Source organism: Lagenorhynchus albirostris, chromosome 13, assembly GCF_949774975.1.
Source record: "Lagenorhynchus albirostris chromosome 13, mLagAlb1.1, whole genome shotgun sequence".
Classification (NCBI taxonomy): Eukaryota; Metazoa; Chordata; class Mammalia; order Artiodactyla; family Delphinidae; genus Lagenorhynchus; species Lagenorhynchus albirostris.
Genome location: NC_083107.1, coordinates 26,549,628 through 26,621,716, shown reverse-complemented (window position 1 = coordinate 26,621,716; position 72,089 = coordinate 26,549,628). Strand labels below are relative to the sequence as shown.

At 40.0% G+C, this 72,089-nt stretch overlaps 2 protein-coding genes and 2 pseudogenes across 2 annotated transcripts in view; 2 read left to right on the top strand and 2 right to left on the bottom strand.

Moving 5' to 3' along the window:
• ALMS1 (ALMS1 centrosome and basal body associated protein) overlaps nucleotides 1-22,954 on the top strand; it is a 229,346-nt gene extending 206,392 nt beyond the window's left edge. The window contains exons 16-22 of the mRNA XM_060168612.1: nucleotides 9,267-9,384; nucleotides 11,124-11,327; nucleotides 11,785-12,014; nucleotides 13,066-13,249; nucleotides 15,396-15,459; nucleotides 21,469-21,568; nucleotides 22,804-22,954. Of these exons, the coding sequence (XP_060024595.1) occupies nucleotides 9,267-9,384; nucleotides 11,124-11,327; nucleotides 11,785-12,014; nucleotides 13,066-13,249; nucleotides 15,396-15,459; nucleotides 21,469-21,568; nucleotides 22,804-22,848 (945 nt within the window). The 3' untranslated portion in view covers nucleotides 22,849-22,954. The remainder of the gene's footprint in view (nucleotides 1-9,266; nucleotides 9,385-11,123; nucleotides 11,328-11,784; nucleotides 12,015-13,065; nucleotides 13,250-15,395; nucleotides 15,460-21,468; nucleotides 21,569-22,803) is intronic.
• Nucleotides 22,955-24,003: 1,049 nt separating this feature from the next.
• Nucleotides 24,004-24,724, bottom strand: NAT8 (N-acetyltransferase 8 (putative)). Its single transcript, XM_060170026.1, is given in 5 exon segments — nucleotides 24,004-24,244; nucleotides 24,246-24,265; nucleotides 24,267-24,456; nucleotides 24,458-24,576; nucleotides 24,578-24,724. Coding segments are annotated over 5 exon segments (717 nt in total).
• Nucleotides 24,725-48,371: 23,647 nt separating this feature from the next.
• Nucleotides 48,372-68,783, bottom strand: LOC132531140 (RNA/RNP complex-1-interacting phosphatase-like; annotated as a pseudogene).
• On the top strand, nucleotides 57,142-58,208 carry LOC132531580 (RING finger protein 11-like; annotated as a pseudogene).
• Nucleotides 68,784-72,089: the final 3,306 nt, after the last annotated feature.

Genomic DNA, 72,089 nt, shown 5'->3' with positions numbered 1-72,089 from the left:
GCTCCCAGCCCCCACCCGCCCCGGCGGGTGAGCAGACAAGCCTCTCGGGCTGGTGAGTGATGGTCGGCACCGATCCTCTGTGCGGGAATCTCCCCGCTTTGCCCTCCACACCGCTGTTGCTGCGCTCTCCTCCGTGGCTCTGAAGCTTCCCCCCTCCGCCACCCGCAGTCTCCGCCCGCAAGGGGGCTTCCTAGTGTGTGGAAACCTTTCCTCCTTCACAGCTCCCTCCCACTGGTGCAGGTCCCGTCCCTATTATTTTGTCTCTGTTTTTTCTTTTGCCCTACCCAGGTACGTGGGGAGTTTCTTGCCTTTTGGGAGGTCTGAGGTCTTATGCCAGCATTCAGTGGGTGTTCTATAGGATAGGAGCAGTTCCACGTGTCGATGTATTTCTGATGTATCTGTGGGGAGGAAGGTGATCTGCGCGTCTTACTCTTTGGCCATCTTCTCCTGGTCCCTAAGGCATCCATGGCTTCTCTTTCTAAAATTTCATTCCCATAGCCAATCCTCATTCCTGCCCTCCCATCGGAACTGGCCTTGTTATGTAAGTATCTTTTGGCTTACAAGAGTTCTTACAAAATATGTATTCTGTGTTTGTCATGTATTTTCAGTTTATATAAAAGGTATATCATTATTTTTGTTATTTTCGCTAAGCATTGTATTTTTAACATTCATCACATTGCTACACATACATATAATTCAGGTTTCTGATCATTGCATAGTACTCCATTGAGTGCATCTACCAATTTACCTATGCGCTTTCCCTGTAATGGACACCCAGGTCGCTGTCAATTCCCAACAATGCAAAACACTAGCAGTGCACATCCTTGTCCATATTGCCTTATGGACCTTGTGAGACTACCTTTGTTGCACAGACCCAGAAGTGGAAATCTTGGATCATAAGCTATATGTATACTTAATTTTCTACATTAGTACCAAATTAATTTCCAGTCTATATTCCTACCTGCAATGCATGAAAATTCCTATACTTCCACCTTTCTGCCAGTAATTTATAGTTTTGCCAGATAAGAAATACAAGTTTCTATACCATGGAAAGGTAGGGTTTTTTGGTCATTTTTAATTAAATGTTACTTGTCTTGAGAATCTACCCTATCTCCACTCTGTAATTTCCAAGGGAAGAAAGAGTCTTTCAGAGACTTCCAAAATTACTGCTGTGCTTTCCACCAGAGTGCATTCATATGTTCATCCAGACATAATTACAATATACAACGTGACAAAAGTACAAGAATGGGCTATTTTCATTGTTTTTATCAGATTTTGACATACAACAGATAAAAGATATGGAAGATTTTAATAGCAGTATTAAGTTTGATTTAAAGTATCTGTATAAAACTTTATTCCCAAAACACAGCATCCACAGTTGTTCCAAATGCCCATGGAATATATACAAAAATTAACTGGACATTTAGGCAAAATGTTGATAAATCCCCAAAGTAGAACATTTGTAACTAAGCTTATATTCTTTAACCACAATACAATAAGGTTGGAATCTAACAACTACAACTCTTTCCTTAAATATTTTAAAACATTCTAAACTTTTGGGCTATAGGAGAACTAAGAATTGAGATTATAGAATTTTTTTTCATTAATGAGAGTAAAAGCACATATCCAGAACTTACGGGATGTGACTAAATCTATATTTAGAGGAAAGTGTATTAAATGATATTTAGTTCAACAAACTCAAGTAAGCATTCTATAAATCAGTCCCCAGAATTGATCGATATAACCAAGATCTAGTTCTTTCAAAAAAAAAAAAAGAAAAAATAGACCAAATCTCTGGTTATTCTGACCATGAGGAAAAGGATCAACACTAATAGTATGGAAGGGTATAACCACAGTCAAAGAAGTGATTTTTTTTTAAAGGATTACTGTATGCAACTTTAGGCTGATATATTTTAAAACCTAAATTAGATGGGTGATTTTCTAAGAAAATATAAACAGAATTGGCCAAGAAGTTTTAAATCCTAAGTAGATCATTAATAATAGAAATTTAAAAGACTGTCAGTAATCTGTAGACCTCCCCACCTCTAACTATGTGCCCTCCAGAAATTTTGTACAAATATATATGCCCACCAGAAGTATGAGAGAATGTGTTTCTTCATTCCTTTGCCAACTATGGGTAGTATCAGTCTTTTTAATATTTGCTAATCTGATGTGTAAAAAAACTCATTGCTTTAAATTGCAGTTTTTAAATATTAGGTTTCAGAGATTGCTCTTTACATTTCTTGTTTTGAGAATTAGCTGCTTATATCCTTTGCCCATTTTTCTCTGAAGAATTTTTCTTATTAATTCTTGAGCATTATTTATATTGTATTAATAGTGTAATAGCATTGCTGTGTACTCAACTTCTTTATTTCTTTTTTCCATGCTAAGAAAGATGTCCCCAACCACAAGACTATAAAAAAGTATTCTCCCCTATTTTTTTAATACTTATTTAAGGTGGAGGGCAATGCATTTAAACACTTAATCCACATGGAATTTATTTTGTGTGTCTAGATATAATTTTATTGCCAAATGTTTATCTAATTGTCAGTAGAGATTTTTAAATAAAGTCATATTCATAAATTAATTTATGAGAAGAAACTAAACTGGACTCTAATCACTTGGACTTGGTAATTAATAGCAGTGGTTCTTTTGAAATTTCTACCCAAAGCAACTAAAATACTATGCAAACACCTTATCAAAATGGAGAGATTGGAAGAGGAAACTAATTCTGACTGAAATATGAACGAGTTTTATTTATTAAACTTGAAGTTAGATCAAAACATCCAAGTGAAAATATCTAAAAACATAGATACATATGATCTCATGAGTATGTCATGATTGGAATAAAGATTTTAGAGCCATCCATGTAAAAAAGGTGATCATAATCCTCATAAATACTAAAGCTAAGAGGAAAGATTTCAGAGAATGCAGAGAAGAAAAGAGAGTGAGAGGGTCACTTCCAGACCATAATTTTTCAAACCTGATAGAAAATCCTTTGGGACTTATGTCATCTAGCTCTACCACCCTCTACAAGATTTTAATGATCATTTGCTAACCTTCCAGTTTTTCCTGTATATTAATTGAGGACTTTAGCTCTTGATTTTCTTTCTTTTCTACCCCAAACCCAGCCATTATCTGGGAAACCTTACCATCCTGTTAGTTTCTTGACCTTGGTTCTAATGACAAGTACTTCCATTACATTTTAACTATACAGTCTCATGGCCATACTTTGAATTTTGGCATTACTCAGATTCGTTATGTCTCTGCAATCTTTACTCATTCATGTATGAAAAGAAATTTTCTGAGGACCATTCTGCAGGCACAATGCACTTTTGATTTGAGGGGGAGGATATATTAGAGTTATCATCTACCATACTTGCAGAAATAATTGACCAGTTCTGATTTTCTGATGGTGAATAATAGTTATCACCTTAGTTCCTGCTTTTATAAGTTCTAATCTTGCCTCTCAGAATTAAATCTACATCAAAATGTTATTTTGGGGGCAGACTGGCTAGTAAGTTTTAGTATTGAAACTCCAGTTGCCAGTTTGATCCGTGCATATCTAAAAACTTTTCACAAGAAAAGACTGTCTTTTGGTGCCATCGACTGTATTTCTAATTTTGACTGTCTTATCAATGTGTATCTCTGGTCCTAAACTTTAGTGGTTATAAATTAGCATAAACCCATTTTTCTGAAAGAAAAGCATCTTTCAGCAGGCACCTTGCCGGCAGAAGGTCAGCAATAACAATCTTCATACATGAAGAATAGCTGTATAAGGTGGTGTAAGAAAATATAGCCTTTTTCCTATATTTGATATGTTTTCCTAAGCTCAGTTTCCACCTAAAAAGTCATTATTTAATTGAAAATCTTTTTTTTTTCTGGGTCTCTGTGATGGTTTGTCTGATCAATGAATATGGGAATGAATTTCACGTAGATTTTAATTAAACTAAAAAGTACTACGTAAAGCCTGAAACATCTCTGAGATGGCGGCAGTTACTTTTTCCCCAGTTGTAGTAAGGCATTAACAGGTGAGTTTACTCTCACAATAATAGAAATTAAAACAGAAGAAGCCAGCCAGTGTGTATCTCCTTTTAAGACTCTCTGCAACAGAAAGCTTAAACCATGGTAGCTGATAATGTGAGTTGACTTGTAGTCACAAGTCTTTATGTGTAAGCCCAGTTGCAGAGAACTGGGTGGGTTGATTCACATCCAGGCGCTAAGGGACGATGAGATCATTAGAGGAAATGCCTGAGACTCTCCCACGGACTAAGGAAAGTGGATTGTTGTGGTTTAACGACAGCATCTGTAAATGAATTCAGTAGCAATTATGTTCTATCCTATGGTGGGTCCTCAGCACAAATTGTCAGGCACGGTGCAGGCCTGTGAATTGTGGTTATTGATTGAATCTGTGGAAGTCAAAAGAGCGTGACGGCACGGTTCTGACGGTTTGCACTTAGCGCTAGCTGTAGTGTGTGTAGCGCTGAACCATACGTACCATACCCAGCGCCCACATTTTTGTTAGGACTGTCCACTGTTAAATGGAAATGACGCTGTTGGTCACCTTCCATTGTTCTTGTACCCCAGATTCAGTAACAGAAGATATAAGAACAGAGAGCACGAGAACCTTTTTTCTCCAAATAAGGCTTCATAATCTACATGTATTTCAGTTTGCGTACATGAATAAACACATTGTTACAGCTTTCTTGAGATCTTTAACATACCATAAAAGTCACCTATTTAAAGTGTACAGTTAAGTGTGTTTTAGTATATTCAGAGAGTTGTGCAACCGTCACCCCAATTTAATTTTAAGACATTTTCAACACCTACCATAAGCACCCTATATACATTAGCAGGCACTCATTTCTCCCAATTTCCCACCCCTGCCCCAGCCCCTGCTCCGGCTGTGGTTACTAATCTGCTTTCTGTCTCTATAGATTTCTTTATTCTGGACATTTCATGTAAATGGATCTTTTGTGACTGGCTTCTTTCACTTAATATTTTCAGAGTTCATCTACATTGTAGCATGTATTCATTCCTTTTTATAGCCAAATATTCCATTGTATGAATATACATATTTTACTTATCTGTTCATCAGTTAATGGATATTTGGATTTCTTCCAGTTTTGGGCTACTATTAACAAAGCTGCTGTGAACATCCATGTACAAGTTTTTGTGTGGACGTATTTTACATTTCTTTTGGGCATATGCCCACGAATGGATATACTCTGGATAATATGGTAACTCTATATTTAACCATTTGAGGAACTACCAGACTTATGAAAAGTATTGTTACCATTTTGCATTCCTAGCAGCAATGTATGAAGGTTCCCATTTCTCCACATCCTTGAAAACACTTGTTTTTGTCTGCCCTTTTGATTTTCACCATCCTAGAGGGCTAACTAGATACATTTTGTTGAGAAAGAATTTATTTTTAGACTATTTTCTATTTTTAAATGTTTACCGTTTTATAGGCAGGAATGAACTTAATCAAAAAGATTGAAACTAGAAGCAGAAACACACACACCAAGGCTCCTCATTTAATCCGATGTAAACGTGTGTGCTTTACACCCAGTGGTGCATACCATGTACTTTGGAAGTGCCAGAGGTTCTCAGACTCGTTCTTGGAAGGGACCATCAACACTTCTGCTGCCTCTGCTCCCCAGGGTGCTCCAGCCTCTGCTTCAACAGCTCCACCACTCACTTACCGCTCATTGGCAACTTGTTTCATTTGTCTAAGGCTCCAGTTGGCAAAGGTTTTAAAACTTCAGAAGATCTAAAATCTGCCTGTACTAGATTTCCTGGCTCTGCTTCCAGTTCTGCTCTCTGAAGGCACAGAAAAGAGATCTAATCTTCTACCTCTCAGGTCCCCACTTCCTTCCCTGAAGTATTTTCCCTCAGGTCTTCACTCTTTGAACCATTTCTCACAGGTCATCCTTTCTACTCCCCTTTCCTAAGTTGACAGCTTCTGGGTCTATTTGTTGGCATCCTGTTTTTAAGCATGTCCCTTTGAACTAAGCATGTTGTGCTTCAGGTGGTGACAGAGGATTTATCATCTTCCTTTCTGTAAGCTAGAATATTTCTATGGCCTAACATATGTTTTACCCCTACTGAACTCACCAAAACCATTAAACCTTTATTGCCACACTCTTCCTTATAAGTTTTTGTTTGTTCTCATTTCTTAAACTGATAATACATGGTACAAAATTAAAAATATATAAAAGAGTGTTGGATAAAGTGTCTTCCCTCTCCCGTTCCCAGACACCCATCTTTCCTTTCCAGAGCTACTCAGTGTTACTTGTTCTTGCAAATCTTTACAGAGATTTTTAAAACACTTGATCGAAGTATAATTTACATACCATAAAGTACATCCATTTTAAGTATACAATTCAATTCTTTTTAGTAAATTTACAGAGCTGTGCAATCATCACCACAATCCAGTTTTAGAACACTTCTGTCACCCAGTAAAGTCCCTTATACCTGTTTGCAATCAATCCACATTCCCAGCCCCAGACAACCTCCAATCTGCCTTTTTCCTTTTCTGCACGTTTCATGTAAAAAGAATTATATAATATCTAGTCTTCTGCATCTAGCTTCTTAGCATGATGTTTTCAAGATTCATCCTTGTTATATAGTATGTATCAGTACCCCTTTTTATTACTGGTTAGTATTCCATTGTATGGCTCTACCACATTTTGTTTATCCAGTTGCCAGTTGTTGGACATTTGGATTGTTTGATTTTTTTTTTCTGGATAATGTGAATCATGCTGCTATGAACATTTTTGTAAAAGTTTTTGTGTGGACATATGTTTTCATTTCTTTTGCATATATACGTAGGACTGGAATTGCTGGGTCATATGGTAAGTTTATGTTTAGCTTTTAAGAAAATGCCAAAGTGTTTTCCAAAGTATCTGTACCATTTTACATTCTCAGCAGCAGTTTGTGAAGTTTCCAGTTTCTCCACTTCCTTGTCAACACTTAGTACTGCCCATCTTTCTTATTATAGCCATCCTAGTGGGTGTGAAGTAGTATCTCATTGTGATTTTAATTTGTATTTCCCTAATGACTGATAATGTTGAACATCTTTTCATATGTTTATTGGCCATGTTATATCTTCTTTGGTGAAATGTCTATTCAAATCTGTTGTCCGTTTTTAAATTACGTATGTGTAATGTCTCACAATTTATTTAAACCTTTAATTTCTCCCACCAGTGTTATATAGTTTTTGGTGTGCAAGCCTTGCACTTATGTTGATAAATTTATTCCCTGATTTTCTTTGCTTAATTTTATTTTCAGATTGCACGTTGCTAGAATATAGAAATACAACTGATTTTTTTATCTTGTTGATCTTTTATTCTGCAATCTGGCTAAACTTATTATTAGTTCTAATACTTTGGGGATTCCTTAGTATTTTCTACTGATAGCATCATGTCATCTGCAAATAAAAAGTTTTACTTCTTCCTTTCCAATCTGGGTTCTGTTCTTTCACAGATATTTTATACATAAAAAGCAAGTAACTGCATATGTTTTCTTCCCTTTTCACAAAAATGGCAGCAAACTTTGTTTTTTGTACTTGACAGTCTATATTGAAAGTCCATTTTAGTGCATAAAGTGTTCTCTCTCTTTTTTTTAAAAAAACAGCTGCAGAAAAATTATAGTGGATTGCCAGTCAGATCTTCCTCACCACCCTTGCATACATATTGATTTAACATCATCATAGTCTCATAGTTTTATATTAGTAGCTTTTTACATTTTTTAATCTAAATCATTTGTTCTTTGTAACCCTTCTATAATTTCAGAAATTTAGGTGTTCCCTTTTCTAGATGGGGAAACTGGCACAGAGATTATGGCTTCTCAAGTAGAGACAGCTAGTAAAGGGAAGATCTGAGACTGGTTTAGGTCTTTGGACACCCGACTCAGAGCTTTTTCTACTGCCTCAGAGTTGCTGCTACTCCTCCTGCCTGATGTGTAGGGCCTGACAATTATCCCTTGTTTGATTTGGCCTATCATGCCTGTTATTATTTGGGATCCTGACAGCACTTTCGGCCCTCCCAGATGTGCATCCACCAACTTATCCTTCAACCCCTATAACTCCATCTTGCCCTCAAGTACATAATGAGAAATTTTGTTGTTTTATTCAAATCTAGTTGTGACCATGTCGACTAGGAAAAACAAGGCTAACCCGGCAGGGCTTATTCTGCCAGCCTTAATGAACCTTGGCTAAAATTTTCTCATCTTTTCTTTAACCTCTAAATGCTTGCAAATTATCAAATTTGTGATCCATGCTAGAATTTTACAGGTCATCATTATTAAACCCCGCAGTTTGCAATGCTTATCTTTTTGAAAATTAAAGTATTTCCTGTCCCCAGACATCTAACATAGCCAGCCCCGTCTCCTCCAGGATCTGTTGCAAATTCCCTGAAGACCCTGAAATATAGTTTATCTAGTTCAGGGAAGCAGATATTCTGTTTCCTTTCCTGACTTGGGCTTCAATTTACTCTACCAAATGTGTTTAAGTAGACAAGCATCTGACATTTATTCAAAATATAGATGCCCAGAGCCCTCACCTAGAAACTCCAATTCATTGTTCTGGGTTAGGACCCTCCCTCAGGAGATTGTTCTGATGAACAAGTTTAAGAAATACTATTTTATATCATATTTGTTCGACTATATTTTGGTAATCTTTTTGTCATCCACTAACATTCCACCATCAACTCCCTTTATTGCTCTACTTGCTAAAAACAACCTTTTGGGCTAAATCTTTAAGTGCTTTTTACAATATTCCAGTCACTCAGGACTTCTCATGGCGCCTCTCAGGTCTTTGGCATTTACCCTTTAAGTTTCTAAGTCAGATCTTACTGGAAAGCACTCTCTGCAGTTCATCACTCACTCTCTTTAGTTATCCCCTGCCTTCTTTATCTCTCATCAAAATTTTATGCTGGTGTCAACTCAGAATTTCACTCTGAAGGCACACCAGGCTAATCTTTCTCTTGCATCCTCTTCAGAGTTTTTTCAAGTCCTGGGAGCATAGCCAGTCTCTCCTGCCTTCTTAAAACAGCTCAGGCCTGTATCCAACTGCAGCAGCATCCCCCTCCCCATCCAGAAGTGTGTAGTAGCATGTTCACATCGACACAAGCTTCCTGGCAACCTCATCTCAACAGTTTGAACTGAATTAGAAAGGGCTCTTGGTGATAGTATTTTCTTATCCCTTGGGTAACTGTGCCATTGACTACAGGTAATGATGACAGGATCTCTTGTTTTTCCAGGTGACAGACCATATTTCTTCTGACTCTGTTTCGTCTTCTACCAGCAGTTTCTGGAGCTCGAGCTCTACCCTTTGCAACAAGCAAAATGTACATATGTTAAATAAGGGCATACAAGCAGGTAAATTAATTTAAACATTTCCATTGAAATACAGGTAGCACTTAAAACTATGGTAAGATACTCAACCTCACTCACAAAAAAGAAATGAAGATTAAAACTACTCAAATGCCATTTGTCACCTATCAGATTGACAAAAATCTAAGTTTGATAGTAAGTTTGTGGGCAAGCCTGCAAGGAAATAGGTACATTCTAGTAGGAATATAAATTGGGAGTACAACCCCTATTTGGCAGTTTCTATCAAAATTACTTTGACCCAGCACTTTTACTTTAGAAGTTTAGCCTATAAATATACAGTGTATATGTGTAAAATGGCAAGTGTACAGAATTAACCACTGGAGTATTGTTTATTATAAGCAAAAAAGTAAAATCAACTTAGATGTCCACCAGTAGCCAAATTGTTAAATAAATTATTGTATATCCATATAATGAAGTCCTACATGGGATGAGGAAGCTCTTGCTACTAATACGTCAAGATCTCCAAGATACATAGTTAAAAAGAAAAAGCAAGGTACAAAATAGTGTATAGCATGCTACTACATGTATTCAAAAAATAAAGGAAGGAAGAGAATTGCTTGAATGTGTGCAAAAAATTCTCTGGAATCACAGGGTTAAAAACTTAATGAATGGAGAAGAAGAGTGGGAAGGAGGCTTTTCACTTTATGACTTCCTATATCTTTTGACTTTATAGCACAGAAATAAACTTGCCCCTTGATTATTTTTCCCTTCGAGTCATGTCTTTACATCTGTTAACCTCTTCCTTACCTGGGTAACTGCCAGTAGGACTATAAGCACTTACTGTCCCTCTCACTTGGGACCAGAACTGAAATCCTTTTCCCATTGAATCCATATTAGTAGTTCTTTCCCTCTAATATCTAAACTGACAAATGAAAACCCTCTCTCCCTCTCTCTCTCTCTCACAGACACACACACCCTCCATCTCTCTATCTCTACCCTCGTCTTCCCTCTCTTCTCTTTCCCTCATACGCCTTCACCCCACCCAAGAGGAAGCAGTAGCCTGCGATTTTGAAGGCTTAAATTTTTTTCATTTACTGAAGTGGAATAAAAAAATCCAACTCTAATGGTAATAGTGAAACTACCCTTCCTTATTCAGGTATCATAATAAGAAAAACATGTATATTACTTATCATAGTTAGGATACTTTCTGATGACAATAAGAGAAAATACAACTCTAACTTGTTCTAAAAAATAAGGAAATATAAAATCTCACATACCGAAATTACAATAAAACTTTGAAGAGGCTTGATGTAGTAAGTACAATAATATGATTCCAAAACAGTTTATATCGCCTTTCAACTCTGCTTGCATTGTCTTTTGCATTCATTCAGAGCACTATCTTCAACAAATATTTTTACATAACGATACTTGTTAAAAATATGTCTCAATGATTGTTTTGAATATTTTACCAGATTTATTTATTTATTTTATTTATTTATTTATTTTGCCACACTGTGCGGCACGTGAGATCTTAGTTCCCCAACCAGGGATTGAACCTGTGCCCCCTGAAGTGGAAGTGTGGAGTCCTGACCACAGGACCGCCAGGAATTCCCTATTTTACCAGATTTAGATATGAAAATTATAGATCTTCTCAATTCCTTTTCTTTGCAGAATAGAAAATAAATGATTAGTTGTTTTTTTAAGTTTTCATTTACTGACTTGAATATACCTGCCAACCAAGTCCCAAGGCTCTTCCCAGAGATAGCTGTGATCTTTCCCCTTAGGTACGTTGGAGATTGTGAATGGTGTCAGAAAACACACTCGAGATGTTGGAATGACTTTCCCAACTCCAAGTTCTAGCGAGGCTAGAGTAGAAGAGGACAGTGATGTGACTTCTTGGTCAGAAGAAAAGATAGAAGAGAAAAGCCTCCTTACCAGTTATCCTGGGGACAGAAAGTTAAGGAAGAATAAGCAGAGCTGCTGGGAAGGTCAGTTTCTAATTCTGCTTTCTTAGTAGAAAAACTAGTGAATTTCAAGTCTTTTGCAAAGCTAAGATTCTTTGTTTCTAAATGATTTAATGTTGACCCTATCTTTTCCCCAGCACCACCTTGGCAAATTTTCAAAGTACAGTCATCCCTCCGTATCTGCAGGGGATTGGTTCTGGATACAGAACCAATTGGTTCATGGATACCAGAATCCATGGATGCTCAAGTCCTTTATATAAGATGGCATAGTACTGCCCCCTGAATCCAAGGATCCCGTGTACATGGATACAGAGGGCTGACTGCATCCAACACTACAATTCCTGAGTCACACCTGCAGTTAAGCAGACTCCAGGGCCTCCTGGTGGCCGCTGACAGCTGAGTCCCTGAGAGCCTATATTATGCACGTCTCTGGTGAAAAAAGTGAAAAATCTTCTTTTTTTCTTAAAAATAATTCCTATAGGAGTTTCATGGTTTGTTCCTGTGGAAAATGTGAAGTCTGGTCCTAAGAAGGAAAACCTGCCCAAGTTTCATGGCCCTGGTGTCTCCTGGTTTGCACCAGTAACCAACACCACACCTTGGAGGGAGCCACTACAGGAACAGAACTGGCAAGGACAGCACATGGACAGCCACAGTTCACTAGCAGGCCCAGGCAGAGATCCACTGAAGCCATTTGTGAGAGCAACCCTACAGGTACAATGACATTGAGTTAATTTTAGCCATATGTTTAAGGAGGAAGAAGGAGCAAGATACAAAAGAGTTAAACCTGTGACTTGGCTTTCTGAAGTACAGTCAACTGATCCTCGTTTCTAGCACCTCCACAGTTCATCTGTTCTCACACTCATTAATCAAAGGCTGCCTTACTGTTAGCTGTTATAAATCGTGCATCACCCTCAGTATCTGGGGCAAGGCACTAGAAGGGAGGATGTTGTGTAGCTGCTCATTGGGTTTGTAGATACATACCAGCACGTGGAGTGCAGTAGAGGCCTGATGTTTGCGTCAGCCTTATATTTGTTCCTGCATTTACATAACTCCTGTTTCTGCTTAACACAGGGTTTTAAAGGCACTGGCTCTCTTCTTTATAAGTACCTGGGGAGCTAAAGAAAATGTTTTTGTTTTGTTTTTAAATTTTATTTATTTATTTATTTTATTTTTGGCCTCATTGGTTCTTCACTGCTGCGCGCAGGCTTCCTCTAGTTATGGCGAGTGGGGGCTACTCTTCTTGCTGTACACAGGCTTCTCATTACGGTGGCTTCTCTTGTTGCGGAGCACAGGCTCTAGGCACGCGGGCTTCAGTAGTTGTGGCACAAGGGCTTAGTTGCTCCGCGGTCTGTAGGATCTTCCCGGACCAGGGATCGAACCTGTGTCCCCTGCATTGGCAGGCGGATTCTTAACCATTGCACCAACAAGGAAGTCCAGAAAATGTTTTTTTTTAATGATGTATTTCTTTGAAGGGAAATTAAAAATAGCACAATGGGCCAAGCTTTATCCCATCAACACTGGGGAGAGTTGTAATTGCCACAGTCTTAGTTCTTGGCTTATTCCAAAGGCATTTCTTTGATCCCTCTGATTTTCCTACTGGAGCTTTCCCGCACAGGGAGTTATATAATTCTTCAACTCTAGATATTTTCTATAAGTTACAAACAGGCTTTCCAAACCTGTTAGGCAGGTACTGTTTTTTCTAGGCCCTTGGAGAAAAGCCTACATCATTAATGTGAGGTTGGGGGCTTTTTCTCCTCCTCAGGAATCACTGCAACTTCACAGACCTGACTTCATCTCCCGCTCTGGGGAACGGATAAAGCGCCTGAAGTTAGTAGTCCAGGAGAGGAAGCTGCAGAACATGTTACAGAGTGAACGGGAGGCACTGTTCAACACTGTGCGAGAATGGCAGGGCCACCGGGACGCCATGCACCTGCTCCCTAAGAGAGGTATACTCTTCCTGTTCACTTTCCTATGACTTGGTAGAGAGGGCAAGGTCTGCTTCATGCAGCACTGCTCAGTGCCAGGCCAGTTACAGATCAAAAAGTGACCTTTTGCTTGTTGAGACTCAAATCTCCTTAGGTAGTAGAACCTGCCCAATTTAGCTCTCAGCACTTTCACAATCCAAATAAGCCCAGTTACTCTTGCCCTGTCACGACACTTTAAAAGTGAGAGTGTGCAGTGAGAATGGTGTTTGGGTTTGTTGTTGTTTTGGGGGCGCCACGTGGCTTGTGGAATCTTAGTCCCCTGACCAGGGATTGAACCTGGGCCCTCAGCAGTGAAAGCACAGCGTCCTAACCACTGTACCGCCAGGGAATTCCCAAGAATGGTGTTTTTAAAAACCAGCTCTGTCACCATGAGCAAGTTAGTTCCAAAAGTATAATGTTTTGAGGGGCTTGGGCCTGATTCCAGTCTTGCCTTCCTCATAGGGTAGCAATAATAATAATAATAAATACTTACATAGCCCTTATGTTTTGCCCAGACATTGTTCTTGTTTAATGCTTACAGAGCCTCTCTGAGGTGATACTATGAATATCCCTGTTTCACAGATGAGAAAACTGGGCCAAAGAGAGATTAAGTACCTTGCCCAAGATTTACACACCTGTTAAACTGGGATTTGAACCCTGGTGAGCTGGCGCTAGAGTCTGTTCTCTTAACAATTATGCTAGATGTAAGATCTCAATAAAATAATATGTGACATCTGTGAAAACTATAAAGTACTACCTAATGATTTCATCACAGCCTTACCTGTAAACTGGTCAGTGTTTCAATGCACACTGTCTAGTCTGTGCCACAGTGTTGTGTCTTCAGAAGCCTCAGGCTGCTATCATAGTCATCATAGTCTAACCCTGGCCTTGGCCTTGGCCATTACTCACCACCCAGCACTGCCAGCTCAGGGTAGGGGCTCAAAGTCCCAGCAGCTCCCTCTCACAGTTCTTGAGCAACACACCCTTCCTTATTAAGGCACAATACCCTGTTACTGATCCCCTAAGTGTCGGGGACCCCTCAATGGGTCCTCTGCCTAGAGTCACAGATGTCAATTGAATGAGACCAGGTTCGACATAGCAGAGCATAGACTTTATTCATTGATCAAGGAATGGAGAAAGGAGAACTCATGTTCTAAAGATACTTTCTCCCTGAAGGGAGCAGAGTAAAGGATTTTAAGGGTTAGGAGGCAGATAGGTCATTAGGGCTTGAGGAAAGGGGTGGAGATTTTCAGGGGCAGCCGGGGGCAGCCAGGACATGCACAGTCTTCCATGGTCCTTTGCACATGCCACAGATTGTGCCTAGCAGAGTACAAATGTCCCCTTTGAGCAGAGATCATAGCATGGTAACGAAGCAAAGGTAACTTTTGGACACTTCCAGGTTTCATCCGCGCACGCTTGTTCTTACGGTCCAGTCAGAACCGGTTTGGGGGAGTTCACCACTATATATCTCTCAAAGCATGTATCTCTCAAAGTACAGCTGCAAAACATCTCTGCCAAATGCCAGGTACTTTTGAAACGAACACAAAGATAAATCAGGGCAAGTGTCCTTCAGCTCTCAGGGGCTGGTATGGAAACAGAGAGATAAATCAAGTCACAGGTCCTTCAGTTTTTAGGGGCTGGTATGGGTGACACCACCACTGCTACTCAGCCATAAAAAAGAATGAAATTTTGCCACTTGCAGCAGCATGGATTAACCTGGAGGGTATTATGCTTAGTGAAATAAATCAGACAGAGAAAGACAAATACTGTATTACATCACTTATATGTGGAATCTAAAAAATACAACAAACCAGTAAATATAACAAAAAGATATAGACCCACAGATATTGAGAACAAACTAGTGGTTACCAGTGGGAAGAGGGAAGCGGGGAGGGCCAAGATAGGGGTAAGGGATTCAGAGATAAAATAAATAAGCTACAAGGACATATTGTACAGCATAGGGAGTATAGCTAATATTTTATAATAACTATAAATGGAGTATAACCTTTAAAATTGTGAATCACTATGTTGTACACCTGAAACTTATGTAATATTGTAAATCAACTATACCTTAATTAAAAAAAAAAAGATACAATCCATTAAAAAAACCTCTTCTTCTTTTGCTTAGGCTTCCTGGCTGCCCAAAAGAAAAGGCCTGTTGGAAAGAAGGAAATGATTCAGCGGTCTAAATGGTAAGGCCAAAAGAATAAGTAACTATAAAAGTATAAATCAGGCCACCAAATGGTCAGGAGCTATAGCTTGGCCCCAGAATAAAGGCATATGCTCTAGTTAAAACATTTTGAGAGCTAAAAAAGAAAAAAACAATACATTATGAGAAAATTAGTTATAAAAATAGTTTCTCACTTATGGCACTAAAAAAGAAATGAAAAATAGCAGATCATGGTATGGATGCCTCATATATAAAAAAGACAAAGAATCGCCACTAATTTGCTTGCCTTAATCAGGCTTGTGTTTGTTAGAAACAAATATAAATAAAAAATATTTTTAAATAAAAGTAAATATCTGGGGCCTTACATCTAGACAATCCTTTTACTAGGAATTGTATCCAGTACAATGGGAGATAGGGGAATAGTCTCCAAAACACAGTAAATTAGGCTTAAAAGAAAATCAAGTTTCAGAAGCATGTGTACACTGCCACCATTTGTAGTCTTTAATAAAAAAGTATTTGTGCTTACATAGATGCATATACTTGTATATGCATAGACTATCTCTGGAAGGATACCCAAAAAATTTGTAATAGTTGTTGCGTTTGGGACAAGGAACTGAGTGACTGGGGTACAGAGGTTGGAGAAAGACTAATTTTTTACCTTTTGAAATTTTGTGCCTTTGCATTTATTAGCAATTAATTAATTAGAGATATGCATATATTGCTCATGAGACTGCCATATAACTAAGTTAATGGTTGGTTACCTCTTAGGGGGTCATTGGAGACTTCCTTTAATAAGAACAGTTTTATAGTTGGCATAGTGCTTGAAAACAATTTATCTTAGGTAAATTAAAACATTGCTCTGCTCTTGAAATCTTTTTACTCTCCATTTAGTAAACCATTTCCTTATAGGTATTTCAAAGGGATGCTTTAATCAAGTGGTTCTCAAAGTGTGGTCCATGGGCCTCTGGAAGTTGCTGAGACCCTTTCAGGGGATTTGTCAGGTCAAAACAAATTTCAAAATAATACTAGGATATTATGTGTCTTTTTAACTATTGACATTTATACAGATGATGCAAAAGTAATGAAGGGAGGACTAAAACTGCTGATGCCTTAGCACTATTTGAGACAGTGGACCAAACTGTGCTAGTCTAGTTGGCATTTTATTCTTCACAGCCACATGGCAGCAGTGTAATGGAAGTACACATAAAGCACTTCTGCTGCATACCAAGATACGACGATTGGTTCAAGGAAAAGCCTTGGTTTGTGTAGTGAGCTGAACTAGCTGCCTTTTTCATGGAACATAGCTTTTACTTGAAAGAATGACTGATAAACTAATTATTCCAAATTGGGTATATGACAGATATTTTCTTGAAAATGAGGAAGTGAATCTGTCACTTCTCTGGGAAAACAGCTGACAGTATTTATTGCCAAAGAGAAAATCTGAACTTTCAAGTAAAGAATAGAATTCTAGAAAACTTATGTCTACCACTATGAGATTGACTATCTCCCAGTACTTAGACTTTTCTGATGATATCAGCAGTGACATAAATAATTGTAATATTTTTCATATTATATAAGTAAATATGTCAACATTTAAACTACCACTTGTCAAGATTTGGTATAGTATCAAGAAAATCAGGGAATTCCCTGGTGGTCCAGTGGTTAAGACTTGGCCCTTTCACTGCTGAGGGCACAGTTTCAGTCCCTGGTCGGGAAACTAAGATCCTACATCCCGAAAGCTGAGCAGCCAAAAAAAAAAGAAAATCGGCAATTATCTGAAAAGAATATTAAAATACTCTTTTCTTTTCCAACTACATATGTGTGTAAACTGGATTTTTTTAAATGTACACTTTAACCAGAACAACATATAACAGCAAACTTAATACAGAAGCAAATATAAGAATTCAGCCGTCTTCTATTAAACCAGACATTAAAGAGATTTGCAAAATATGTATAACATGCCACTCTTCTTATTTTTGTTTTGGAAAGTATATTTATTTTATATGTTAACATGTAACAGGCTTATTTTTTTTAATAAATTAAGAAACAAGTTTTTTATTGAAGTATAGTTGACTTACAATATTATATTAGTTTCAGGCATAAAACATAGTGATTCAATATTTTTATAGGTTATATATACTCCATTTAAAATTATTACAAAATAATGGCTATGTTTCCCCGTGCTATACAATGTATCCTTGTTGCTTGTTTATTTTATACATAGTTTGTATCTCCTACTCCTATACCCCTATTTTGCCCCTCCCTCCTTCCTTCTCCTCACTAGAAACCAGGGGTTCGTTCTCTGTATCTGTGAGTCTGTTTCTGTTTTGTTATATACATTCATTTGTTTTATTTTCTGGACTCCACACGTCAGTGATGTAATACAGTATTTGTCTTTCTCTGTCTGACTTGTTTCACTAAGCATAATACCTTCTAGGTCCATCCATGTTGTTGCAAATGGCAGAATTTCATTCTTTTTATGGCTGAGTAGTATTCCACTGTATATACGTACCACACCTTCTTTATCCATTCATCTGTTGATGGACACTTAGGTTGTGAAATAAGTATTTTTTAAATTCTTTTTAAATGTTTTAATTTCTAATACAGTAAGTATCAATAGATAAAATCCACTTTCACCAAAATTGCCCTCAATTTTTAGGAGTATAAAGGTGTCGAAAGTCCAAAAACTTTGAGAATTATTGCTTCATTCTGAATGTCACAAAATTTAATTAATGGAAATTACATAGTGTTCGTTGTGTGGCAGCTAATAACACTCTCACCTCAGCAAGAGGAGTCCTTGCTATATGGGACTATGAAGCTTGCCTGCAAGAAGGTAGGGCATCTTCTGAAAGGTATCTGTGCTTTAAAATATAAGTATAGTTGTAGGGGTGGATTAAGTACCCATCTTCTAGGAAGAGACAGGTTTTAAATTGACACATTTTCATTAGAATACTTCTGTTCCTTTTTATTTCTGATATGGCCCCCTTTCAAAGAAGCCATCTACTTCCATGTGAGAATCATAGAGTTGAATGGGATCTTAAAGGTCATCTAGTCTACCTTTAACTTTTAGGAAACTGTAACCCAGAGAGAGGTTGCCAGCAAGTCAGGGCCAGAGCTGGGGTTAGAGTCCGGCAGCAGGCTCCCCACCTAGCACTCCTTCAGGTGTATCATGTGGCGGACTTGGAGCTCTGGAGCTCTGTGTTACTCATCATCTTTTCCCATCACCTACCTCTACCAAAGATGTTTAAACGTTTCTGATAAGAAAAGATTTGGAGAAGAGAGAACCTGACTCTCTTAACTTGAAGCATTTCTTCCAATGTGTCCTTTAAGAGAAGTGTTTTCACTAACTTATTAGTGCATATATTTGGGTATGCTCCAGGCACTGGAGTAGGTACTACAAATGAAAGATAGTTGACTCCAGACCATGAGCAGACAGACAGTCCCAATAGTATGTAGTAATTGCTTTCAAGGATCCATTTACAAAATGCAATTTCTGGCTACTCTGATTAGCCCGACTCCCAGCTTTCCAGCCCTAGAATACAACCTTTACTGGCCCAAGCAGATTTTCTCTTCACATCACATGTTCTCCTTGGGATAACTCGTCTTTTTCCAATGGCCTTTGTTATCCCTTCTGTAACCGTGACTTTTTTTCCAGCTTTACTGTGATATAATTGACATTTAACATTGTATAAGTTTAAGCTATGTAATGTGATGATTTGACATACATGTGTATTGCAAAAATGTTTACCACAATAAAGTTAGTTAACACATCCTTCACCTCACATAATTACCATTTTATTTTTCTTGTTGTTGTTTTAGTGAGAACATTAAAGTTCTACTGTCATAGCAACTTTCAAGTATACAATGCAGTGTTGTTAACTGCAGTCACTGTGCTGCATATTTGCTCCCCAGAACTTATTCATCATAAAACTGGAAGTTTATACTCTTTGACCAGCATCTCTCCATTCCCCCATCCCTCAGCTCCTGGCAACCACCATTCTGTTCTCTGTTTCTATGAGTTTGATGTTTTTAGATTCCACATATTAGTGAGATCATACAGTTTGTCTTTCTCTGTCTGACGTATTTCATTTAGCACATTGCCTTCACGGTCCATACATGTTGTTGCAAATGGCAGGATTTTTTTCCTTTTTTATGGCTATTCCATTATATGTATATATATATCACATTTTCCATTATATGTATTCCATTATATGTATGTTCCATTATATGTAGATATATATATCACATTTTCTTTATCCATTCATCCGTCGATGGACACGTACATTGTTTCCATGTCTTCACTATTGTAAATAGTGCTGCAATGGACATGGGGGTGCAGATATCTTTTTGAGATCATGATTTCATCTCCTTCAGATATGTACCCACAAGTGGGATTGCTGGATCATACGGCAGTTCTATTTTTAATGTTTTGAGGAACCTCCACACTGTTTTCCATAGTGGCTGCACCAGTTTACATTCCCACCAACGGAGCACATTCTCACCTCCTCACCAGCATTTGTTATCTCTTATTTTTTTGATAATAGCCATTCTAACAGATGTGATGTACTATCTCATTGTGGTTTTCATCAACAGTGACTTTTAAAAATATATGTTTGTTCTTCTTTGGTCTCTTTCCTGACCTCTACTTTTGTGTTTTCATTTAGTGATTATCCTCACTGTGTCCAAAGTGGAACTGCCCATTTTCCTCTCCCACACTTACTTGGGCCACCCACTCACCCACTAGAAAAGCTGGGGAGCTATTGCCTCCAGCTCCGTGACCCCGCACTGTTCGTGCAGCCAGCTAGTGCGTCCTGGAGACTCGCCTTCATGATCGCCCTGGAACCCATTCTCCTCACTACCTTGATGCGGGCTTAGCCTCCTCTCTTGGAGGACTGCTCTTCTCCCCCTTCTGCTCTTTATCTTCTCTAATCTCTTTTCCACAGAGCCGCTGCATCATTATCAATGATTTTCTTTTCAGATTATAGAAAACTTTGGAAAATATAGAAAAAATTAGAAAGAAGAAAATAAATGTCACTCATAATTCTTCCATCTAAACATAACTAACACTAGTCCTGTTTCTATGGGGATTTTGCAGAGACCTGTGTTAACACACTTCTTTCTCCCCAGATTGTTTATCATACTATATCTACAGGTTTGTAGCCTGCTTTATTTCGCTTAACATTGTATTGTGAACGTTTTCCCATAGCATAAAAACTATTTGAAACATTTTATGCTTTGTAATAATTTTATTATAGCCCATAATTTGTTTAACTGTTCTTTTGTTGGAGATTTACATTATTTCCAGTTAGAGTGTATTTATCAAGTGAATGTTTGATCATGTTCCTCCCTACTTAAAATCAGTGGCATCCAGTCCCTGATAGGACAGAGCCCAAGGTTTTCACACGGCTACGAGACCTTCACCCCATCTGCTTCCCTCCTGTTCCCCTACACTATCTCCGTGAAGCCTTGACTCCATTCTTACCAACACTCCCTTCTCCCCACCTCCCCTTTCTGCTCCTAACTATTCTTCAAGACCTACCTCAAGCTTAGTCTCTTCTCTGGTCTTCCTTGACCTCCTTCAATCAGAATAAGTTCTGTTTCTTTTCCTATGTAGCATTTTGTAGATATGACGATTATTGTATTTTCTTTTGCATTATTTTTCATGCTTAAAAATATGGTAGTAATACAAAATCATTATCTTATATTGAAACCATACATTTTTCCATATAGAGTGAAAAGAAGTTCATCTCCACCCCTTATTCCACTTCTTTCCCATAAGTAACCACTATTAGCAGGATTTTATTATATTTTTATCTGTATCCCTTTTCAGATCATGAGCACTCCAGGCCAGGGTTCTTTGTGTCCAAGTGTCTAACAGGAAGCTGGACACACAACAGGCCCACAGCCTGTCTGAGGGACTGAGTGCCTGGAGAGCAGTAGAGCTTAGGGAGATGTGGGGAGGAGTGATCGTGTGCCTCTGTGGTCAGGTGGCCTCACTGCTTTCTGTCTTTCCATCGGTGCCATTTCTAAGGATTTATGAACAGCTTCCAGAAGTACAGAAAAAGAGAGAAGAGGAAAAGAGGAGATTGGAATATAAGTCGTATCGGCTGCGAGCCCAGCTATATAAAAAGGTCAGTCAGTCCTAGAGCAGGATTGATGAGGTTTATCAGGGGAAAGAGAAATTGAGAAAAACACATCTGACCTGCTTGAATTAACCACATTTGGAGAGTGAACTTAAGCTCATAACGCATTATACCACTACTAAAATTTAGAAGATAAAAGCACCTGTAACTAGACTTCAAATCTGAAAATCTAGAAAGGCAAATCTAAAAAAGGCATCTTCCAGGGACTTTCATGATGGTCCAGTGGTTAAGACTCAGTGCTTCCACTGCAGGGGGCACAGGTTTGATCCCTGGCCAGAGAACTAAGATCCCACATGCCTCACGGCACGGCCAAAAAAAATTGTTTTAATGTTTTAAAATTGTTTAATAAATAAATAAACAAGGCACCTTCCAGGCATACATTTGGAATGAAACCAAATTTCATACTTGGCTGTCAGTTTAGATGCCATGCTGGAAATGCCCACATCTGATGAGTTTTCATCCAGAGTCCCAAATGATAGTTTTATGCCCCTTATGGGTGAATCATACACCACTAGAACTTTTTAAATAAATTGGAAAATGTCCAAGTGTAGCATACAAGTTGGCAGTTTGGGTACTCAGAGCCTTGAAGCCACTACCATTTCCTGCCCACAGCCCCAGTAGAATCAGTGGTACTGCAAGTTTTAGAACCTCACAGGCCAGGGGACTTGATACCAATTAATTCCTTGAGAAAGCAGATGGGCTACTATGCCTGAAGGTCCAGATCCTTCAGTGTTCTCATTTCTTTCCCAGCCCCCTCACTTCACCCCCAGAGGACTCTGAAAGTCAGAAACCAAGAGATGAGTTCATATCAGACCGATGTGGGATTGGAGAGCTGCTTCTGGAGCACATACTGCAGCTCAGGCTGGGCTCCCTCAAGTGGGGACGCCCCAGGCACTACATGGCCTGTCTGGTGTGTCAGCATCACAAGGCCAGGCCTCTTATTGTGCTTGTGTGTTTGTGAACTGATAGGTGGATTAGTCTATTAGGATTATATTAATATTATATTTCTGTATAGACTATAATAGACTACAGATCATCTTCCCTAAACACTTCAGGAAGTATTTTTTGTATAATTACCATCGTTTCTTTAGCTGGGGAAGATAAACAAGATTTGGGGAGAACAACACTGGTCTCTTCAGCAACATGTCTGGGGTAAAGAGTGGCTGTCTGCCTCTAGTGGCAAGAGTATCTAACTTCTTTCCTGCCTTTCTTTTCTTCCACAGAAATTGACCAATCAACTCTTGGGGAGAAAAGTTCCTTGGAACTGACATAAGAATATTTTCCTCAGAGCCTTGGAATTATATTTTATCAGCCTGGAGGAGCACAATCCTTACTTTTATGAGTCTGGTTTAATAAAACTTATCTTGTTGTCCATGTGTAGTTTAGAAGTAGTAACCTTCTGAAGAGTCTTGGGTAGAATGATGACTAAGATTATTAATGGTTCAGGAGCAATACTTTCTCCACAGTGGCCTTGCCCACAGGGACGTTTGTTACAATGGTATTATCTTAATTCTAGGCAAGAGTAAGTCCCTTTTTGTATGTGTTTTTATAGAAAATAACTTCTGATTGATTGACTCATAGTAAAGCAAGCAGCAGAGGGTTATTTCCCATCTGTAGAGGTGCAGGGAGCTATGCAGTGTCTCCCTGATGTGTGTGGGGAACTTCAATCTAAAAGCACCAGTCAAGGAAAAGAAATGCAGCATAACATGGTGAGAGCCCTTTGTTGACTTGGTGTCAGGCAGTGTCTGGTTAGGGTAGCCATCAGGTGGGCCCAGAGACTCTCAGCAGACACAGGTGCCTTGGGTCCAGAGCTACCTCCTAGCCTCATTCCAGCTTCCTTCGGGGCCGTTAGCCTTTAGTAGACAAAACTCAAGAGGCAACAGAAGCTTGATTTAAATCATGACCTGGCCCTGGCCAGTGGGATGTGGGGTTGTGCCACTTCTAGGCCTAGTCCATGTCAAATCCCACACTCTGTCCCTGGCTGCCTTCTTGCCCTTCAGCAGAGACCTTGGGGCCATAGCAGACTGATGGCATCATTGGCCCTGATCCTTCTCACGTGGATTCTTCTCACACTCCTTCTCCTCACCCTTTCCACATGACTTCGCATTTCCTCTCACTGAAGAGGCAGGGCATGACACCTGGAGATCTAAGGGGTGGCCCAGCTGAGCTCAGCCTAAGCTGCTGACCCCCAGACTCATGAGCTGAAAAAATGTTTATCATTATTTTGTGGTGGTTTTTTTATGCAACATTCTCGTGGCACTAGATAAATGAAACAGTAGCAACCCCAAAAACTGAATGGAGCAGAACCACCCCACCACCAAGGCCATTGGGTTCCAATGTGAGCAAGCAGTAAGCTTGTACTGTGCCGTCGCAGTGAGACTTCAGGGTTTGCTTATTACTGCAGCAGAGCCGATCCCTCCTAACTAATCCACAACGACACAGATCATAGGGCCCCCTCCTTGCTCCAGTGCCTGAGAGACCTGAGCAGAGGGGAGACGGCAGATAAATTGAATTGCAGGGACAGCAACTAGCCTATAGCTTGTGGAGAAGAAAAACTAGCCCATCTTCCAGAAGCCGAGGCGCTGGTAAAGGGCCAGGGCAGAGTACTGCAGTGCGCTGGTGCTGAGGACCACTTTGCTGTAGCCCTGGTGCCACGCAGACTCGGACAGTCCTGACCAGGGCTTTTACTTATCCCCTGACCGCGGTGCTCCAGGGCCACACGTAGGTGAAGCAGCTGCAACTGCTCATTCCACAGGGTGGCCTTCTGAATGGGCAGCACTCCCACCATGCCCACCACCTGCCCCCCAGACTCAACCACCCAGAAGCAGGAGCCACTCTCACTGAAGTAGGATTTGGTGATGTCAGACATGTCTGTGCAAAGACATGACCTCAAACTGGATCCAGTGGTATTTGGCAGGAAACCTCAGGGCAGCAAGGAGGGCAAGGCTGGCCACGAAGGTCAGGACCCAGGAGCCAGAGACCAGGAATAGGGCAAGGGGCCCCCGCAAGCAAGTGCACAAGTGTTCGGGGCAGCTTTAGGATGTGGTGGAAGGTTGCGGGAAGGTGCTCGGTCATCACCTTGGAGAACAAGCCCACGACCCATTTGCGATAATTTTCCTGGTATTTGTGGATTTGATGAGCCATGGAAGACTTCTGTGTCTGGATCTCAAAGTTCAAGAGAGAGGTAGGAGTCCCTGTATGACTTCCTGGCAGCCCTGGGGGAGAGAGAAGAAGCCATGTGAGTGGCTTATCCTCCCACCCCCCAGAACCGGGGATGACCCTGCTCAAGGATGTGTCCTTCTACTTCTACCCAAGAGGAAATAGGCCACAATCACTGGGAGAAGGTGTAGAGTCAGCAGAAAGGTCTGCATTTGGTCCTGTCTCCATGCATGACCTTGGGCATGTTACATAATCTTCTCCAAGAACCTGCCTTCTGAAGTTGTTTAGAGGACTTAATAACATATACAAATCTCTGGTTATGAAGTACCCTCCCCTCTCCCTCGTTCCCCTTTCCCTGGCTCTCAGCTTCTCCATACATTGGGGTGGCACCATGCAGCAGCCAAGCGTGTATCCCTCTCCCAGGGACCATACACTGCAGTGGTCCTGTGTTTCCACGTACAAGTTTCAACAAAGGCTTCTTCCCACTTGTTTGCAAATTTTCAGGCTGTTGAGGTGGCATAAGAGCCAAACACCAAAAATAGACCAGGCTTGAGAACCAGAGGAGGGTCCAGAGCTCCAGGCCACACCTAAGAACACTGTCCTTCCACCCATGGCCTCTCACCTGCTACCACAAGAGCCTTGAGTGTCCAGGGCAGCCGCTGCCCCCAGCCTCCAGCTGGCATCCAGGAGAGACTGCAAGGGCACGCTCCACTTCCAGGGACCAGGTCCTGGATGGCATCTCATTGGCCAACTCCTGGATATTTGTTCATCATAAATCCCAGGCTCAAGTAGCTGGGCTATGATGGAGCAGGGAGTCCATTCCGCATTCTCTGATCACTGGGGAATTAACCTGGAGGGGTACGCAGGGTCTGGAACAGCTCAGGAGTCCTTGCCTTTGTGGATGGCCTATACCCCACACCATGGCAGTTCACCCAGCACCTTGGTGCTCTCTGATGTCCACCCTCAGCCCCTCCACACAGCTGCTATGACCCTGGGGAATTTGCCCCTCACCCTGTGCTCTGTCATCACAGACCAGGGTCCAAGTCCCCTGGCTCAGCACACAAGGTGCTTCACAGCTGGATGAGGGCAGCAGGGACCTGGCCGTGCAGGGCCTATCATCCAGGTTAGGAAGTTTGGACTCTATTCCAAGAACACCAGGAGGCCATTGCTATGCTTTTAGCTGGGGAGTAACATAACCAGAGGTAGGGGTGTGGTGTGTGGTGTGTGTCTATTACTCTGGCAACATGTGGAAAATAGATTGGAAGAGCCAGGAATGGAAGCATATATCCCCCTGCCCCCAGAGGCTAGCACAGCAGTCCAGGCAAAAGAAGGGCCTCCAGATACAGATATGCAGGCTGCTCGCTGTAAAAGAGCACCTCGCGGGGCTTCCCTGGTGGCGCAGTGGTTGAGAGTCTGCCCAAGAAGGCTAGTGGGAACTAAAATCCATGAGCCCTGGCACAGAGCTGAGTCTGACCAAAGGAAAAGGCACCTTTTTCTTATTTGCTCAAAGGTGTCGCTGCTCAGTTGGTCCTGCTAGAAAGCAGTGACTTGGACCAGAGTTGGGCCATGGGTGTGACCTGGCCCACTTGGAGGTGCATTTTGGGGGTAGAAATGGCAGGAGTTGATGATCTGAGGATGAAGAAGTGGTCAGAGATGACAGCCAGATTTCTGGCAAGAGCATCTAGGAAGACACTGGAGAGAGACCAGACTTGGAGAGACAGATCATGACCACCCCAAAGGTGCCATCCTGGCAGCTGGAATCCAGGGCTGGTGACGGAGACTGCTGAGGCTCCAGATCTTCAGCACGCAAAAGGGCCACAAGGGTTTAACTAACGTGAAGGCAGGGTGGTGAGCCATGGGTGTGTTACATTGTTTTCAGTACATTTTAATTTTTTTTTTAATGTTAAGCAAAACTTGAAGTAAGACTCAAAAGAGAATAGAAGGCTCCAAAGTACAGCTGAGTATCCCTAATGAGTCTATCTAATAATAACTAGTCAGAAACCTAACAGTCAAGCTGAGAGGCCAGAGGTCCTTGATCTGTCCCTGCCCTCTCTTTCCTGTATTCTCACCAGCTTCTGTGGCTTCCTCAACACCCAATGTCCTTGGTTTACATTCAGGCTTTTCAACCTTCCTCATAGCCATGAATAATGAGGAGGATTTATTGACATGAAAAATAATTGTCAAAATATAGCACCAAGCTATAAAGGTTATAAAACAGTATGTTTTCATTCGTTTTTGGAAAAATAAAACAAAAATAATTTATACACACAAGCATGCAGAGAGAAAAGTCTGAACGGTTACACCAAACATTGGCAGCATTTGTCTCTGGATAGAGGAATTATGGGTAATTCTCTGTGGAAGAAATGAAGTCTGGAAGTCTCAGCACATTCCAGACTCTTGGCCCTGCATGCAGATGATGAAACTGAGGCTTGGGAATCTACCTGTCTCTGCCTCAGCCAACTTCTTCTTTTAATTTATTTTATTGAACTATACTTGATTTACAATGTGTTAAGTTCTGCTGTGCAGCAAAGTGATTCAGTTATACATATATGCACATTTTTTTCCATTATGGTTTATCACAATATTGTATATAGTTCCCTGTGCTATACATTAGGACCTTGTTGTTTATCCATCCTATATATAATAGTTTGCATCTGACCATCCCAAACTCCCAATCCATCCCTCCCCCACGCCCCCTCCCCCTTAGCAACCACAAGTCTGTTCTCTACGTCTGTGAGTCTGTTTCTGTTTTGTAGATGAGTTCATTTGTGTCATATTTTAGATTCCACATATAAGTGATATCATATGGTGTTTGTCATTCTCTTTCTGACTTCACTTAGCATGATAATCTCTAGGTCCATCCATGTTGATGCAAATGTGCCTCAGCCAACTCTTTTTTTTTTTTTAATATTTATTTATTTTTGGCTGCATCGGGTCTTAGTTGCGGCACGTGGAATCTTTTGTTGCAGCGCACCGGCTTCTCTCCAGCTGTGGTGCACAGGCTCAGTAGTTGTGGCGCAGACTTAGTTGCCCCACGGCATGTGGGATCTTAGTTCCCTGACCAGGGATTGAACCCTTGTCCCCTGCATTGGAAGGTGGATTCTTAACCACTGTACCACCAGGGAAGTTCCCTCAGCCAACTCTTAAGAGTCTAAAGAGACCCAGCTAAGATTGTGAACTCCTAAAGGTAAGGCAGGTGTGTTATTTTATTCTATTATTTTATTTTTAATTAACCATTTAAATGTGTATAATTCAGTGGCATTTAGTACATTCACAATGTTGTGTAACTACCACCTCTATCTAGTTCCAAAGCATTTTCTTTACCCCAAAAGGAGAACTGTTAGTCAGTAGGTAGTCACTCCCTATTTCCACCGCTCCCGAGCCCCTGGCAACCACTAACCTGCTTTCTGTCTCTGTGGATTTACCTATTCTTGATGTTTCATTTAAATGGAAACATGTAATATGTGAACTTTTACGTTCAGCCTCTTTCACTTTTGTTCTCAAAGTTGACCCATGTCCTAGCATGTATCAGTTCTTCATTGCTTTTCATGGCTGAATAATGTTGCATGGTATGGATAGACCACATTTGTTCATCCAGTCATCCATTGATGGACAACTGAATTGTTTCCACCTTTTGGCTATTGTCAATAGTGCTGCTATGAACATTCTGTACAAGTGGTTGTTTCAACACCTGTTTTCAATTCCTTTGGTATATACCTAGGAGTGGAATTGCTGGGTCATATGGTAAGTCTATTTTAACATTTTGAGGAGCTGCCAAACTGTTGTCCAGAGTTTTACTTTGCCACCAGCAGTGAGTCTTGTTTGGTTTTACTATCTACCTCAGCACTATGCAGGTACATACAGGGAAGGAGAGACAGCCGTTATTCACTGAGATATTAGATGCCTGGTACTGTGAGAAAGCACTTTTCCTATGCTGTACTATTTGATATTGGCAGCAACCTAAGAGCTAAGGTTGATATTGTTTCCATTTTACAAATGGGAAACCGAAGCCCACAAGTCTGCAATATCCTTCCCACAACCCCATAGAACATGGCAGGGTGGGACCCAAGCCTTGGCTGCTCTGACTTGAAAGCCTGAACATTTTGCTTTTTCAGTACCACATGCTGACCCCAACAGGCAGCTGTCTGACAAGTGAATTATTAAGTAGTGTAAAGCACTGTATTCCAGGAGAACCAGCTCTGTCTGCTGGGATGCAGGATTCATCTCCAAGCCTCATTACGCCCCTATCACCAGTGGTCAGACCATACTTGACCAAATTCCAATACGTGACTAAGGCTCTGTTCTTTCTTCAAGATCCAGTTTAGTGCTACCTTCTCCATCAAGACTTCTGACCCCTCCCAATCAGATGGATCTTGTATCTGCTCCCTCTTTGAAGCCTTTGCACTTCTCATTAAGCACTTATATCATTGTTAATTTGTTACTTACTTAACAAGTAACTGTTAACTTATTACAGTTAATTAAACAGTTACAAGTAACTGGATAAATTATTTTATTTTTCTATTGCCTATAGGAGCCTGATTATAATATAACATAATATAATATATTATTTATATATATAATATATATAATATTATTAATATATATTTATATATAATTAATATATTATTATATATATTATATATTATTATTATATAATATATAATATAATAGATAATTATATTTTTGGAATCACTGTTATTCCCAGAGTTGTGGGACTTGAGAGCAGCATGTCAGTGAAATCCCATGCTTGCATTTATAAAGAACACTTGCCTAATAGACCACCTCAGTCCAGAAATGGGCCAATGAAATGGAAGGTACATGACTCTACCTTCCATTTCATTGGCCCATTTCTGGGCTGAGCTGGTCTATTAGGCAAGTGTTCTTCAAGAGTCATGTACCAAAATGTTCATTGCAGCTCTATTTACAATAGCCAAGAGATGGAAGCAACCTACGTGTCCATCATCGGATGAATGGATAAAGAAGATGTGGCACATATATACAATGGAATATTACTCAGCCATAAAAAGAAACGAAATTGAGTTATTTGTAGTGAGGTGGATGGACCTAGAGTCCGTCATACAGAGTGAAGTAAGTCAGAAAGAGAAAAACAAATACCATATGCTAACACATATATATGGAATCTAAGGGGGAAAAAAAAGGTAATGAAGAACCTAGGGGTAAGATGGGAATAAAGACACAGACCTACTAGAGAATGGACTTCAGGGTATGGGGAGGGGGAAGGGTAAGCTGTGACAAAGTGAGAGAGTGGCATGGACATATATACACTACCAAACGTAAAATAGATAGCCAGTGGGAAGCAGCCGCATAGCACAGGGAGATCAGCTCTGTGCTTTGTGACCACCTAGAGGGGTGGGATAGGGAGGGTGGGAGGGAGGGAGATGCAAGAGGGAAGAGATATGGGAACATATGTATATGTATAACTGATTCACTTTGTTATAAAGCAGAAGCTAACACACCATTGTAAAGCAATTATACTCCAATAAAGATGTTTAAAAAAATAAAGAAATGGAAGGTAGACAATCAAGACTCATAGTGTTTTAGAAGCCTCCGAAAGAGAAGGAAAATGTCCTGGAAAGAACATCATCTTCCCTGATCTCTCATCGGGGCTCCCAATAACCTAGCCTCAGGTCAATGCCCTGGTCTCCCACTGAGAACTCATAACTTAGACGAATGAGAGGAAATAACAGCAAATTATTTCAAGGGGAAAGAAAGTGGACTAATAGGTCCTTGGCAGGATGTTCAGAAATCCTAGAACAATGATTCAGCTCTACAGAAATGTTTCTAATCTAACCTAACTTAACCTTTTAAGAAATTTAGCAAAAGGGAGATGGTATCAGCACTCAAATTAGGATAACTCGAGCTGATTTTACAGATATAGATCACCAGAGGGCCTAATTATGAAGGTGTGGATGGGTAGAGGGGAACGAGATGTGTTATTGCTCAGAGGCCTGAAGCGAGGCGGAGGGAGAGGTGACAAGAGCCTGACCCAGGAGTTGAGTAGCGCAGACCGCCCTGAGAGGTTCAGGGCCAAAGCCAGCCTAGGGGTCCTTGCAGGGAAGGGCCAGAGGAATAAATACCCTGGCCTCGTTCTCCTGCTAGCCTCCCCCCTTCACACACACTGGCCAAAACCAAGTAGAAGCCAAGGGGAAGGGAGGACCTCTTGCTGGGTACACGGTAAGTCAGCCTCCAGGGCAGAGAGAAGAGTGGAGAAAGATGAAGGGTGACCTGGAGGGAACGATGGGAGACTACTGGCACAGAGGATATGAAACAAGAACAGGCAAATTTGATGAATACAAACTTTGCTCATTGCACCCAATCAACCTAGAGAGCTGTGCTTTACTCAATATTGTAACATGGAGTACAGATGGCACTTCAGTCAGCAAAACAAAGCCAGGAGCAGAGAAGCAGCTGCAACCCCAGCACAGGTTCCAGAGCAGAGGAATTGACTACTGCAGTTTGCAGACAAGTGGAAAGGTCATCAAGGGAAAAGCAGAATGAGACTGGCAGCAGGAGGCCTGAAATATCCTATGAGCCATGAGGCTCCTTCTAAAAAGAAGGTGCAGGGCTTGGGAGCAGTTCTCGTAGTTCTTCTGAGTGTGTGGTGGGGAGGAGAATAGGGGATTAAAGACCATTTCACTGTAGTTACAGCCTTAGTTGTTCCCAAGACTGGGGAGATGGGGAGCAACAATGATTGCCTGGGTAACAGAGCCCCCTTCCCTCACCTTATCCCAGAGACAGCTGGCTTTTTACTTTAATATGTAACCCTTGACTAGGGAGCCAGATGAGGGTGTCCTACCAAACTGCATCCCTTCTCTGCCAGCACCAAAGTCCCTATAATTACAGCTTGCTTTTGCTGGGGAGCCTTTAGGCTCTGAAGCAACCTGGTTAATTTAGGAACAAAGAACATTGTTCCTAAATTGGATCAATTTTTTTAGAGAAAAAGCTTGTGGAGCTTACGTTAACTTCTTTCCCAGGAAATGGCATTACTTTTTCTTCTTCACCCAAAGGCTCACAAAGAGTTGAAAACATTATAAATAGTTACAGAAATAAACCCTTTCAAAACACTCTTCATAGCAAACTAATAAACAGTTCAACTTCACCAGTAGTCTGACAACTCAAAATGGTGAAAATGTTGAAAAGTTAAAAGGCATTGTTGGCGAGTCTGCTGAGACTGGCATACTTGTGCCAATTACCAGTGCAAAGTGGCACCTTTCTAGTATTAAAAAATTCATATCCTCTTCCCTAATAACTCCACTTCAGGGAAGCTATCCTAAAGAAAGAGACATGGGGCTTCCCTGGTGGTACAGCGGTTGAGAGTCTGCCTGCCGATACAGGGGACACGGGTTCGTGCCCCGGTCCGGGAAGATCCCACATGCCGCGGAGCGGCTGGGCCCGTGAGCCATGGCCGCTGAGCCTGTGCATCCGGAGCCTGTGCTCCGCAACGGGAGAGGCCACATCAGTGAGAGGCCCGCGTACCGCAAAAAAAAAAAAAAAAAAAAACCTTCCTTTGGGCTTCCCTGGTGGCGCAGTAGTTAAGAGTCCGCCTGCCAAGGACGAGGGCAAGAGAGGAAGATGGCGGAAGAGTAAGACGCGGAGATCACCTTCCTCCCCACAGATACACCAGAAATACATCTACATGTGGAATAACTCCTATAGAACACCTACTGAACGCTGGCAGAAGACCTCAGACCTCCCACAAGGCAAGAAACTCCCCACGTACCTGGGTAGGGCAAAAGAAAATAAAGAAAAAACAGAGACAAAATGATAGGGACGGGCCCTGCACCAGTGGGAGGGAGCTGTGAAGGCGGAAAGGTTTCCACACACTAGGAAGCCCCTTCGCAGGCGGAGACTGCGGGTGGCGGAGGGGGGAAGCTTCAGAGCCACGGAGGAGAGCGCAGCAACATTGGTGCGGAGGGCAAAGAGGGGGGGATTCCCGCACAGAGGATCTGTGCCGACCGGCACTCAACCAGCCCGAGAGGCTTGTCTGCTCACCCGCCGGGGTGGGCGGGGCTGCGAGCTGAGGCTCGGGCTTTGGTCGGAACGCAAGGAGAGGACTGGGGTTGGCGGCGTGAACACAGCCTGAAGGGGTTAGTGCACCACGGCTAGCCGGGAGGGAGTCCGGGAAAAGGGCTGGAGCTGCCGAAGAGGCAAGAGACTTTTTCTTCCCTCTTTGTTTCCTGGTGCGTGAGGAGAGAGGATTAAGAGCGCTGCTTAAAGGAGCTCCAGAGATGGGCGCGAGCCGCGGCTAAAAACGCGGACCCAAGAGACGGGCAGGAGATGCTAAGGCTGCTGCTGCCGCCTCCAAGAAGCCTGTGTGCAAGCACAGGTCACTATCCACACCTCCTTTCCGGGGAGCCTGTGCAGCCCGCCACTGCCAGGTTCCCGGGATCCAGGGACAACTCCCCCGGAAGAACGCACGGCGCGCCTCAGGCTGGTGCAACGTCACACCGGCCTCTGCCGCCACAGGCTCGCCCCGCACTGCGGCCCCTCCCCACCCCCCGGCCTGAGTGAGCTGGAGCCCCTGAATCACCGGCTCCTTTAACCCTGTCTTTTCTGAGCGGAAAACAGACGCCCTCCGGCGACCTACACGCAGAGGCGGGGCCAAATCCAAAGCTGAGCCCCTGGGAGCTGTGCGAACAAAGAAGAGAAAGGGAAATCTCTCCCAGCAGCCTCAGAAGCAGCGGATTAAAGCTCCACAATCAACTTGATGTACCTGCATCTGTGGAATACCTGAATAGACAACGAATCATCCCAAATTGAGGAGGTGGATTTTGAGAGCAAGATTTATGATTTTTTCCCCTTTTCCTCTTTTTATGAGTGTGTATGTGTATGCTTCTGTGTGAGATTTTGTCTGTATAGCTTTGCTTCCACCATTTGTCCTAGGGTTCTATCCGTCCGTTTTTAAAAATTTTTTTTCTTTCTTAAAAATTTTAATTTTAATAACTCTATTTTATTTTACTTTATCTTCTTTCTTTCTTTTTCGTTCTTTCCTTCCTTCCCTCCTTTAGGAAACAAATCATCCCAAATTGAGGAGGTGGACTTTGAGAGCAAGATTTATGATTTTTTCCCCTTCTCCTCTTTTTGTGAGTGTGTATGTGTATGCATCTGTATGAAATATTGTCTGTATAGCTTTGCTTCCACCATTTGTCCTAAGGTTCTATCCGTCCGTTTTGTTTTTTTAATTTTTTTCTTAATAATTATTTTTTAATTTAATAACTTTATTATATTTTACTCTATTTTATTTTACTTTATCTTCCTTCTTTCTTTTTTCCTTCCTTCCCTCCTTTCTTCCTTCCTTCCTTCCTCCCACTGTCTCTCCCTCCCTCCCTCCTTCCTTTCTTTCTTTCTTTCCTTCTTTTCTTCTTCCTTCCTTCCTTCCTTTCTTTCTCTCTTTCTTTCTTCCTACTTCTACTAATTCTTTCTCTCTACTTTTTCTCCCTTTTATTCTGAGCCGTGTTGAGGAAAGGCTCTTGGTGCTGCAGCCAGGAGTCAGTGCTGTGCCTCTAAGGTGGGAGAGCCAACTTCAGGACACTAGTCAACAAGAGACCTCCCAGCTCCACATATCAAATGGTGAAAATATTCCAGAGATCTCCATCTCAACGCCAACACCCAACTTCACTCAACGACCAGCAAGCTACAGGGCTGGACACCCTATGCCAAACAACTAGCAAAACAGGAACACAACCCCACCCATTAGCAGAGAGGCTGTCTAAAACCATAAGTCCACAGACACCCCAAAACACACCACCAGACGTGGACCTGCCCACCAGAGAGACAAGATCCAGCCTCATCCACCAGAACACAGGCACTAGTCCCCTCCACCAGGAAGCCTACACAACCCACTGAACCAACCTTGGCCACTGGGGACAGATACCAAAAACAACGGAATCTACGAACCTGCAGCCTTTAAAAAGGAGACCCCAAACACAGTAAGATAAGCAAAATGAGAAGACAGAAAAACACACTGCAGATGAAGGAGCAAGATAAAAACCCACCAGACCTAACAAATGAAGAGGAAATAGGCAGTCTACCTGAAAAAGAATTCAGAATAATGATAATAAAGATGATCCAAAAGCTTGGAAATAGACTAGACAAAATGAAAGAAACATTTAACAAGGACCTAGAAGAACTAAAGATGAAACAAACAACGATGAACAACACAATAAATGAAATGAAAAATACTCTAGATGGGATCAATAGCAGAATAACTGAGACAGAAGAACGGATAAGTGACCTGGAAGATAAAATAGGGGAAATAACTAATGCAGAGCAGAATAAAGAAAAAAGAATGAAAAGAACTGAGGACAGTCTCAGAGACCTCTGGGACAACATTAAACGCACCAACATTCGAATTATAGGGGTTCCAGAAGAAGAAGAGAAAAAGTAAGGGACTGAGAAAATATTTGAAGAGATTATAGTTGAAAACTTCCCTACTATGGGAAAGGAAATAGTTAATCAAGTCCAGGAAGCACAGAGAGTCCCATACAGGATAAATCCAAGGAGAAATACGCCGAGACACATATTAATAAAACTGTCAAAAATTAAATACAAAGAAAGCATATTAAAAGCAGCAAGGGAAAAACAACAAATAACACACAAGGGAATCCCCATAAGGTTAACAGCTGATCTTTCAGCAGAAACTCTGCAAGCCAGAAGGGACTGGCAGGACATATTTAAAGTGATGAAGGAGAGAAACCTGCAACCAAGATTACTCTACCCAGCAAGGATCTCATTCAGATTTGATGGAGAAATTAAAACCTTTACAGACAAGTAAAAGCTGAGAGAGTTCAGCACCACCAAACCAGCTTTACAACAAATGCTAAAGGAACTACTCTAGGCAAGAAACACAAGAGAAGGAAACGACCTCCAATAACAAACCCAAAACAATTAAGAAAATGGGAATAGGAACATACATATTGATAATTACCTTAAATGTAAATGGACTAAATGCTCCCACCAAAAGACACAGATTGGCTGAATGGATACAAAAACAAGACCCATATATATGCTGTCTACAAGAGACCCACTTCAGACCTAGAGACACATACAGACTTAAGTAAGGGGATGGAAAAAGATATTCCATGCAAATGGAAACCAAAAGAAAGCTGGAGTAGCAATTCTCATATCAGACAAAATAGACTTTAAAATAAAGACTATTACAAGAGACAAAGAAGAACACTACATAATGATCAAGGGATCGATCCAAGAAGAAGATATAACAATTGTAAATATTTATGCACCCAACATAGGAGCACCTCAATACATAAGGCAAATACTAACAGCCATAAAAGGGGAAATCGACAGTAACACATTCGTACTAGGGGACTTTAACACCCCACTTTCACCAATGGACAGATCATCCAAAATGAAAATAAATAAGGAAACACAAGCTTTAAATGATACATTAAACAAGATGGACTTAATTGATATTTATAGGACACTCCATCCAAAATCAACAGAATACACATTTTTCTCAATTGCTCATGGAACATTCTCCAGGAGAGATCATATCTTGGATCACAAATCAAGCCTTGGTAAATTTAAGAAACTTGCAATCATATCAAGTATCTTTTCTGACCACAAAGCTATGAGACTAGATATCAATTACAGGAAAAGATGTGTAAAAAATACAAACACATGGGGGATAAACAATACACTACTTAATAACGAAGTGATCACTGAAGAAATCAGAGGAAATCAAAAAATACCTAGAAACAAATGACAAGGGAGACACGACGACCAAAACCTATGGGATGCAGCAAAAGCAGTTCTAAGAGGGAAGTTTATCGCAATACAATCCTACCTTAAGAAACAGGAAACATCTCAAATAAACAACCTAACCTTGCACTGAAATCAATTAGAGAAAGAAGAACAAAAAAACCCCAAAGTTAGCAGAAGGAAAGAAATCATAAAGATCAGATGAGAAATGAATGAAAAAGAAATGAAGGAAACAATAGCAAAGATCAATAAAACTAATGGCTGGGCTTTCCTGGTGGCGCAGTGGTTGAGAGTCCGCCTGCTGATGCATGGGACACGGGTTCGTGCCCCGGTCTGGGAAGATCCCACATGCCGTGGAGCGGCTGGGCCCGTGAGCCATGGCCGCTGAGCCTGCGCGTCCGGAGCCTGCGCGTCCGGAGCCTGTGCTCCGCAACGGGAGAGGCCACAACAGTGAGAGGCCTGCGTACCACAAAAAAAAAAAAAAAAAAAAACTAATGGCTGGTTCTTTGAGAAGATAAACAAAATTGATAAAGCATTAGGAAGACTCTTCAAGAAAAAAAGGGAGAAGACTCTAATCAATAGAATTAGAAATGAAAAAGGAGAAGTAACAACTGACACTGCAGAAATACAAAGGATCATGAGTGATTACTACAAGCAACTCTATGCCAATAAAATGAACAACCTGGAAGAAATGGACAAATTCTTAGAAATGCACACCCTGCCAAGACTGAACCAGGAAGAAATAAAAACTATGAACAGACCAATCACAAGCACTGAAATTGAAACTGTGATTAAAATTCTTCCAACAAACAAAAGCTCAGGACCAGATGTCTTCACAGGCGAATTCTATCAAACACTTAGAGAAGAGCTAACACCTATCCTTCTCAAACTCTTCCAAAATATAGCAGAGGAAGGAACACTCCCAAACTCATTCTACAAGGCTACCATCACCCTGATACCAAAACCAGACAAAGATGTCACAAAGAAAGAAAACTACAGGCCAATATCACTGATGAACAAAGATGCAAAAATCCTCAACAAGATACTAGCAAAGACAATCCAACAGCACATTAAAAGGATCATACACCATGATCAGGTGGGGTTTATTCCAGGAATGCAAGGATTCTTCAATATACACAAATCAACCAACGTGATACACCATATTAACAAATTGAAGGAGAAAAACCATATGATCATCTCAATAGATGCAGAGAAAGCTTTCGACTAAGTTCAACACATATTTATGATAAAAACCCTGCAGAAAGTAGGCATAGAGGGAACTTTCCTCAACATAACAAAGGCCATATATGACAAATCCACAGCCAACATCATCCACAATGGTGAAAAACTGAAACCATTCCCACTAAGATCAGGAACAAGACAAGGTTGCCCACTCTTACCATTCTTATTCAACATAGCTTTGGAAGTTTTAGCCACAGCAATCAGAGACGAAAAAGAAATAAATGGAATCCAAATCAGAAAAGAAGAAGTAAAGCTGTCACTCTTTGCAGATGACATGATACTATCCATAGAGAATCCTAAAGATGCTACCAGAAAACTACTAGAGCTAATCTATGAATTTGGTGAAGTAGCAAGATACAAAATTAATGCACAGAAATCTCTGGCATTGTTATACACTAATGATGAAAAATCCGAAAGTGAAATTAAGAAAACACTCCCATTTACCACTGCAACAAAAAGAATAAAATATCTAGGAATAAACCTACATAAGGAGCCAAAAGACCTGTATGCAGAAAATTATGATACTGATGAAAGAAATTAAAGATGATACAAATAGATGGAGAGATATACCATGTTCTTGGATCGGAAGAATCAACATTGTGAAAATGACTCTACTACCCAAAGCAATCTACAGATTCAATGCAATCCCTATTAAACTACCACTGGCATTTTTCACAGAACTAGAACAAAAAGTTTCACAATTTGTATGGAAACACAAAAGACCCCGAATAGCCAAAGCAATCTTGAGAACGAAAAATGGAGCTGGAGGAATCAGGCTCCCTGATTTCAGACTATACTACAAAGCTACAGTAATTATGACAGTATGGTACTGGCACAAAAACAGAAATATAGATCAGTGGAACAGGATAGAAAGCCCAGAGATCAACCCACGCACATATGGTCACCTTATCTTTGATAAAGGAGGCAAGAATATACAGTGGAGGGCTTCCCTGGTGGCACAGTGGTTGAAAGTCCGCCTGCCAATGCAGGCGACACGGGTTCATGCCCCGGTCCGGTAAGATCCCACATGCCATGGAGCAGCTAGGCCCATGAGTCATGGCTGCTGATCCTGTGCATCTGGAGCCTGTGCTCCACAACACGAGAGGCCACAACAGTGAGAGGCCCTCGTACCAAAAAAAAAAAAAAACAGAATATGCAGTGGAGAGGAGACAGCCTCTTGAATAAGTGGTGCTGGGAAAACTGGACAGCTACATGTAAAAGTATGATATTAGATCACTCCCTAACACCATACAAAAAAATAAGCTCAAAATGGATTAAAGACCTAAATGTAAGGCCAGAAGCTATCAAAGTCTTAGAGGAAAACATAGGCAGAACACTCTATGACATAAATCACAGAAAGATCCTTTATCACCCATCTCCTAGAGAAATGGAAATAAAAATAAACAAATGGGACCTAATGAAACTTCAAAGCTTTTGCACAGCAAAGGAACCATAAACAAGACCAAAAGACAACCCTCAGAATGGCAGAAAATATTTGCAAATGAAGCAACTGACAAAGGATTAATCTCCAAAATTTACAAGCAGCTCATGCAGCTCAATAACAAAAAAAGAAACAACCCAATCCAAAAATGGGCAGAAGACCTAAATAGACACTTTTCCAAAGAAGATATACAGATTGCCACCAAACACATGAAAGAATGCTCAACATCATAATCATTAGAGAAATGCAAAGCAAAACTACAATGAGATATCATCTCACACCGGCAATCATCAAAAAAATCTAGAAACAATAAATGCTGGAGAGGGTGTGGAGAAAAGGGAACATTCTTGCACTATTGGTGGGAATGTAAATTGACACAGCCACTATGGAGAACATATGGAGGTTCCTTAAAAAACTACAAATAGAACAACCATACGACCCAGCAATCCCACTACTGGGCATACACCCTGAGAAAACCATAATTCAAAAGGAGTTATGTACCATATGTTCATTCCAGCTCTATTTACAATAGCCAGGACATGGAAGCAACCTAAGTGTCTATCGACACATGAATGCATAAAGAAGATGTCGCACATATATACAATGGAATATTACTCAGCCATAAAAAGAAACGAAATTGAGTTATTTGTAGTGAGGTGGATGGACCTAGAGTCTGTCATACAGAGTGAAGTAAGTCAGAAAGAGAAAAACAAATACCATATGCTGACACATATGTATGGAATCTAAGAAAAAAAAAGTCATGAAGAACCTAGGGGTAAGACAGGAATAAAGACACAGACCTACTAGAGAATGGACTTGAGGATACGGGGAGGGAGAAGGGTAAGCTGTGACAAAGTGAGAGAGTGGCATGGACATATATACACTACCAGATGTAAAATACATAGCTAGTGGGAAGTAGCCGCATAGCACAGGGAGATCAGCTTGGTGGTTTGTGACCACCTAGAAGGGTGGGATCGGGAGGGTGGGAGGGAGGGAGATGCAAGAGGGAAGAGATATGGGAACATATGTATATGTATATCTGATTCACTTTGTTATAAAGCAGAAACTAACACACCATTGTAAAGCAATTATACTCCAATAAAGATGTTTTTTAAAAAAAGTAAATTACAAATAGGGTGGTTATATGCTATGAAGACAAAACCAGAGGAAATGGGGTAATGTCAGGCCGTGGGTATTACTATTTTAAATAGGATGGTTAAGAAAGATCTCACCAAATAGGGCCATTTGAACAGGGACTGGAGGAGGTCTGGAAGCAAGTTCTATGTGTATTTGAAGAGCAGCATTCCAGGCAACAAAGAGTGTTCAAAGGCTGAGACAGATATGGCCTTAGCCTATTTAAGAAAGAGCAAAGAACCTTGTGGCTTGAGCACAGTGGGAATATATATGAAAAAAAAATTGTTCTGACAGAAGACTGGTATCTAGATTATGTGAAGAACTCCAACTCAAAAATTATGAGACAACCTAATTAAGAATAGGAGACATTTTTGAACACACTTCACAAAAGATATATGAAAGGCCAATAAAAACTTGAAAAAATGCTCAACATCATTATTCATCAGGGAAATACAAATTAAAAACATAATGAGATACTACTACATACCCGTAAGATGACTAAAATTTAAAATACCTTAAAAATTTTAAATACCAAGTGTTGTCAGACATGCAGGACTGGAACACTCACATGTTGCTAGTCTGAGTATAAAATAGTATAACCACTTTGGAGAAGAGTTTGGCAGTTTCTTAACAAATTAAATGTATTCTTACCATACCTAGCAGTTTCACTCCTTGGTATTTACCCAGAAGTGAAAACGTGTCCACACAAAGGCTTGAACGTGAATGTTCATAGCAACTTGACTCATAATAGTCCCAAACTGGAAACAACCCAATGCCCAACAACACATCAATGGATAAACAAATTGTGGTAAATTCATGTCATGAAATACTATTCAGTAATAAAAGGAATGAATATACTTGCAACAATACTTGCAACATGGATGTATCTAAAAACATGCTCAGCAAAAAAGCAAGAAACTAAAATTATGTTACTGTATGATTCCATTTCTATAAAACTATAGGAATTGCAAATTTATTCTAGAGTGACTGAAAGCAAATTAGTGGTTGCTAGGAATGGGCAAGTGGGAGACAGTGACTGAAAAGTACACCCAAGGGAACCTTTGCAGTGAAGCCAATGTTATATATCTTGATGTGGTGTTAGTTAAAAGGGAGTATGAATTTGTCAAAATTCATCAAATTATGTACTTTTAAAGAGTACATTTTATAAAATTATGCCTCAGTAAAGTCAATTAAAAAATAGACGTAGAGGGCTTCCCTGGTGGCGCAGTGGTTGAGAGTCCGCCTGCCGATGCAGGGGACGCGGGTTCGTGCCCCGGTCCGGGAAGATCCCACATGCCGCGGAGCGGCTGGGCCCGTGAGCCATGGCCGCTGAGCCTGCACGTCCGGAGCCTGTGCTCCGCAACGGGAGAGGCCACAACAGTGAGAGGCCCACGTACCGCAAAAAAAAATAGACGTAGAAAAAAAAGTTGTCCCAGTTCAGTAGCTTGTCTGTGACCACCAAAAGCTGGAAACAACCCAAATGTTCATCAAGTGAATTGACAAACTATATATCCATACAGTGGAATACAAGTTGGCAGTAAAAAGGAAATCAACTATTGCTACATAAAATAACATGGATAAATCTCAAAATAGTCATGCTGAAAGAAAAAAGCCAGACCTAAAAATAGTGTACACTGTATGACTCCATTTATATAAAACTAATTTATAGTGACAAAGCAAATCACTGGTGGCTTGGGTAGGGGGCCTGGGGTGGAAAAGGAGAATTACAAAGGGGCACTAGGAAACTTTGGGGTAATATCAATAGATGCATTCTATCTTAATTGTGGTAATGATCTCATGGATGTATACATGTCATATTTATCAACCTGTTCACTTTAACAGTTGTACAGTGTAACATATGTCAATTATATCTCTAAAGCTGTTTTAAAAATCATAAGACAACACTACATCTGTATTAGAACAGCTGAAAAAATGAAAAAACTGACAATATAAGTGCTGGTGAGCAATTGGAACCATGTGAGCAACTGGAACCATTCCTGTGTCATGTGAAAATAACCCCCCAAATGAAATCTGTACTTCTTGATAAACTGTTACTTGACATCTCTGTATTCCTAAAAGGTATAAATATTTGTAGGATCTCAATGTCAAGTCAGTGGAAGAGCTCTGGTACTTCTTGGTCTCATATGCGTGGTTGAAAAATTAACAGCTATGACTGCCAGATTTATTAACAAATAATAAATATATGAATTTTATTATTTTTAAATTTTAGTTATTTATTTTTGGCTGCATTGGGTCTTCATTGCTGCGCACAGGCTTTCTCTAGTTGTGGCGAGCAGGTGCTACTTTTTGTTGCAGTGTGCATGCTTCTCATTGCAGTGGCTTCTCTTGTTGTGGAGCAAGGGCTTTCAGTGCATGGGCTTCAGTAGTTGTGGCTCGCAGGCTCTAGAGTGCAGGCTCAGTAGTTGTGGCGCATGGGGTTAGTTGCTCCATGGCACATGGGATCTTCCTGAACCAGGGCTCGAACCCGTGTCCCCTGCATTGGCAGGCGGATTCTTAACCACTGTGCCACCAGGGAAGTCCCTACATTTATGAATTTTAAATGTGTTACATTTGTCTTGCTGATGTCCTCTAGAAAGCAGAGCCTGAAGCAAGGATTAAAATGCTGGTATTTTATTTGGGGTATGTAAGAACAGAGTTGTGAGGGTGAGGAACAGGCTTCACAATGAGACAAAAAGACAAACAGGTTGTTTGGTATATGTGTTCACTCAGCAGGCTGGACTTTCTTTGGGAGGCTTGAAAGGAAAAACCATTCCTGGGTGTAATCCACAGAAGGGAGAAAGAAGCGGGAATTTGCCTGCCAGGCTTCCTCCTGTCTTATGCATTTCATTAATCAAGGCTCCTTCCATGGGAGCCAACTCCTCTACACTTCTGTTCATCATCTCACCCTTCTCTGGCAGCTCAGAAAGCCAGAGTTGTGGCCTGATATGTAGCATTTCCTCCAACTCTAACATGGAGGGATGGCTGAGAATGGAGAGGGCTTGGTATGGAGGCCCAGAGTTTAACTTGGGCTCTAGTGAGCTTAAAGAGCGCTAATTAGGTTTGCTGGCAAAGGCAAAACAAGGGAATGTGGTCCAGGTGGCAGATGGCACCTTCAGGGAGGAGGAAGAGGTTGAGGGAATCTGAGACCATTCTTAGAACCTGTGTTTCACATAACAGGAGATATAAATGAAATAAATGCTAAATAGTGATACAAGGTACCTTGTAGAAAAAGAGCATAATTCAGTAGGGGGTAGGGCTGGGAGAGAAGGCTTTACTGAGGAGAGGGGGCTTCAAGAATGATTCGTTCACAGAGGCTGTAGGAGAGCCATTATAGCCAAGGGAACAACCTGAAAGACAAAGATACCGTGGCATAAACATGCACAACGTTGTGGTCAAGAAACGGCTGGCACACTGAAGAATGGAGTGGAACACAGCAGAGGCTTTGAAAAGTCAGCTGGGAGGCAGATCACACAGGGCTCTGACAAGGAGTTGGAAATGGATTCTGAAGGCCGTAAGCCATCAAAGGTTTCCAAGAGGGGAATAACATTAATGAGCTTGTTTTAGGACATAATTCTGGGGCAGTTGTTAGAATTACATTAGAAATGTGGTTCAGACAGGATCTAGGTAGGGCCTACCTCCATAGCAGGAGTGTTTGTAGTTGATTTTGTGGGTCCAAATCATGACTTAGGGCCCTGAATGGCCTACAGTCCTGAGATACGAGGCATAAAAATCAAGCTTACCAGACTGAGGTTAAACCCAAAACCAATTTAATGGCAAAGTCTCATTACACTGGCTAGATTGAACTCATGCCTATATCTCTACTCTTTACTCAAACCCTACCAAGAAGATAAGACTCCTAAAGATTAAGAACTCACAAGAGAATGGGAGGGATGATGAATGGTAGACAGAGAGAGAGAGAGAGAACAATAAAAATTTCAAAGATATTAACTCTTAGAATGGAGAAAAATAAAACCTAATTGTGTGCAGCAAGGGGAAACTAAACAAAAAAGTCAAGGTGCCTGACCACCTTATTTCAAGTCTACCATACACTTCCATCAGCTCTGAGTGCCTCAATCTTAAGTACTAAATGACAGGCAAAGATCACCAGATATTTCAAGATCACATCTAACAGGAGAGAAAGGCATCAACAAACAGGAGAAAACAAAAACAGCTGACACAGGGAACAGAAGAAACTTAAAAACTGATAACTTTAGAGAGAGAAAAGATAATGCATTCATTTAAAAAAATAAAAGAATGAAGTGCCTGGGGAAAAAAACTATTCAGAAAAGAAGAGCTAGCTCTTGGAGATTAAAAACATATAGCAGGGGACTTCCCTGGTGGCGCAGTGGTTAAGAATCCACCTGCCAATTCAGGAGACATGGGTTCGAGCTGTGGTCCGGGAAGATCCCACATGCTGAGGAGAAACTAAGCCCGTGCACCACAACTACTGAGCCCACGCGCCGCAACTACTGAAGCCCACGTGCCCTAAAGCCCATGCTCAGCAACAAGAGAGGCCACCATAATGAGAATCGCTTGTTGCTGAGGAGCAACTAAGCCCGTGCACCACAACGAAGAAGAGCCCCCGCTCCCCGCAACTAGAGAAAGCCCGCGTGCAGCAACAAAGACCCAAGGCAGCCAAAAATAAATAAATAAATAAATTTATTAAGAAAAACACATATAGCAGAAAAATATGTATATAATATGTAGAAGAAAACCTAAACAATCAACAGAAGGGTGGAAATAAAGCTGAGAAAATTCTTGTGATTTAAAAAAAGAAGAAAGGAAAGGTTAAAAATGGAAAATAAAAGAAAAAATTTAATTAACTTAGAGGTACATTTCAGAAAATCCAATAGTCAACTAATAGAAGTTCCCCAAAAAGAAAATAGAGAAGATAAAGTGAAAAGAAAATTTCCCAGAATTGATGCACATAGCCTGCCAGACTGGAAGACCTCACTTAGTATCTAGCATTACGAATTTTAAAAATACCCACACTAAGTCATATCATGAACTTTCAGGACACCTGAAATAAAGATCCTAAAGCTTTCAGAAAGAAAAATTACAGTTCACAAATAAAAGTTCTGGAATCAGAATAGTACAAGGCTTCAAACAGCAACAATGACCTATGGAAAACAATGAATAAATGCATTTTAAAGTGCTTACCTACAATTGTACAGTCTATCAAACTATCAATGCAGTGCAAGAATAAAATAAACCCATTTCAGACATGCAAAAGCCTCAAAAAATTTACATCCCATTAATCCTTGGGAAACCATGGAAGGATATGCTCCACCAAACAGGGAAGTAAACCATGAATGCAGCAGCTGTGGATCCAGGAAACAGAAGAGGGGTATAAGAAAGGACCAGGGTGAAGGCAAAGAGAAATCTCAGGGCAAGAGCTATGCCCCAGGTGTAGAGAACAACCAACGTGCCTGTCACGTGTTGAGCTGTGCTCCCGCAAAAGTCATATGTTGAAGTTGTCCTAACCACCTGGACTTCAGAATATGACTGTACTTGGAGACGACGTCTTTAAAGAGGTAAGTTTAAATGAGGTCATTAGGGTGGGCACTAATCCAATATGACTGGGTATCCTTATAAGAAAAGGAAATCTGGACGTAGACACAGAGGGAAGACCATGTGAAGACCAAGGGAGAAGATGGCCGTTTACAAGTCAAGGAGAGAGGCCTCAGAAGAAACCAGCCCTGCCAACACCTTGATCTTGGACTTCTGGCCTCCTGTACTGTAAGAAAGTAAAACATCTGTTGTTTAAGCCACCCAGTCTGTGGTACATTTTTATGGCAGCTCTGGCAAACTAAAAGCAGTGCCCAACCTATAACAGGTCAAGAACAAGTCCAATCAATCCAGGAAAGATTTCAAACAAAAAAGAATCCGATGTGTTTACCCTATCCACACTGAGAAATGTTACAGTGGTGTTAGAGATTTGGAGGATGAATTAGTGATAGGTTCATAGGAAAAGACACAAACAAAAATGAAGGGGACAAAATGGTGTAAGAATGGAAACATACTCGTGCACGATGGTTCAGAGGTGAATGATACTTACCTAGCAAATAACATAAACTTAGAATATTGATTAACCAAAAGTTGGGAAATAACTATCCTGAAAAGATGAGGGGAACAGAAGTGTGTATGTGGACAGATGATGTGAAAGAGCTAAATTCTCATCTTCCACAGTAGGAAGTCAATAGACAGTATCAGAAACTGAAAAATCAAGACGTGGTAATATAAGTCTAGTATTTAAATATGGAGGCAAATATTAGAAAATAATGCTAAAATACTTAAAGTGGTTGCCTTTGGGTAGAAAATAATGCAAAAATACTTAAAGTGATTGCCCTTGGGGAGTGACAATCAGGGGATAGGGCAGGGGTGCTGATGGGAAGACTACTCTTTTTCATAGACATCTCAGTAGAACTATTTGAATTTTAAACTATTGGGTTGGCCAAAAAGTTCGTTTGGGTTTTCCGTAACATCCTGCAGAAAAACCCAAATGAACTTTTTGGCCAACCCAATACTTACCTGTGTTTTTTTAATAAAAATAAAAAAATTAAAAGCTTAAACAGACCACTAAAGACCTTTAAAAAAAGTTGCTTGTCCCTTTAGCCAGAGGACTTTCAGTGGTGTGATGTGAGCAGAAGCCGGGAAAACAGTGTGTTGAAGAATAAATGAGACACGAGATAGCAAAAGGAGACTGGTTTTCAATAAGCTGTGTTGATAAATGAAATGGGATGGGGACAGAGAGGACAACACGATCAAACAAGGTTTTCAAAGGTGGCAGTGCTTAAGATGACACTTCTGCTGGCAATGTCCTCCTCAGAAACTGCTTGCCCAGGAACTCCTTAAAACTATTAGATTAGCTGGACTCACATGCCTGTCCCTGGTGGTTCTTTTTTTGCCTCACCAGTTGTCTTGCTGCGCCAGTATCTTTCCAAGGGAGAGTTCACGATGTATGCGAAGGAACAATTCCACAGAGCAGCCTTCTGGCAAGAAGAACTCTTGTATCTCTGTTAAATGTGGCGGGCAGAAAAAAACTTTCTGAGCCACCACCTAGATGAAAGGTAGTAACCTGACTGAGCTCATCAGACACAGACCAGGGAGTAGCTGAGTTAGAGCACATCCTTAGGGTCAGGTTCCACATGATGTTCATTTATAACACAGAACAGAGAAAAGAACTATCATATGCAATATCAGACTTCCCATGATACAACACTTCAAAATCAGAGACTTAAACAATGCAGCCAATTTGCCCAAGTATTCATAAAATATTTACCAAGGCTTATGATGTCATGGCAGTTAGACCCTTTCTTGAGCAAACAAAGGTTTCTGGCTTCCTCTGCAACTAAAAATAATTAACACCTCCCACATGATCCAGCTGTGTGTTCCAGAGGTAAACTAGCAGAAGGGGCAACTTAGAAAAAGTCAAGGTCAAGGCACCATTCCACTGTGAGAGGCAAGTGGAGAAAGACTGCAGCAGGTTACGTTCAACAAAGAAGCAACAACACAAGGAGCCATGCAAGTCTCCCCAGATATTCGAGGCTTTAAATGTTGCACCCTATTCTGTTCATCAAGCAACCTTTATAGTCTATAAAAGTTTTCAAGTTTTCTAAGTAGCTCCACCCAGTTGATAACAATTACCTCGTCAGGTAAATTACCCAGCATTTAGCATTTACATTTACCAATTGGTCTCTCCTGCTCAATTGACAATAAATCCCTAAGTTTATCCAGTGTTAGATGGTGTATCTGACAATTCAGTGAAAGGAGATTGGTCAAATCCAACAGTAGACTGCCAAAAGAAAGAAAGAAATGTCTAATCACAAAAATACTACACCTAATTACAAATAGTGATTAGGTTCTAAAGAGATTATCTCCTAGGTAGATTTTGATAGAAATCTTGAACAGTTTGTGGGGGGGGAGATATCCTGATGATTGGGTAATAACAGAACATGACAGAAACACTAAAAATTTTCTGCACACACACACACACACACACACACACACACACACACACACACACTCTAACATTACAAGTCTAGTCAGAAGGAAATACACCAGAAAAGGAAGATAGAATTTTTAAAAATAATTTACAAGCGATGTTCTTTATTACTTTTTATCAGTTCTAAAATATCATCCTCCTTTAAAAAAAATTTAAGATTAGAATGACAGACTATTTCCTTCACTGTTGTAAATACTGCAAATTTATCAGCGGAGCTAAGTATCAATATAATTTTTCCTTAAGCTCAAACACATAAGGGAGCACTAAAATAGATTATAAACCTCATTTGACCTGATTTTATAAAACGTCACTCTGGCTGTCTTCAGTCCTGTTCTGTCTCCAGGTAGATTTCCAGGGTAGGCTTGTGTCACTTGGTCCATCTATAATAGGTCGGATAGGGTAGTCTGTAGTAATTGCCAGGATACCACCTTCTGTTCTGCGCTGCTTGACTGGCGTTTGGCTCTACATTCCAAGAGTACCTCCTTTGTAAACAGTCCTCTCCGTGGGGACCAGGAGTAGGAATATGGCCTCTCTGGTAAATGTTTTGATTCTGTGAAAATTTTCTTAAACAAAACAAAAGTAATACACCATTATTAGTTTTAATAAATATATATAATAAGCTTTATAAAATTATACTTAAACAAAAGTAATACACCATTATTAGTTTTAATAAATATATATAATAAGCTTTATAAAATTATACATAGATACTCTGGTTCTACTGTTTTCTACCTGTGTGATTTTAGCAGATAAAATTGCTTAATCTGGGCTTCCCTGGTGGCACAGTTGTTGAGAGTCTGCCTGCCGATGCAGGGGACATGTGTTCATGCCCCGGTCCGGGAAGATCCCACATGCCGCGGAGCAGCTGGGCCCGTGAGGGCCGCTGAGCCTGGGCGTCCAGAGCCTGTGCTCCGCAACGGGAGAGGCCACGACAGTGAGAGGCCCGCGTACCGCAAAAAAAAAAAAAAAAAAAAAAAAAAAAAAATTGCTTAATCTTTGGATTTTGTAGTTCTTTATAAAATAGAGCTAATAATACCTTCCATCTTCATGGATTGTTTTGAAGGTAAATTAAGATGATATACTTCAATTACCCACCACAATGCCTTGGCACACTGTAGGTTCCCAGAAGCCTTTCCGCCTTTCCCTATAGAGATAAATGCCCATACTATTCTAATCAGATACATTCTCTCTAAGTGTGGCAGTGTTGATATGAAACAGAATAAGCTATTTATTTTTGAAACCAGGAACCTACTTTCACTTTATAAGTAAACACATATATAAATTAATTATAAAATGTAGAAATTCTAACCATGGCACATGCAGCAAATTTGGAAAATTAGAATTTAATTGTTTCAAAAGTAACATCAGTAAATCTAATATAATCATACAAAAGAAAATTTGGAGATCTGAGAAAAGTAAACACCTCCCAAAACCCCTCAATCCCACTTAATCTAAGTAAACTGGTTAATATTACTTTTGGTCTTTTTCCCCCTAGCATCTTTTTTTGACTGCTGAATCATAACCTATTATTTTCACTTATCATAAGTAAGCTATCACTTTCAATGGCTTTATAAAATATCATAGTATGGATATAATAATTTACTTAGCTATTCTTCATCGTTAGAAATGCAAGCTGCTACCAATTTTTCCACTACTGTAAATAATGCTGGGATTAACATCCCAGAACATATACAACTGTATCCTAAGTACCTAGTCCAGAGTCTGATACATAGTAGGGAGTTTGAGGAATGTGCTGAGTGATTAAATGCATGTAGATTTTTCCATATTTTAAAGTATTTCTGTAACCTCATGGTGGAATTACCAGGTATGAACATTTTTATGGCTATTACAGTTATGTTTCGAAAGGGCTATACCATTTTTCAGTGCCCCTGGCAACACAAGCAACACCTTTTTGAAATGTTTACATCTGCTAAAAATGTCAAAACATCTTTTTGAAAACTGAAAGTTTACAATGTGCTAAAGTACTTTATTAACTCATGTAATAATCAACAACAATCCCAAGGTATATGTTATTAAAAATTTATTTATAATATTAGTAAAATTTCTATCTAATTGATAAGAAAATAGGAATTTAGAGCTCTTACTCAAGATCACATACAGGGTGAACAGCAGAGCCAGGATGCAAACCCAGGTCCAGCCTTACAATCAATACACTGGACTACCTTGTCAAAAACTTGCTAAATTAATAGCAAAATGGCAAAAACTGTTGTTGTTTTAATTGTACTGAGGTTTTTCCTGTTTCCCAAGTAAAAGTATGTTTGTGATTTATGTGTTCAACCCCTTTGCAAGTTTCTCTACAGGAATTTTACCATTTTCCCTATAATTTGTATTTACTCTTTTTTTTTTAACATCTTTATTGGAGTATAATTGCTTTACAATGGTATGTTACTTTCAGCTTCACAACAAAATGAATCAGTTATATATATACATATATTCCCATATCTCTTCCCGCTTGTGTCTCCCTCCCTCCCACCCTCCCTATCCCACCCCTCCAGGCGGTCACAAAGCACCGAGCTGATCTCCCTGTGCTATGCGGCTGCTTCCCACTAGCTAACTACCTTACTTTTGGTAGTGTATATATGTCCATGCCTCTTTATCGCTTTGTCACCGTTTACCCTTCCCCCTCCCCATAGCCTCAAGTCCATTCTCTAGTAAGTCTGTGTCTTTATTCCTGTTTCACCCCTAGGTTTTTCATGACATTTTTTTTTAATTCCATATATATGTGTTAGCATACGGTATTTGTCTCTCTCTTTCTGACTTACTTCACTCTGTATGACAGACTCTAGGTCTATCCACCTCATTACAAATAGCTCAATTTCGTCTCTTTTTATGGCTGAGTAATATTCCATTGTATCTATGTGCCACATCTTCTTTATCCATTCATCCAATGATGGACACTTAGGTTGTTTCCATCTCTGGGCTATTGTAAATAGAGCTGCAATGAACATTTTGGTACATGACTCTTTTTGAATTATGGTTTTCTCAGGGTATATGCCCAGTAGTGGGATTGCTGGGTCATATGGTAGTTCTATTTGTAGCTTTTTAAGGAACCTCCATACTGTTCTCCACAGTGGCTGTATCAATTTACATTCCCACCAACAGTGTAAGAGGGTTCCCTTTTCTCCACACCCTCTCCAGCATTTATTGTTTCTAGATTTTTTGATGATGGCCATTCTGACTGGTGTGAGATGATATCTCATTGTAGTTTTGATTTGCATTTCTCTAATGATTAGTGATGTTGAGCATTCTTTCATGTGTTTGTTGGCACTCTGTATATCTTCTTTGGAGAAATGTCTATTTAGGTCTTCTGCCCATTTTTGGATTGGGTTGTTTGTTTTTTTGTTATTAAGCTGCATGAGCTGCTTATAAATTTTGGAGATTAATCCTTTGTCCATTGCTTCATTTGCAAATATTTTCTCCCATTCTGAGGGTTGTTTTTTGGTCTTCTTTATGGTTTCCTTTGCTGCGCAAAAGCTTTGAAGTTTCATTAGGTCCCATTTGTTTACTTTTGTTTTTATTTCCATTTCTCTAGGAGGTGGGTCAAAAAGGACCTTGCTGTGATTTATGTCATAGAGTGTTCTGCCTATGTTTTCCTCTAAGAGTTTGATAGTTTCTGGCCTTACATTTAGGTCTTTAATCCATTTTGAGCTTATTTTTGTGTATGGTGTTAGGGAGTGATCTAATCTCATACTTTTACATGTAGCTGTCCAGTTTTCCCAGCACCACTTATTGAATAGGCTGTCCTTTCTCCACTGTACATTTCTGCCTCCTTTGTCAAAGATAAGGTGACCATATGTGCGTGGGTTTATCTCTGGGCTTTCTATCCTCTTCCATTGATCTATATTTCTGTTTTTGTGCCAGTACCATACCGTCTTGATAACTGTAGCTTTGTAGTATAGTCTGAAGTCTGGGAGCCTGATTCCTCCAGTTCCTTCTTTCGTTCTCAGGATTGCTTTGGCCATTCAGGGTCTTTTGTGTTTCCATACAAATTGCAAAATTTTTTGTTCTAGTTCTGTGAAAAATGCCAGTGGTAGTTTGATAGGGATTGCATTGAATCTATAGATTGCTTTGGGTAGTAGGGTCATTTTCACAATGTTGATTCTTCCGATCCAAGAACATGGTATATCTCTCCATCTATTTGTATCATCTTTAATTTCTTTCATCAGTGTCTTATAATTTTCTGCATACAGATCTTTTGTCTCTTTAGGTAGGTTTATTCCTAGATATTTTATTCTTTTTGTTGCAATGGTAAATGGGAGTGTTTTCTTGATTTCACTTTCAGATTTTTCATCATTAGTATATAGGAATGCCAGAGATTTCTGTGCATTAATTTTGTATCCTGCCACTTTACCAAATTCATTGATTAGCTCTAGTAGTTTTCTGGTAGCATCTTTAGGGTTCTCTATGTATAGGATCATGTCATCTGCAAACAGTGACAGCTTTACTTCTTCTTTTCCGATTTGGATTCCTTTTATTTCCTTTTCTTCTCTGATTGCTGTGGCTAAAACTTCCAAAACTATGTTGAATAAGAGTGGTGAGAGTGGGCAACCTTGTATGTATTTACTCTTTAAATAAAGCAAACTTCCTTATTCTGAAAACTATACCACTATTAATGCAGCCTAAGAATGTAAGATCCTTTCTGACACTCACATCAAATTATTGGCTTAAACTAAGTTTAAGAATCAATGAAAATTTCTAAGTCCTCTTCCCAACTGCCTCTAAAAACTCACCTATTCCCCCTCCTATACTTGACTTTCCATCCCTAAATGCAAAATATGGAACAAACAATACCCCCTGGTTGACACCGATCAGCAAGAAAACACCAATTCTTCACATTATAATGTATTTGCACTAATTTATAATATTAATTTCTATTTCAATTCTAGAAAAAGGGAAAGCAGAGATACCTTTCTGATTGCTGCAAATCTTGGGTCTGGGTATGGAAATGCCGAGATGTTGGGTAACCTGGGGTCTAATGTAGGTTATACTTCCTTGGTTAACAGACTTATTAGCTGTGTGAACTGGTTCCATCATATGTGTTGAGTCATCAAAACCACTTGTTCTGGATACACTGGAATCCCGATTCCTCAAACAGAATGTTTCCACAAAATGTTACTGGTCTGCAAATTCAGTAGCCAATTTAGTGACTATATTTTGGCCTGTGAAAATAACAATTCCATCCTCCCCCCATTCCTATTTGTTTAGGTTTCCTCGAGCAAGTAAACAAGCTACAAGAAGAAGGGACATGTGCAACTTAAATGATATAAAAATAGATCTTCCTAACCACAAATTTCATATATAAAATGCAACTTACTTTCTGATGAGACCATTCTGAAGGTTTTCAATGTAGTTTTGTCTTTCTAAGCAATGTCCACGGCTCCTATGAAATACTGAGGAGCGGATAAACTGTTAGAAATAACTGTACAAAAAGCAAATCTTTCCCAGAGAAAGCAGATCAAAGCTGAAATCCAGGGACTTCCCTGGTGGCGCAGTGGTTAAGAATCCGCCTGCCAATGCAGGGGACAGGGGTTCGAGCCCTGGTCCGGGAAGATCTCACATGCCGCGGAGAAACTAAGCCCATGCGCCACAACTACTGAAGCCCGAGTGCCACAACTACTGAAGCCTGAGTGCCTAGAGCCCGAGCTACACAACGAGAAGCCACCGCAATGAGAGGCCCACGTACCACAACAAAGAGTAGCCCCTGCTCGTGGCAACTAGAGAAAGCCCGCACAGCAACGAAGACCCAACGCAGCCAAAAATAAATAAATAAATAAAATAAATTTTAATAAGAAAAGAAAATGCTGAAATCCACTGACTAATTATTTAGGCTGTTATATCTCACTATTTCCAGATACATCCCTTTATAAACTTTTGGTAAAAGGTTATCTTATGTCAGAACAAATGAATTACAAACTTTTCTCTTTTTCCAAAATTTGAGAAATTCCCCTACACTTCTACCTTCAAATTTTATAAAAAGGGAAAAGTAGTGACAACCCTTATACTTACATCCAATTGCATCATCTGGCCACATGCCCTTCTACATCAACCAAATATCTAAAAAACAACAAAATTCGAGTCATTTGTAAATAAAAAGAAAAGAAAATCAAGGTTTTGCAAAAAAGGTCCAATTTTGCTTTACAAATATAGATATAAAAATCCTAAGAAAATATCAGCACAGCTAATCAATAATTATTAAGAATGATATATACCATGAATACAAAAAGGCTTTATTCCAAGGATGCAAGGATAACGCAACTTTAGAAAATCTATTAATATTTTCTATTAATATTAATATAGTTGTATTAATATTACACTAATACAACAATTTAATTAATAAATGAAAGAGAATAAAATACAGGACCAAACTGGCAGATGTTAAAAAGTTATCTGAGGGCTTCCCTGGTGGCACAGTGGTTGAGTCTGCCTGCCAATGCAGGGAACGCGGGTTCGTGCCCCGGTCCGGGAAGATCCCACATGCCACGGAGCGGCTGGGCCCGTGAGCCATGGCTGCTAGGCCTGAGCGTCCGGAGCCTGTGCTCCGCAACGGGAGAGGCCACAACAGTGAGAGGCCCGCGTACCAAAAAAAACAAAAAAACAAAAAAAGTTATCTGATAACATACAACAGTCAGTTTTGGTCAAAACGCTTTGTACACTCAAAACAGGAGACTTAATATGACACAGTATTCATCAAGAACCAACAAATAACAAAAGACAAATTAGGATAAATATTAACATCATATCTAAAAACCCTATCTAACCAACCATAGGAGCCAGAAACTTAGGAATCACCATCACTGACAGCTATTTCTCCCTCACCCTCATCCTCAACCCACCACCAGTGCTAACAATGATACTGCCTACATACCTCTAGAATCTGTCCACATCTTTCCACCAAAATGACCACCATACCCTGGTCCAAGCCACCATTATGCCCAATTTCTACAAAAGTCTCCTAACTTCTTTCCTCGCTTCCACTCTTTCTCCCTGCAGTGTATTCTCCACTCGGTAGCAAAATGATAGGTTGAAAATGCAATTGGGTATGTTCCACACACTCACCTTCAACAAAAAAAGTTCAATGGTTTTCTATTACTCTTAAATTCTGAAACCTTAAACATAAGCCTGCACGATCGAGCTCCTGCCCACACTTGTAGCTCCATTATAATCACATGCTCCCCCAACAGCCCCATCTTCCTGGCCAGTTCCTCCAACACAGCATATGCTTTCCTCTTATAGGGTCTTCTGCTATTCCTTATGCTCAGAAATCTGTCCCCAACGTCCGTATCTGCTTAATACCTACTCAACCTTCAGATATCAGCTGAAACATCCCTAAATAAACCTTCTCTAATCTCCATGATGAGATCAAATCCTCCCTAAAATATGCTCTCATGGTACCATGTCCCTCTCCTTGGCACTTGTCAGAGTTGTAATTCTACATGCACAGTATGATTCTTGAATATCTATTCCCTCTCTGGACTGTTAGAATTCACAAAGGGGAGGTCAAGTCTCTTCACTCACGAAATTTCACAAGTCTTTTTACTAGCACCCAGCACAGTGCTTAAATATAACAGATGCTCAATAAGTATTTCCTGCATGAACAACCATAAATTGGTACAGAGTAGCAACATCCACAAAAAGCAAAAGGACATAAACTCTTTGATGCAGAAGTCCCATTCTGAGTGAAGTTAACTGAGACAAAGCATATATATTCAAAGATGTTCACACAGGAATGTCCATTACTTTGATGTTTTATAATATCAAAAACTTCTGACTTTTATATGTTCATCAGTGAGCAAAGGTACAATGCAGCCTTAAAAAAAATAAGCAAATGGGACCTAATGAAACTTAAAAGCTTTTGCACAGCAAAGGAAACTATAAACAAGACGAAAACACAACCCTCAGAATGGGAGAAAATGTTTGCAAACGAATCAACAAAGGATTAATCTCCAAAATATATAAATAGGTCATGCAGCTCACTATTAAAAAAACAAAAACCCAATCAAAAAATGGGCAGAAGACCTAAATAGACATTTCTCCAAAAGGACATACAGATGGCCAAGAGGCACATGAAAATCTGCTCAACATCACTAATTATTAAAGAAATGCAAATCAAAACTACAATGAGGCATCACCTCAGACAGGTTAGAGTAGGCATCATCAGAAAATCTTCAAACAACAAATGCTGGATAGGGTGTGAGGAAAGGGAACCCTCTTGCACTGCTGGTGGGAATGTCAACTGATACAGCCACTATGGAGAACAGTATGGAGGTTCCTTAAAAAATAAAAATAGAATTACCATATGACCCAGCAATCCCACTACTGGGCATATACCCAGAGAAAAGCATAATTCAAAAAGACATATGCACCCCAATGTTCACTGCAGCAGTATTCACAATAGCTAGGTCATGGAAGCAACCCAAATGCCCATTGACAGATGAATGGACAAAGAAGATGTGGTAAGTATATACAATGGAATATTACTCAGAGATAAAAAAGAACAAAATTGGGTCATTTGTAGAGACGTGGATAGACCTAGAGACTGTCATCCAGAGTGAAGTAAGTCAGAAAGAGAAAAAACAAATATTGTATATTAATGTATATATATGGAATCTAGAAAAATGGTACAGGTGAACTGGTTTGCAAGGCAGAAATAGAGACACAGATGTAGAGAACAAACGTATGGACACCAAGAGGGGACAGTGGGGCAGGGCGGGGGTCGGTAGTGGTGAGATCAATTGGAAGATTGGGATTGACATATATACACTAATATGTATAAAATAGATAACTAATAAGAACCTGCTGTATAAAAAATAAATTTTTTAAATTCAAAAATAAATAAATTTTTAAAATTAATTAATTAATAATCATTTAAAAAAAAGAATGAGGTTGGAAGACTGTCAAAACAGCACACAGATCACACACTCAAGCCCCAGAAGATGGGAAAGTGCCTTAAGTACCCAACTTCGGATGACATCTCCCTGCCTCACAAGTCTCAGTCCGACTGGGCTAGCTTCGGCAAGGGGACAGAGCTGGATCAGGAGCCACTGCTGCCATATCTGGATCAAGTTCCAGTTTTGGTCTATCATACAACACCTAGCCAGACTCGCCTAGCAACTCAGCTGAGAGGAACAGAATAGGATAGCTCAAAAGAATAGGCCTCATACAGCATCAGCCTAAAGGAGTTTATGATCCTGGAAGAAATGGATCAGAAAAAAGGATCCGGGGGACTTCCCTGGTGGTGCACTGGCTAAAGACTCCGCACTCCCAATGCAGGGGGCCCGGGTTCGTTCCCTGGTCATGGAACTAGATCCCACACGCATGCTGCAACTAAGAGTTTGCATGCCACAACTAAGGAGCCCACAGGCTGCAACTAAGACCCAGCGCAACCAAAAAAAAAAAAAAATCAATAAATAAAATAAAACAAATATTAAAAAAAAAGATCCAGGAGTGTGTGATCTGTGTGATGGACTTTGTTTATGACAACCCAATTTGATTTCTGCTGTGTATGCAGGTCACCTGGGCTGTACAGATGACTGGCTGATGAGATCCTTCACGTGCCCCTCCTGCAAGGAGACAGTTGATGCAGCACTGCTTTTGTCCTACGAGACTAACTGAGCCAGTGTCTCTCACCTGACTTCAAGAGAACCATCATTTTTGGTGGTTTTGATCTTCTGTCATTGAGCCCAAAGAGCCGGGGATTAGGAATTAAGATCATGCATGAAAGTTTCCTAATAATTCCTGAACGGCTGCAGATGTTGGGGAAAAGTATGTGATATTTTAGAAATTTAGGGGGAAAAGTAAGATGCTATTTTTATGTAAAGCCTTCACCCAGTGTTTAAAAATATAATTGTATTTAGATCTTGTTATTGCTCCAGTACATAGGATTTGTGTAAAGTGTTACAGCAGCTATATATGTTTCAATTGTGTGTCGAAGATTAGGATAAAGATAGTGGTTGTTTTTCCTAAGTGAGATAACTTTCTTCTTCCCCCTACCCAAATTCTTTTCTGAAGTTGCTGGCATTTGGGTCAAGGTTTTATTTAAAGCTACATTTTATAACACTGGCACAAAAAAAAGTAGTTTTAAGCTTGTTTGCATAGTTATTTTTTTTTTTTAGAATAAACATAGAGCATTTATTTTTTACTTTATAGGAACTCCACAAATTAAGGTCCCATTGTTCTTTTACTGTGATTGTTGTTACTATTGATGTTGCTGTTTTCTGTCTTTGCTGGTTCTTTCTAATCTACCATTTGTCGTTATTGGCGTATAATCATCTCATGGTCACAAAATGGCTGCTGTAAAACCAAGTATCATATTCTCACAAAACAAGGAGGAAGCAGAAAAAGAGTCCAAATGGTCATTTTCCTAATGCATATTTATCTTTTTTCAGAGAAAAATATCATTCTCGTAAGCACAATGACAGCCTTCTCCTGTTTACTTATTTGCCAAAACAGACTGATATGACCATTCATAAGACAATTCATGGCAAAGAGGGATATGATAATGATTGCCTCAGCCTAACAAGGATATATCCACCAAAGCTGAATGCTTCACTCCTCAAATAAATCAACACTTTTCTACATACAACACACAAGTCTCTTGAAGCGTTCTTCATAAGTGCATTAGGGAAGAATTTAGTATGTCATAAGCACTTAAGAATTTGACATTCAACTGTAGTAGTATCCATGTTGGTTAATTTTCTTATAAGCCCCATGATGAGTTTGAAAAAAAATGAAAGAATTAGAATATCAGGTTCTATTAAACTCTTACATGTATCTTGCTTAAGTTTTTGTTCATTAATTTATATCCAACTACATAAAGCAAATTTGGAGGAAAAAATAATAATAAATAAATAAGATTGAGGTCTCTAAATATTTTCATAGGAAGATGTGTACCATATAGTAAATTATAAACCAGAATGTCTAAATACTACACCATTAAATCACATGTACAGTCAGTTCTGTATATCCAACGGTTCCATATCCTGCAGATATGGAAGGGCGACTATACAACACCATTTTACATACAGGATTTGAGCATCCGAGGATTTTGGTATCCATGGGGAGTCCTAAAACCAATCCCCTGCAGATACCAAGGGACAATTGTATATGCTTATATCTGCATTTTTAACGTCTGAAAAAGTATGTGCTAAATAATTACTGGTCTTAACCTCTGAGTAGGGGGCAAAATTGCCTTCCACTTCATACATTTCTCTGACTGCATGTTTTGCATTCAGCTTACATTAGCTTACATTACTACTGTATACAGTACAATTTAAACAAGATCTGCCTCCTGGGGTTGACAACTCACCAGCAGATGTGGTAGCCAGTCCTGTTTAAACCATGGGTACAGTGGACACCAATAAGCCTGTCTATAAAACAGTGAATATGGAATTAAGTAAGCAAAGTAGATACACTAAAAACAAGTTATACAATTTTCTGAAGAGTAGCCTTTATTAGTTACCACAACACTACCACTATCCTGAAAAGGAAAAACTCTGAAGAAAAGAGTGTTTTTGCAGGAACATACTATAAAGTCAAAATTCATTGTCTCTGGGAAATTTTGCATAGCCTCCAATCAGATGCAATAGTGTGGACTGCAGAATGCCCCAAAGGAACTGATTTGACTATAGAAAAAGGGAGTAGAAAAAAACCAGGCTATCAGAAGAATACAATTTGATTTTGAGTGAAACAAATGGAATGCCTTCACTTTTAATGCTCCATATTAAAAAGAACAAACAGTTTCTGAAGGGCTCTTGGGGTCCCAAAGCACTTCCATTCCTTCTCTCATTCACTGCTGCTCACACATCATGGGTCTTATGTGCCTGTGCAGTTCTTGGGTAAGTAACACCGTGCTTATTTCACAATGAAAAAGTAAGGCTTGAGACGTAAGCCCAAGCTGCACAGCATGCAAACAGAAAAAAGACTAGAATCGAGTCTCAGATTTTTCCAAGTATGCCACAGTATTTCGTGGTCCAGCACTGGAAAAATTATATGAGAAAGTAAATAAAAAACAACAACATGTAGCTGATCTCTGCAAAAGGTATGTCTGTGACTAGGTGGTGTCTGGCATTCATCATCTCCTGCCTGGATTACTGCCGCCCTACAATTCTAACGATCTCTTCTATTTCAACTGATCCAGGCTTCCCTGGTGGCGCAGTGGTTGAGAGTCTCCCTGTCGATGCAGGTGACACGGGTTCATGCCCCGGTCCAGGAGGATCCCACACGCCACCGAGCGGCTGGGGCCATGAGCCATGGCCGCTGAGCCTGTGCATCCAGGAGAGAACACGGCAATGAGAGGCCTGTGTGCCACCAAAAAAAAAAAAAAAAAAAAGTCTATTTCAACTGCTCCTCCACATGGAAGATGTTATCTTTCTAAAATATAAACTTGGCTGGATTGCTCTGTTGCTTAAACATCTTCACTTAGAACAGAACAAAGCCCAAGTTTTTAGCATAGCATTGAGCACTCTATATAAACAAATATCACTCTGTCTCTCCAACTGAATTATAAGTTCAAACTATGACTTACAAGGACCTACATCATCCACCTCCCTCCTTTCCCCTGCCACCCTCCCTGATCTTATTCTCTACTGCTCTGCCCTCACTTACCCCTGTCCAGCCACACTGGCCTCCTTACTATTCCTCAAACATGCCAAGCACAGTCATGCCTCAGGGACTTTGCACCTACTATTCCTTCTGCTTCAGAACACACCCTCCCACCTCATCTGCACTCTCCTAGAACACACGATCCCACACCATCTCCTCTCTCCCAGATATCCAATGGCTTGTTTCTCACTCCAAGGCTCTGCTCAATCGACATCTTAATAGAGGGGACTTCCCTGATCACCTACCACATTCCCTCACCTCTTCATCTTCTTTTGTTATTCTCCAAAGCATTTACCACCAATTGACACTCCATATATTTACTTATTTATTCATCTCTCTCTCCCACTAGAAGGTAAATTACGTAAGGGCAAGAACTTTGTTCTGTTCCTACTTCCTAGAAGAGTGCCTTCAATGTAGAAGGTATTATACAAATATTTGCTGAAAATGAATGTATGAATTCTCTGCCCTTTCACACTGCCCTCTAGTCACACCAGAGGCTGCCCCTCCAGAGCACAAGTTCAAGCCCTGTGCCTTCTGTACCTGTCCCCAATACCTGGGCTGTCCTTTCCTCATTCCGGAAAAATCCTCTTCCCCAAAGCCCAGCTCAAATGCTGTCTCCTCAGTCAGGCCTTCCTCAATTTCTCCTCTATATTCCTGCTGCATTTGATTCTTCTATTATAATTAACCCACTTATAGTCACTACATGTTTCTCTTCCTAGATAACTGTAAGTTGCTACTGAACAAAGACTTCTACTCACCTCTGTATCCCCGTGCCCTAACAACAAACCAATAAGCCTCTCAGTGTTTACTGAAACAATTTATTTTCTGAGTCTCTACCAATTCTAGGGAGTGGATAGTATAGTCTCCTCATTATCAGTGAGCCTGGCACCTGTGGGAGGGGCTTATACCACAGGAAGTCACCCATGGATCATAACTAAGGTTGTGAGACTGCAATGGCAGAGAGCATGGTGAAGTTAGCCCACTGCATGCAGAAGACCCACAGAGGAGTCAGCATATGCAATGGACTACACTTGGTATAACATGTGAACAATCAAGGTTTACAAACGTGTTCTCATGCACTTGTAAGGATCTACTAGCCCACGCGGAACAGACAGAACACACACAAAGGAGCCTGGAGGAAGTGAGTAGGCCGGCAGCTGCACCCTAACATCTTAAGAGGTAATATTTCTGTGACTACATTTACACGAATCAGATAATTTGCTTCCTTTCTAGACACCCTGGTTATCACACGCAAGGTCAAGTCTCTCAAATTTTAAAGCTAAAGTACAGGGAAGATCTGTGAATAGGGCTTAAGATATTTAAGAGCTAGTACCTGCATTAAGCAACCAGGTTATAGAATGAAAAGTTATCTTGAAATTCCAGTCTCTCCCTCTCTCTCTCACCTCCTATCCCCTATCTTCCCACCTCCATCTCTATTCCTTCTCCCCTACTCCCTGTTTTATGTATATATGTGCATCCTTTTATATATACACGGAATATTTACTGTCTGTTAGATTTATTTAATAAAGTGCACACTCCTCAGGCTAAATTTAGAAAGAGGACAAAATGAACACTTTCTCATGGGCGTCAGTGGTGTTCCAAAGACAAAAGATTCCTCAGTCTTAAAACATGACAAATACGATGTTCTTTCTGATAGCTAGATGCTAGAAATAGGCAAGTGGAACCTTAAATTCACACGCTATTAAGACCTACTATTAACAGAGTAGATCTTAAAGTGGAAACAAGAAAACATCAGCCTTTTAAGTTCTTCCTGTCTGAAGATAAGAATAAGAGGTGGGAGTGTTCTTCCTCACTTGCACCCGAAGTGTAAAAGCGGCAAAAATATCTTAAACACATATACGATGAGGAAGCCGCTCTTCTGGTCCACTCTGTTTTGTTTTGCTTCTACGGATCTGTCTCACTCCGAACCTTTGCTTTTTGTTTTCTCTTTTATATACGCTAAGACCCTGAGAGTCTTAACCTTTTCTTCCACCTCTCAACCAATAAATAGGACAAAAGAACATTTTTATGTTTTTATGTATTTTCCATTCAAATTTTTAAAAAAGAGGTAAGTAAGCTAGTTCAGTTGAGATTTCTCACAAAAATCACTTTCCAAACTAAACTAAATTGTTGTGACCATAAACAGGAAAAACACCGTACTCTATTAGCACCATCTGACATTTCCACCTTAATGTTACCAAACACAACAGGCCTAATATCAGAACTATTAAAAATGTTAAAAATCCCCAATCCCACTCAAAATGCATACCAAAGTTCAGGTAAAGGAAAAAAAAAAACAAAAACAACTCACCATTATCTTTATTTTCTTTCAGAAACCCTTTAACAGCACATTGGAATTTAAAAATGGTGTGATCATCTGGCACCAGATGCCCAATTGTACAAATTTTTAAATAAGGAATAATTTCTTGTAAGTCCTACAAGGCAAAACCATGAAAATATATATTATTTCCAAGCTGCTTCAAGATAATATGGAATGGGGTGAAACAGGTGGGGGTACAGATAAAACATGACAGCCATCAGTTGGTAAATAATAAAGTTGGATGATTTCATGGGTATACAAGGAACACTTACAGTATTTTAATACTTTTGTATATGCTTAAAATTTGTGATAATTGTTTAAAAACAAGACGACACTGTAGGAAACAGTTTGGCACTTTCTCAAAGGTTAAGCGTAGAGCTACCGTATGATCCAACAACTCTGCTACTACCTACACTGCACATCTAACAGAACTGAAAGCAGGGATTTGAACACATATTTGTACACGAATGATCATAGCAGCATGATTCACAATACCTACAAGGTGGAAAAAACCCAAGTGTCAATCAACCGTTGAATAGCAAACCATGGTATATACACACAATGGGATTTATCAAGCCAAAAAAGGAATGGCCTTTTGTTACATGCTATAACATGGATGAACCTTGAAAACATGATGTTTCGTGAAATAAGCCAGACATAGAAAGAAAAATGTTGTAGATTCCACTTACACGAGGTACCTAGAATAGGCAAATTCATAGAGACAGAAAATAGAATAGAGGTTTCTAAGGGCTGGTGGGAGGGAAAATGGGGTTGTTACTGTTTGATGGTTACAGAGTTTTTGTTGAGCATGATGAAAAAGTTTTGGTTATAGACAGTGGTGATGGTTACACAACACTGTGACTGTATTTAATGCCATTGAACTGCATATTTATAAATGGTTGAAATAAATATAATTTATCTATATTTTACCACAATAAAAAAAAGAGAAATAACTGAGCTGAAATTTCAATTCTTCCTTTTCCGAGAGTCAGTTTCATCGCCTGTAAAATTAGTAATTGTAGTTGTCTATCCTCTGAGCTTAGTGCAGGGTAAGCACTCAGTAGGAGATATCAGTACTACTTCCACTTCAACAGCAAAGGATTGCTGTGAAGATTAACTAAGTCAATGCATATGAAAGAACTTTCTAAATGGCAAACTGCTATACAAATCTTAACGAACATGAGGTGTTACTGTCTCCCAAGGCCATGGAACAGGTCAGAAGAAGGATAATTCTTTTGCACTGGTATGTCCTACATGGGCCAAGAGGATACATGGGTTTTTGTATTATATCAGAAGATATTAGGGAAAGAAAGCATAAAACTTAGAGAACAATTGTCTTTTACTGTGATGCTTAAACATGCTCAGGCAACTGCTTAAAATAAGTGCTAAAGACATAATGGACATACCTTTCTTTCCTTTTAGGCTACTACTATTCTTAGTAAAAGTTTACTTCATTTTCAAAATATAGAACATGGAAGCTTATAGAATTTCTTAAGCATATCTAGAGCCTACTGCCAAATATATAGTTCAATTCATATCTTTAATCTCATTTTGAAACAGCAATTACAAATGTGTATTTAAGGAAACCACTAGCTTCCCTTTTTGAACCCATGAAAGAGGGCCAGGATTCAACTTAGCATAAGATGATAACTACTGAATTACTATGAATTATTCCAGTATCAGAAAGAAGGTCATTTTCAATTATGGGTTCCATTTACCTCTGGCTTATAATAGCGGCGAGTATATGTTAAGTCAATAATCAGCCCAAGTTCTTCATTCTGCTCTTGCAGTTGTTAAAAAAGATCGAAGGGGGAAAATTATTCTTCTGGAGCAAGATTCTTTTCAAAACTCAGAAAAGAATCAGAAAGAATAAAATAAGAAAGCACATGTGTTTAAAATCCTTTACTGTATTATCCATTTATTCAAACCCTGTGATGCTAACATATGAGATTCAAAGTAAAGTTTCCTCCTCTGGAATTTACAAGCGATATTATAATCCTTTCTTCCAGAGAGATTAGATGGAAGAAAATAAGTTCACTTCTCTATATTTATTTCTATGTTTCTTTGTTTCATTTTGGTCTGCTAACCAGACTGTAAACTCCCAGAAGGCAGGTACCACATCAATTGTGCCTACCACAGTATTGCTGGCTTCAATCAGAGTGCCTGAAAATAGACACAAAAATAAATACTTCTTGAATATCTACATATAGGAAGGATGGCTTTCACTGCTAAATATTCTTTCATGTATTTGGCTTATACATGTACCCTGTTCCATTGATCTCTTTGGTTATTCAAGTGTCAGCAACACACACTTTTTTTAAAATTAGTAGACTAGTTTTACAGCAGTTTGAGATTCACAGCAAAAGTGAGCAAAAAGTACACAGTTCCCACTTATACCCGCTCTCCTTCATCCCTCACAGCCTTCCCCATTATCAACATTCCATACCAGTGTGCTTCATTTGTTAGAATTCATGAACCAACACTGACATATCATTATCATTCAAAGTCCATAGTTTATTGCATTCATGGTACAAGTAACTGACTATTCTATATTTCTAGTATGGTCATCTCTAAACATTTACATACTGAGATACATATTACTTTCTTATAAATTACTTTATTCTTTATTTATAGTTAAGGCATTATATTGTTGTTGTTTTTTTCAATTAAGTACAGAATTAGGTTGTATTTATCTATGAATTCCATTTCTAGAGAGTAAAGGAGGTATTAAAAAGTATTTGCTATAAAAAGGGAAAATGGAGTACGATGGGGTTGAGAGCCAGGGCTCTATATGGTGAATTCAGATTTCTGGAAGAATACGGTATTAACTTTTGCTTACCTTTCTGAAAGGAACTTTGAAAGCAATGAAGCGAGTCCCAGGCATCCGCTGTTCAACTGGGAGATAGTCCTTCCACCTGTTAATATATTTTTTGTTAGGAAAATTTTATGTTAGGCTGTCTCCCTGCATAGGATGGATGCGCATTGAAAATGGAAATCATATCCCTATATAGTAGGTCGTTCTTCTTTATGCTTTGCATTTTGCTGCTCCACTTATTCAACCCCACCTAATAATAACCTATACTTCCCTTGTTCCTGTTTTCCCATCTTGAAAACAGATAAAAGGCAACAAAACAATGCAAAGGTCTCAACAAATAAGGGATATCTAAAACCAGAGATGGCCAGAACTTCTGTATCCCTGATAAAACCTAGCCTGCTGTTGACTACTAAGGTATCATTAACACATGCGTGCTGACTGAAATAGCTCAAACTCAATTCTTCCACTTCACAGTTTATTTTCAGTCCTCATACAAAACCTGATGATAAAATTCCTTAATGCTAGGAATCACAGTGAAAAATAATATCTGAACTGACTTCTGTAAGATGAGTTAGAACTAAGGTTAATTCAGTGTAGCTGAAGCATAGAAAGTGAGGGAAAAGTGGCGCAAGATTGGGCCAGAGCAGAAGAGAGGATTCTAGACCACGCAAAGTCTTAAAGGCCAACGGTTTGTTTTCTATTCTCAAAACAATGGTTTTGAGCTATGTTTATGGGCAATGTTCCAACTTGTTTTTAAGGTTTCTTGTGTGAAGAATGGATTGGAAGGAAACAAGATATATGGACACTAGTTAGGACCTAATTGCAACAGACAGGAAAGTTCAGTATTAGGATGTTGAGGAAGAGCTGACAGATTCAGAAGAAATTCAGGAGATAAACTGAAGCGGGCTTAATGGGGTATGAGATGGAGGAAAGGAAGGTCTTAGGGAACTAAAGCGTTTACTGCACATATGAGCAAAGTCTCAAAATTAATCATTTCATCGTACAGAGGTAGATCTCTCAAATGACATCAGTTAGGAAGCAACAGTATGCCCTTTATCATTCCAAGAGACAACACAAATCAACTGTTTCGATGGAAAATTCGGAGGTACCCGTGTGTTTTTTCACTCAAACTTAGTTCCAGTTCCTCTTACATTTTCTGTGCCAAATCAACACAGCTTGAGGAACTGAAGGGGATTCCATCCTGGTAATTAAGGAGGGTCCCCAACACTGACAGTCCCATCTTAAAAAGCAGTCACTCTGCATTTTACCCGAGGAGCAATGGCCAGAGCCTCCCTTTTAAAACGGTGGGGAGAAATCAGAACATCACACACTGTCCCTTTCAGCTACTGTGAACTGAGCTGCGAGACGACCAGTACCCCCCCTAGCACAGCGCGGACGGGCCAGCGCGCGGGAGCAACTGTGACAGGCGACAGCACAAGAGACGCAGCCAAGGCCCAGGGCTCTGAGCTCCACCGGCAACGCCCAGGGGCCAAGGCGTATTACCTTTCCAGGATGTGCTTTCCGCCCTTCCTCTTGGCCGACGAACGTCCGGAGAAGCCGCGACGCTGGCCCCAGCGCCCGCGGGCATGATGCCACTGGCTCATGTGACCCCCAATATGCCGCCCACCCAACGCCAAGAGTGCCAAAGTCGCCAACCCGGCGGCCCCGGTGCCAGCACAAGGCCACGAAACATATACGCCTAGGCGCAAGCCCACGCAGCTCGCGGACCTCCTTCTACTGCGCATGCGCCACCGCTCGTCGAGATGATGTCATCGCGTCGGCCTACTGAGATTCTTCATTAGTAAAGAGGATTCTGATGCCTGCAATTTCCCTCCTTAGCAGGAGGCTGGTAGCAGAGGTCCATTAGTTCGTGTGTGTACCCTTCAGAATTCCAATCATACGGGACATGGAAAGTTGTCCCACTCTCCCACTTTCTTGTGTGGTTCTTTCACATATTTCCCAAGTGCTTACATACACACCTGTATCTTGTATGTAAGTATTTGTGCGTAAGGGATATCCTGTATTTTATAGAAGAGCAACATACTGTACATAGTCTACAATCTGTCTTGGATAGTGATTTTCCCAGTCAATTTTTGCGTACATCCATTCTATTCTCTTCAATAGCTGCGTAACATTACATAATTTACATGACCAGCCCAATATTGATGGACTTTTAGTTGTTTTCAGTTTGCGGTTTTTTGTTTGTTTTCTGGTTTTGTCCTCTGTTTCAGATAGGCTGCAATGTGAACCTCTTTACACATGTATATAACTATATATAAATTTCTAGACATACAAATTCTGGAATGAAAGAGATGCAAACTTAAAATATTGAAAGATTTTCGATCAATCTAATCTGCCTAATCAACCTTCAAAATTATTCTATCAACTTATACTCCACTCACAGTGAAACATTTATTGGGTTTCTATTATGTGCCTGGTATCATGCTGGAGGTTGACAGTATGGATTTACATTTTAGACAATTCCAAAAAATGCCTGAGAGAGGTAAAAGTGGAGCTCAAGTATAACATTTCCGCACAGTATCAAGCATATGGATCTGTACCTGTTAGAAAAACTATGAATCATGCCACAAGTGGAACAGCAAAGAACAGCATGTTCTACAGTAGTTCTAAGGGTATAATAGCATACTAATTTCCATTGTTATTTATAATAACATGTTTTTTGTCAGTTTTACTTTTTAGTTTCTAATTTCATTTTTATTAACATCTGTATTGAAGTATAATTGCTTTACAATGGTATGTTGGTTTCTGCTTTGTAACAAAGTGAATCAGTTATACATACACATATGTTCCCATGTCTCTTCCCTCTTGCGTCTCCCTACCTCCCACCCTCCCTATCCCACCCCTCTAGGTGGTCACAAAGCACTGAGCTGGTCTCCCTGTGCTATGTGGCTACTTCCCACTAGCTATTTTACGTTTGGTAGTGTATATATGTCCATGCCACTCTCTCACTTTGTCACAGTTTACCCTTCCCCCTCCCCATATCCTCAAGTCTATGCTCTAGTACGTCTGTGTCTTTATTCCCGTCTTACCCCTAGGTTCTTCATGACCTTTTTTTTCCCCCTTAGATTCCATGTATATTTTTTTCCTTAGATTTGTGTTAGCAAATGGTGTTTGTTTTTCTCTTTCTGACTTACTTCACTCTGTATGACAGATTCTTGGTCCATCCACCTCACTACAAATAACTCAGTTTCGTTTCTTTTTATGGCTGAGGAATATTCCATTTTATATATGTGCCACATCTTCTTTATCCATTCATCTGTTAATGGACACTTAGGTTGCTTCCATGTCCTGGCTATTGTAAATAGAGCTGCAATGAACATTTTGGTACATGACCCGTTTTGAATTATTGGGTTTCTAAGGGTATACGCCCAGGAGTGGGATTGCTGGATCGTATGGGTGTTCTATTTGTAGTTTTTTAAGGAACCTCCATACTGTTCTCCATAGTGGCTGTAGCAATTTACATTCCCACCAAAAGTGCAAGAGTGTTCCCTTTTCTCCACACCCTCTACAGCATTTATTGTTTCTAGATTTTTTGATGATGGCCATTCTGACCGGTGTGAGTTGATTTCTCATTGTAGTGTTGATTTGCATTTCTCTAATGATTATGATGTTGAGCATTCTTTCATGTGTTTGTTGGCAATCCGTATATCTTCTTTGGAGAAATGACTATTTAGGTCTTCTGCCCATTTATGGATTGGTTTGTTTATTTGGTTTTTTTTTTACATCTTTATTAGAGTATAATTGCTTTACAATGGTGTGTTAGTTTCTGCTTTATAACAAAGGAATCAGTTATACTTATATATATGTTCCCATATCTCTTCCCTCTTGCGTCTCCATCCCTCCCACCCTCCATATCCCACCCATCTAGGTGGCCACAAACCACTTAGCTGATCTCTCTGTGCGATGCAGCTACTTTCCACTAGCTATCTATTTTACGTTTGGTGGTGTATATATGTCCATGGCACTCTCTCACTTTGTCACAGCTTATACTTCCCCCTCCCCATATCCTCAAGTCTATGGTCCAGTACGTCTGTGTCTTTATTCCCGTCTTACCCCTAGGTTCTTCATGATCTTTTTTTTTTTTTTTTAGATTCTATATATATGTGTTAGCATACAGTATTTGTTTTTCTGTTTCTGACTTACTTCACTCTGTATGACAGACTCTTGGTCCATCCACCTCACTACAAATAACTCAGTTTCGTTTCTTTTTATGGCTGAGGAATATTCCATTGTATATCTGTGCCACATCTTCTTTATCCATTCACCTGTTTATGGACACTTAGGTTGCTTCCATGTCCTGGCTATTGTAAATAAAACTGCATTGAACATTTTGGTACATGAGTCTTTTTGAATGATTGGTTTATCAGGGTATATGCCCAGTAGTGGGATTGCTGGGTCGTATGGTCGTTCTATTTGTAGTTTTTTTTTTTTTTAACATCTTTATTGGGGTATAATTGCTTTACAATGGTGTGTTAGTTTCTGCTTTATAACAAAGTGAATCAGTTATACATACACATATGTTCCCATATCTCTTCCCTCTTGCGTCTCCCTCCCTCCCACCCTCCCTATCCCACCCCTCCAGGTGGTCACAGAGCACTGAGCCGATACCCCTGTGCCATGCAGCTAATTCCCACTAGCTATCTACCTTACGTTTGTTAGTACGTATATGTCCATGACTCTCTCTCGCCCTGTCACAGCTCACCCTTCCCCCTCCCCATATTCTCAAGTCCGTTCTCCAGTAGGTCTGTGTCTTTATTCCTGATTTACCCCGGGTTCTTCATGACATTTTTTTTTCTTCTTAAATTCCATGTATATATGTTAGCATACGGTATTTGTCTTTTTCTTTCTGACTTACTTCACTCTGTATGACAGACTCTAGGTCTATCCACCTCATTACAAATAGCTCAATTTCGTTTCTTTTTATGGCTGAGTAATATTCCATTGTATATATGTGCCACATCTTCTTTATCCATTCATCCAATGATGGGCACTTAGGTTGTTTCCATCTCCAGGCTATTGTAAATAGAGCTGCAATGAATATTTTGGTACATGACTCTTTTGGATTTTGGTTTTCTCAGGGTATATGCCCAGCAGTGGGATTGCTGGGTCATATGGGTGTTCTATTTGTAGTTTTTTAAGGAATCTCCATACTGTTCTCCATAGTGGCTGTAGCAATTTACATTCCCACCAACAGTGCAAGAGTGTTCCCTTTTCTCCACACCCTCTCCAGCATTTATTGTTTCTAGATTTTTTGATGATGTCACATCTGACCAGTGTGAGATGATATCTCATTGTAGTTTTGATTTGTATTTCTCTAATGATTAATGATATTGAGCCATGTTGCATGTGTTTGTTGGCAATCTGTATAGCTTCTAGGGAGAAATGTCTATATAGGTCTTCTACCCATTTTTGGATTGGGTTGTTTGTTTTTTTGTTATTGAGCTGCATGAGCTGCTTGTAAATTTTGGAGATTAATCCTTTGTCAGTTGATTCGTTTGCAAATATTTTCTCCCATTCTGAGTGTTGTCTTTTGGTCTTCTTTATGGTTTCCTTTTCTGTGCAAAAGCTTTGAAGTTTCATTAGGTCCCATTTGTTTATTTTTGTTTTTATTTCCATTTCTCTAGGAGGTGGGTCAAAAAGGATCTTGCTGTGATCTATGTCATAGAGTGTTCTTCCTATGTTTTCCTCTATGAGTTTGATAGTGTCTGGCCTTACATTTAGGTCTTTAATCCATTTTGAGTTTATTTTTGTGTATGGTGTTAGGGAGTGTTCTAATTTCATACTTTTACATGTACTTCTCCAGTTTTCCCAGCACCAATTATTGAAGAGGCTGTATTTTCTCCACTGTATATTCTTGCCTCCTTTATCAAAGGTAAGGTGACCATATGTGCGTGGGTTTATCTCTGGGCTTTCTATCCTGTTCCATTGATCTATATTTCTGTTTTTGTGCTAGTACCATACTGTCTTGATTACTGTAGCTTTGTAGTATAGTCTGAAGTCAGGAAGCCTGAT